The sequence below is a fragment of the Lissotriton vulgaris genome, chromosome 6 (assembly GCF_964263255.1).
Source record: "Lissotriton vulgaris chromosome 6, aLisVul1.2, whole genome shotgun sequence".
NCBI lineage: Eukaryota > Metazoa > Chordata > Amphibia > Caudata > Salamandridae > Lissotriton > Lissotriton vulgaris.
In genome coordinates, this window is record NC_141694.1 from 676917560 (window position 1) to 676989648 (window position 72089).

Sequence of the window (72089 nt, forward strand, 5' to 3'; positions counted from 1 at the left end):
TGATCTTCGAAAGCTCGCTTATCGAGTACTCAAGGCTACTGTTTCTCTTTCTAAGTTAATGCAGTCTCTTGAAGGGTGGCAGGATAGGGAGAAACTATATTTTACTGAATCTCTTTCTGATGAAGTGGTTACATCTTTTCGGAAATATTCCGATGTTCTTAAACCGGATGATGTGGTATCAGACACTAAAGAATTGCGTAAAGGTCTTTTTCTTCCTTCCCAGGTACCCGACGCAGTTCAACGGCTGTTTGCGTTACGGGACGAGATGTTTCAGCTACGAGAAAAAGGGCGCCAAAAGAAAGTGGAGGAGGAGCAAACAAATCTGAGAGGCGGCGGGAAACAGTCACCTATCTTTCACTCAGATAAGAGTGAGCTAGTGCATGTTAAGCCTATGCGAGAGGCAGCGCCGTTGTATGTTCCCCCCAAAGGAGTGGGTACTAGTTCAGATAAATCTTCTCTTGATGCTAGAGGGTATTTCATTTACAATTGGGTTTACACTCCTTGGAATAGAGCAGATGTTATGGGATTAAAAGCTGCATTACCCGATCCACGAAAGAATCCTGCCGCCTTTTATGAGGAAGTTGAGGGGGCTCTAAATTCTTGTACTATGACATTAGCTGATATAGATTTATTTTTTGGGCTTATATTACCCCCAGATATGTGGAGATCTGTGCGGAAAGTAAATGATCTTGTAACCTTTAAGGCAAAATGGACGGATCTTGAGGATGAGGATAGAGAAAGGAAACCCGCGCAGAAGCCACCCCGGTCGATTTTAGAACTTCCTGCTGCCATTTTGACTAAACTAAAAACGATTATCCCCCCTAAAAAGATTGATTGGACTATGTTAGCATAGTGTAAGCAAAAGGTAGATGAATCAGTTTCATATTTCTTTACACGGTTTGAGGAAACTTTTCATGATTTTAGCGGTCAGTCGCCTACGGACCACACGGGCTGACATCTTTTTGTCGATAAGTATGTTTCAAATTTATTGCCAGGAGTGGCAGCTCGGTTAAAAGCGAGTGAAAGCTCTTGGACGACTTCGTCTCCGGCATCCCTCCTGACGATGGCTCAGTATTATGAGCGTCAGGAATTAGAAGCTAAGGGTAATGAAGAAAAGAAGTCTAAAGATTTGAAAATGAAGGTTATGTTAGCACAAGTGTATGGACCGCCCCATAGAGGTACTGATAGGGGTGGTCGAGGATCTTATGGTTCTTCCTTTGTTTGTCCGAATCTGGCTAGGGATCAATGTGCGTATTGTAGGCAGATGGGCCATTGGGCTAAGGAGTGTCCCTTGTTGCGCGCACAGCGGCAAGGACGTGGTTAAGGACCACTGAGAAATCAAGGGAGTTTTTCAGCCCCCAGGGGAAACTCGAATGATCATGCTAGGTTTGATTCTAATATGCGACCGCAAGATGGGTCTAATGTTTTTGATCGACGGAATCAGTGCCAAATATCTGATTACGAACGCCCTGAATATCATGATTCACAGTATGCATAGGATTGCGTAGGATGGGGTAAGGAATCAGTTGAAGTGCCAGTGGATCAGAGGGGTCCTTATGTTACAGCACATGTTTTGGGTTCTACTGATCAGTTTCTGGTTGATACAGGAGATACTCGTAGTGCTTTGTCTAAACAATTGGTTCCGAGGGCTCCCCTGTCTGGCTTAATGATTACATCGATAGGGTTCGATGGAACACCTTCCCTTAGCCCATTGTCACAACCTCTTGCACTTTATGTAGATAAGTTTGCTGCACCATGTCCATTTTTGCTCTCCCCAAATACACCTGATAACATTGTGGGTTTGGATATGCTCAAGCATTTCAGGGCCACAATACGTTGCTCCCCTGAAGGAGTACGTGTTATTTTAAACGATAACTATCCAACAATGGAGAGGGTGTGTATGGTTAAAGAGGATACTGCATTGGCCTCTTTACCCCGTACCTTGTGGGCTACTTCAGATACTGATGTGGGACAGATGGTCCTTCCCCCAGTGCACATTAGTGTAAAGGAGGGAGCTGTGTTGCCACGCCTATCCCAATATTGCATTTCAAAGGAGGGGGAGGAGGCGCTTATACAGATTGTGCAGGATCTCATTAAAGCGGGGGTAGTAGAAGAGGTTTCATACAATGTTTGTAACTGTCCTATCCTACCGATTCTGAAGAAAGACACTGATACTAGAATTTATCGATTATTATCGATCTGAGGGAGGTGAATAAGATAGTGATACCTCAATACCCAGTGGTTTCTGACATTACGACACTTCTTTTTTTTATTAACACCTTTATTCGCGTACTTAGGTTTATACACGGCTTGCAGCCTACAACCCCTGGGGGCCGGCAGCGTAACATCCTCAATGAACAGGCTTCCCGCAGTTTGGAGATACACAGCCATAGTGCCGACATCCCTGGGGTCCGGCGGCGTACATTACCCTGTGAAAAAGAAAGGAAATGAACAATTCTGGGCATCGGAGCAGCCTCGTAGGATCCAGTCACAGAGTGTCTAGGTAACCATATGCTAGTACGGTGTGGGACTTATACTGCAAGCAAGCAACTGAGGTGTATTTTCTGGATCAGAACAACCCTCGCTAGTGTGAAGGCCCCTAAGTACAACGCTCCCTCCCTAAGAACCTAACCCCCCCCGAACCCCTCCCTCCAACATCGGAAATGGTTCCCAGGTCTACATGTTCTCTAACTCGATCGCTACGTGGTGCATCTGTCCGTGTGAAGTACCGCTATGTGTGTGCCCAACCCAGAATCTCCTGAGCGTACTGTACCCTATCGAGCCGCTACATAGAGTCCCTGTCCAGCCCTCCAACCAAGGCATCCGGGTGCACCCCACTATGTGTTAAGTATGAGCTTTGGTGTGCATAGCACTATTCTGCCTCCGCCTGTCCAGAAGGTTGGGTGTCAGCGGTGTCCTCTCTGGCACTTCTAAAGGTATTGTATAGCCCCCAGAAGTTCTTTGGGCGGCTCGAGGGGGGGAGTAGTTCACTGTAATGTTCCGATTGGGTGGAGCAGTACAGCATGTCGCTAGCCCACCGCTTCTTCGTCGGGGTGGGACCCCTCATCCAGCAACGTGCTACAGCACGTCAGACCAACAACAAGCCCATGTCTGCCAAACGCCGCATCGCCACTGGTAAGTCCCTGGAGTGTCCCAGCAGCGCAAGGGCAGGGTCCATGGGTAGCACATAGTCGAGTATTTTCCCTAATTCTGCTATTACCGCTACCCAGAACTCATGTATTCTGGAGCAACCCCATGCCAGATGGAAAAAGTCTGCGATGGGCGCGTGGCACCTCTCGCACTCCGGAGATTGTCTGAGCCCATACCGGTGCAACTGTTCTGGAGTGTAATACACTCTTTGCAGAAATTTAAAGTGGATCAGGCGGTGTCTCCCACTTAAGGACAGCCGTCTGGTGTTCATACAGCAGTATTTCCACATGGAGTCATCGATGGAGACCTGTAGATCCCTCTGTCATGCGAGCCTGGCCTTTGAGGGTTCTTGGGCCCTGTGGGGAACGATAGCCTTGTATAAGTGCGTTGTCATTTTACGTGATTGCTCAGTTTGAATAACATGGGAAAGTTCTGGAAGCTCCGGTTGGCTCCTCCATATCTGCACCTAGAACGTCCCTCAGAGCGCAGCGGACTCTATGAAACTGAAACCTCTGCAGTTGCAAAGTGACCTCTGCTGCCTGCGCCACCTGTTCCCAAGTTCTTACCGCACCATCTATAAACAACTCACCGGCGGTCTTTATTCCCAGCTCATGCAACGACTGTACTACACTCTTCTCCGCCATCGGTGGTAGCCACAGCATCCATTCCACTGGCATCAGGGGGGAATAAATCAAATTGCCTCCCCTGGCCCTCAGCAACGAGTACCACGTGTGTTTATGTGGCCGTAATGGAGTCTAACACGCCTATCCGGCGGTCCTCAGGAGTACATATTGTGGCTGGAAGTGGCAGGGGGTCAGCAAACAGCCGCTCCATCCTCACATGTGGAATGGTTTCATCACCGTGCAGCCATGTGTGCAAATGGGCAGCCTGTGCAACCCTATAATAACGCTCCATGTCTGGGGCACCCAGGCCTCCCAGCTCATATGGGAGCGTAAGCGTATTCCAGTGTACTCTCGGTTGTTTCCCGCCCCAGGCCAGACGAACCATAAGTCTCGTCAGGTTTCTGAAGAAGGCCTTCGACAGTATGATGGGTAAGGTATTAAATAGAAAGAGGAACCGGGGTAGCACCACCATCTTCATGATGGCTATACATCCCATCAATGACAGTGGGAGTCTGCACCACTTCTCAACGTCTTCTTCACATTTGCTGAAGGCCAAACCATAGTTCTCGGCGAACAGCACCTCCGAGTCAGAGTGGATCATTATTCCTAAGTAAAGCACCGGATCTGTAGACCAGTGCAGCGGATACTCCATCTCAAATTGGTTTGTCACTGGAGTCAACGGGAACACCACCGACTTGTTCCAGTTAATCTTGAGTCCGGAAAGCGCCCCAAAGCGGACCACCTCCCGCAGCACTGAAGCCAGGTTTGCCTCTGGGTTGCAGACATAGAGAAGAGTATCGTCCGCATAGGTTGAGATTACAATTTTATATGTTGGAAAGCTAACTCCCCGATGCCAATGATACTCCCGTAGTGCACAAGCCAGTGGCTCTGCGACCAGTGCATACAACAATGGAGAAAGAGGGCAGCCTGTCTGGTGCCCCTGCTAATTTCAAACGGGTCTGATACACGATCACCTATGCGAAGTCTGGCCCGCGGTCTCCAGTATAAAGCGCTAATCATTTGCAAGAACGGTTCCCCAAGGCCCAGCCGTCGCAGTACCCTCAGCATAAAAGGCCACTTCACGGAGTCAAAGGCCTTCTCCTTGTCTAAAAAGATGGCAACAGCTTTCGTGTCCTGTCTAACGTGTTGGACGGTCCCCAATACCGTGCAAATGTTGTAGGCGAGGTTCCTACCAGGCATAAAGCCGGACTGCTCCAGAGCTACTATTTCCGGAGCTATTAGAGCAAGTCGTGGGGCTAGAACCTTAGCGTAAAGCTTTGCATCTACATTTAGCAGCGATAATGGTCTATACGAGCTGCAGGCACTAGGGGGCCTTCCTGGTTTAAGAATGGTGACTATTAAGGCCTCTCTCATAGACTGCGGCATGCATCCTTCCTCACACACCTCGTCAAAGAGGGAGGAGAGATGCGGTATTAGTTTATCTTTGAATGCCTTATGGAACCCCACTGTTAGGCCATCCACCCCCGGGGCGCTGTGTTCTCGCATGCTGGCCAACACTTCCGATATTTCGTCCGCCTGTATGGGGGACATTAAAAACTCCCGATCCGATTGTGACACGTATGGCATTTGTATATGTTCTAGGTAATCATCCATGTCTGACTCTAGGTTCCCAGTTCTAGCAGTGTACATATCCGAGTAGAAGTCTCTGAACGTACTCATGATCCCATCCTCTGACGTGACACCGGTGCCAGCCGCTGTGACGAGTGCTGTTATTTTCGGGGACCGCTTGCTGTTGCGCTGCAGTCTAGCCAAGAGGGAGCCTGGACGTTCGCCCTCTCCATAAGTCCTTGCTGTCGCGTATTTACCCATATGACAAACTTCCCTGTCTGCCTCCTCGTTGAAGTCTGAGATGAGGGATCTGATCTGGGCCTCTATAGAGGGGTCTGAGTCAGACAGTTGCCATTTCTCCAGATCTAACAGTTGTGTCTCCAGGTATCTCAAGCGTTGGCGTATAGCCTTTAGGACACTGGAATGTTTGGCCATAGCCACCCCTCGTATGTATACCTTGAACGCTTCCCACACTGTTTGAAAGCTATCGACGGAACCAATGTTTTTCTCAAAGAAAATATCAATTTCCTCTGCCAGTTCCCCTCTAAAGGCGTCGTCAAGCAATGAGTACGGGGGAAATCGCCAAGTGAAGGGAGGGATCCTACGTATCGGCGTCTCCAAGACCAGCAGTATCGGTGAGTGATCAGAGAGGGTGCGTGCTAAAACCGTACAGGACAATATGTGACCAGAGACAGAATAGGAGGCCAGCCAATAATCAATCCTAGTGTGAATGTCGTGGTATGCCGAGTAATGTGTGTAACCTCCCCTAGTGGCGTTTCTCCCTCTCCACACATCTACTAAATCTAACGACAGTAGCTCGGCCTGAAGTGTCACAGCTGCCGCAGACGGCTGCGCTGCGGGCCCGCAGATCTATCTAACTCCGGGTCCATCACTAGGTTGAAGTCGCCTCCCCAAAGCATCTGCGCGGTAGAGTATTCTCGGCAGCAGCGCGCCAGCTTTTCATAAAACTCTGGGGAGTGGTAGTTTGGACAATACACGTTAACCACGATCAAATCGTGTCCTTTCCCAGTGCATCGAGAAATGAAATATCTCCCTCTGGGTCTGCCAACACTAATCTCAAATCCAACTGAGCCCTCGGGTTTACCCATGTCAGGACTCCCCTAGAATGTGTAGTGAACCCCGATGTCGTGATATTGCCTGCCAAGCTCTTATTGTGAAGCATTGTGCTAGTAACAGGGAGGTGTATATCCTGTATTAGGGCTAAGTCAATGAGGTGTCTCTGCAAATGGTGCAAAACTTTCCACAATTTCCTGTGATCATTCAACCCTCTTACATTCCAGGTTATGGCCCTAAGGGTTACCATAGAGTCTACAGTGTGCGCACCAGCAGTACTAGTCATCTGAGCCATTAGGTTGGGCCACAGTAGCGAGTTATCACGGTGTGGCATTCGTACTTTTTGCCCACTTGAGGAACCCGCGACCAGGGTTTCGGGCGTGGGGCCAGCGACCTGTGTGCTCTCTCCACCGTGAACATGGCAGAGAACACTCCATCTCCCAAAAGCTTCGTGAGTAGCTGTTCCACGAAACGCTCCATAGGGCCCGTTGATGTGCTTTCCGGAAGGCCAGTGATGCGTAGGTTACAACGTCGTGACCGCGCCTCCAAATCCTCAGTCTTGTCCTGCAGGGCCTGCATCATTCTTTCCATTTTTTTTGCACCGTGTCTAGATCCATTTGCGCCTCCTCTACTTCGGTCATCCTCCTTTCGGCCATATCATGTCGCTCAGCATGTTTATCTAACCGTTCCGCCATCCGGTCCATTCTATATGACATAGCGTCCATTTTGGTGCCCAGGGCGGAGATGCTAGTCTGTAGACTCTGCTCCATGGAGAGCAGCATGGCCTTAATGTCTGAGTCAGTGCCCCGAGCCTCCTCAGAGCGCGGCGTAGAACTTTCTTCTGTGAGTGGACTCTGCTGAAGCAATCATTTCTGTGAAAAGGGCAGCTTGCTTTGAGTTCTATCGTCTTTGCCCATCCTACCGCTGGTATCGCACGACACTTGCAAGGAAACCTTTGTTACTTATGTCAGGCCTCAGAGCATGCAGCCACTGCTCCTTACACTTCGGCGCCTGTTGCTGTGCCTCAAGCTGTGTCACAAAAGCGTCGGAGGGGGGCTGAGCTGCACCGGATCTCAACCACTTACTCCCATAGCGCCCGATTTCAATATTTAACTATTCATCCCCATAGCGCTCCAACTCCTCAATAGTTGCACAGTCTGTCTCGCAGCGTAGCGCTTATGCCACTTGCACCAATTAGCATAATCACACAGCGCTAGCCTCCATAACGTGCTGTAACGCTGAGCTCTGTCTGCTTTGCCTTGCCTTTCATTTATTTGACTGTCTGTGCCCGAATTTGTTGATCAGTCTGTGCGTGTCATTTATACTTTGTGCCCCCATCTCTGCATTGGATTTGGCCGACTGCCATCTTGTTTAGTCTCTTGTTGTTGTTGTTGTGAAGCCTTCCCTCCCCGGATATCCACCCCACCTCCCGCCTCCCAGCTGCTCCGCCTTCCCGCAGTTCTTCAGGCTCGATCTCTTCACGAGACCTCTGTGACCGTCCTGACTCGTCAGACGCGGTCGCTCCACCTGAAGCTGCCGCCCCGACCTAAGTGCGGTATTGTAACCTGCCCTGAGCTTCACTCGATTGCATTATCAACTCCCACAGCGCCCGACCGCAACTCTAGAATTGCATAACGGCCGATTTTAATTATTTATCATTCCCTGCCTTGATTAGATCTGAGCTGCACCGGATCTCAACCACTTACTCCCATAGCGCCCGATTTCAATATTTAACTATTCATCCCCATAGCGCTCCAACTCCTCAATAGTTGCACAGTCTGTCTCGCAGCGTAGCGCTTATGCCAGTTGCACCAATTAGCATAATCACACAGCGCTAGCCTCCATAACATGCTGTAACGCTGAGCTCTGTCTGCTTTGCCTTGCCTTTCATTTATTTGACTGTCTTTGCCCGAATTTGTTGATCAGTCTGTGCGTGTCATTTATACTTTGTGCCCCCATCTCTGCATTGGATTTGGCCGACTGCCATCTTGTTTAGTCTCTTGTTGTTGTTGTTGTGAAGCCTTCCCTCCCCGGATATCCACCCCACCTCCCGCCTCCCAGCTGCTCCGCCCTCGCCCCTCCCCCGCCACTATCCATATATGACCGATGTCAGTACGCGCAGCGTTCACGCGCAGCGATCGCGCCCCATGCGCGCCGAAGGTGCGCCAAAGGTAAGCCCGTCTACGCCCGTCCGTGCCTCGACCGCGCCAAGTGCCAGACCCCCTGGCCCTCGTACCACCCACCCCACCCGCATCACATACGACGCCTCCACCCTCTTAGCCCTTAACCCCGGCCGACACCCCAACTGCGCCCAAGCCGCTCCTGGACAAACCCATGGACCCTTCACTTGCAACTCCTGCAAGTATGACGGCACCAAGACCAACTCCTCATCCACCAACACCAAACAGAGACCTGACACCAACCACCTAAAATGCATCCTGCTCAACACCCGCTCGGTCCACAGACACGCCATCGACCTTTGGAATCTACTAGACACCATCTCTCCGGACGTCGCCTTCCTAACAGAAACATGGATGAACGCCTCCTCAGCCCCAGACATCACCATTGCCATCCCGGAAGGCTACAAGATCATCCGAAAAGACCGCACCCACCATACAGGAGGAGGCATCGCTATCGTCCACAAGAATTCCATTCGCATCTCAACCAGCTCAGACGTCAACCTCGCTAGCGCAGAGCACCTTCACTTCCAGATCCACACCGACCCCATGACCACACTCAGAGGCACACTCCTCTACAGGCCACCAGGACCCCGTGCACAATTCAGTGAAGACATCACTGACTTTATCACCCCACACGCCCTCCCTTCCGAGGAATACATTCTATTGGGAGACCTCAATTTCCACCTGGAAAAGAACTACGACAGCAACACCACCACCCTTCTGGACAATCTCGCCAACCTCGGACTCAAACAACTTGTCAATACCCCCACTCACCACGCAGGTCACACACTCGACCCTATCTTCACCTCCAGCAAACATATCTCCTTCAGCAACACCACAGTTCTCCATTGGACGGACCATAGCTGCGTTCACTTTGTCTACAAAAAGACCACAACCCACAACCATCCTCAACCTACTCTGCGAAGAAACTGGAACAATGTCACCATCGACCAGATCTCCTCATCGCTTCTTCAAAACCCCCCTGCACACTCCTCGAACCCCAACCAAGCAGCCATTAACCTCACTCAATGGCTAACCAACAGCGCCGACAACCTAGCACCTTTGAAAAAACGCCAAATCAAACTAGCCAGCAAAAACGCCCCCTGGTTCAACGATGATCTTAAGAAATCCAACAAACTCTGTTGCTCCCTTGAGAAGGCCTGGAAAAAAGACCCAAACACCAGCACCAGGGACGCCTTCAAAAACGCCACACGCACACACCACCAACTGATCCGGACTGCCAAGAAAGCCGCATTCAAAGACCGACTAGACAACAACGCCCACAACAGCAAGGAACTATTCAACATAGTCAAAGAATTTACCAACCCCGCTGCCAACTCCAACGACATCACTCCCTCTCAAACCCTCTGCGACTCCCTAGCTTTGTTATTCCACGACAAAATCGCAGACATCCACAACAGCTTCAACAACCAACCCGGAGACCAACCCACCCAACCCTCTACCGTACCCTCACCCCCCCTGAACATCCTTACTGACTGGAACCCAATCTCCACCGAGGAAACCATCAGCCTGATGAACTCCATCCACTCAGGATCCCCCACAGACCCTTGCCCCCACCACATCTTCAACAAAGCGGACTCCATCATAGCACCACACCTCCGAGACGTCATCAACTGCTCCCTCAACTCCGCCACCTTCCCGGAAAGCTGGAAACACGCCGAACTCAGCGCCCTTCTGAAAAAACCCACAGCTGACCCCACCGAACTCAAAAACTACCGCCCCATCTCGCTCCTTCCATTCCCGGCCAAAGTCATCGAGAAAGCTGTCAACAACCAGCTCGCCACCTTCCTCGAAACCAACAAATCCCTCGACTCCTCACAGTCCGGCTTCCGAGCCAAACACAGCACTGAGACCGCACTCATCGCAGCAACATACGACATTCGAACTCTACTGGAGAATGGAGACACAGTCGCCCTCATCCTCCTCGACCTCTCCGCAGCCTTCGACACAGTCTGTCATAGCACCCTGCTACAACGCCTCAGAAACATCGGAATCCAAGGAAAAGCACTGGAATGGATCACCTCGTTCCTTGCCGGCAGAACTCAGAGAGTCCGCCTCCCACCATTCAAGTCAGAGGCCACTGAAGTCATTTGTGGCGTGCCACAAGGATCTTCACTCAGCCCCACCCTCTTCAACGTATACATGAGCCCCCTCGCGGTCATCGCACGCCAACACAACCTCAACATCATCTCCTACGCTGATGACACTCAACTGATCCTCTCACTCACCAAAGACCCTAACACCGCCAAAACCAACCTACATGAAGGAATGAAAGAAGTAGCTGAGTGGATGAAACACAGCCGTCTGAAACTGAACTCAGACAAAACAGAAGTCCTTATCCTAGGTACCTCCCCCTCCGCCTGGGACGACTCTTGGTGGCCAGAGGCCCTTGGAAAAGCACCCATCCCGACGGACAACGCACGTAACCTGGGCGTCATCCTGGACTCCTCACTCTCGATGACCAGACAAGTCAACGCCGTTTCATCCTCTTGTTTCAACATTCTTCGCATGCTCAAAAAAACTTTTCGCTGGATCCCCACCGAAACTAGAAAAACGGTCACCCACTCACTGGTTACAAGCCGCCTGGACTACGGAAACACCCTATACGCCCGAACCACCGCAAAACTCCAGAAAAAACTCCAACGCATCCAGAACGCATCAGCCAGACTCATACTAGACATCCCGCGTAAAGACCACATTTCTGATCATCTGAAAAACCTCCACTGGCTTCCCGTCAATAAGAGGATAACATTCCGCCTCCTAACCCACGCACACAAAGCACTTTACGAACTTGGACCCGAATGCCTCAACACACGACTTTCCTTCTACACCCCCTCCCGCCAGCTACGTTCTTCCAACCAAGCCCTTGCTGCTGTACCCCGCATCAACAAAACAACCATGGGAGGAAGATCCTTCTCCTACCTGGCGGCTAAAACCTGGAACTCACTTCCCACTCACCTTCGCCTCACTCAGAACCACCTATCATTCAGAAAGCAACTTAAAACCTGGATATTTGACAAGTAATTCCCCACCCTTCCTCAAGCGCCTTGAGACCCTCTGGGTATGTAGCGCGCTATATAAATTAACTGACTTGAATGACTAACCTGCCGCCCCCTCATGCAGCTGCCGTGGCATCTCAGGATCTAGGCGTTTCGTCGGCCCAGTACAGCTGTGGTGTGAGCAACCGATCAGGAGTTAGCTCAGCTGTCATGCAGATGCTTCCTCAAGCAGCAGCTCTTCCCAAGTGAATTCCCAGCAGGGGGGGGACCGAGCACGGCCCACACTCCAAACGACTCTACGTTGCACTGTCCGAGGGCACACCACGTGCCAGGCACGATTCCGCCCCGCACCCCGAGAGCGCGATGTCGCTCAAGTCCGCCGAGTGCGAGTGCAAAATGGCGCGAAACCGTTCTGAGCGGGGATTTGCCTCCTTACTTGATTATGCCCAGGATAGATATCGTCCGGGTCGGCGTCCGCTGTGCTCAGTACCCCAAGCAGTCCCCAGGGCGACAGTGGTCAGACTCCCACCGGTCTGACGCCCTCGTAGGAGTCAGGGCTTTCCTCCGCTTGCTGGGAAGCTGGGGTGGGAGTGGGAGCAGCTTCAGGGGAACAGCACCAAGGAGTAGCGATGTGTCGAGCTCCACGACCCGCTGCAGCACACTCGGTGAGTCTCGCACCCCGGAGCAGGATGGCACCGCAGGGCCGGCACAGTGCGCTTTCTGCAGCAGCACGCCGCGTTATGTCGCCCTGGCACAGGGCGCGCTCGAGCCCGCGGCTTCCCGGCCTACCACAACGGGGACGCCGTCGGGGCTCCGCACCATCTTGTTTCTGTTTCCTCGCTGCCGCTGGGGCGCCCGGCCGAAAACTTTGTCCTGGACAATCTAGGGAAGCAGGAATCTGTCCTTAAACGGTGCTCTATGGGTGTTCATGAAGGATAATTGTTTAGTGCACGGCGGAGCCGCGGTATTAGACAGCCATCGTGCTTGCCGGCTAGCTCCGCCCCCCGCATTACGACACTTCTTACTCTGGTTCCACCAACTGCGATCACGTTCTCCGTTATAGACTTGAAGAACGCCTTCTTTTCGATCCCTATTCATCCTGATAGCCGATATTTCTTCGGTTTCACTTTGAATAATCGATTGTATAGATTTTGTAGAGTTCCTCAAGGCTATACTGAGAGTCCTAGTATCTACAGTCAAGCGTTGAAATGACAATTGCATTCTTTTGTTCTGCCTGAAGGTGTGGCGCTTATACAATATGTCGATGACATCTTGTTGGCGGCCGATACCCCTGAGCAATGTGAGAAGTGTACATTGTCTTTGCTTTCCTTTCTGGCATCACACAATCACAAAGTATCGAAGAAGAAACTGCAATATTGTAGACCAAAGGTAACCTACTTAGGTCACCTTTTGTCTAAGGAGGGGCGTGCACTCACACCAGATCTTATTCAAGCAATTTTGGACACACCAGCACCTTCTACACAGAAGGATGTTCGAGCATTTTTGGGTCTTACTTCTTTTTGTAGGCAGTGGATACTGAGGTTTTCACACATAGTTAAACCACTGTTGGCACTTTTGACGAAAGACACTCCAATCCCCCTTTGCTGGACAGATGAGTGTGAGAATGCTTTCCAGCAATTAAGACAGGTCCTTTGTTCAGCACCAGTGTTAGGCACCCCTGATTACACAAAGCCTTTTACATTGTATGTACATGAAAAAGATGGATGTGCATTATCAGTTTTAGTGCAGATGCACGGTGATAAGCAGCGCCCTTGCGCATACTTCTCGGCAGTACTTGATCCTGTTGCTCGAGCGTTACCTGGTTGTTTTCGCTCGGTTGCAGCGACAGCTGTGTCAATACGCCAGAGTGAAGGGATCGTGTTATCTCATAAGTTGTTAGTGTTGGTCCTCCATGCTGTTGATGCTCTCTTAAATCAGACAAAAATGCAACATTTAACTAGCGCTCGTCTAACAGGATATGAGTTGACGTTGTTGGCTCCTCATATTACATTGAAGAGATGTGCAACACTAAACCCAGCCACGTTGTTGCCCTTTCCGGCGACCCAGCCTGAGGCGCAAGAAGCACATGATTGCATTTTTGTGACTGAGGAACAGACAAATGGTCGTATTGATTTGCAGGACGCACCTTTTACAGATGTAGATGGAGAGATGTGGGTGGATGGGTCTTGCCTGAAGTTACCAGATGGTACTACCTCAGCAGCATATGCAATTACTACGTTACATACAATAGCAGAGACAGCACGCATACCGCAGAAATCAGCTCAGGCAGCGGAACTGATAGCATTGACATGAGCATGTGAGCTTAATGCAGGGTTATGCGTGAATGTTTACACGGATAGCCGCTATGCTTTTGGAGTAGCGCAGGATTTCGGGCTGCTCAGGAAGGAAAGGGGCTTTTTGACATCACATGGAGCACAGATAATGTACGGAGAATTAGTACATAATCTTTTGACTGCATTGAGGTATCCAAAGAAGATAGCTATAGTGAAATGCAGCGCACACAAGAAAGTAACAGATAAAGTGGGAGAAGGAAATGCTTTTGTAGATCGAGTAGCACGTGAAACTGCGATGCAGCCTGATTCCACTTCAATGTACGTTGTGAAGTCACAAGCTGAGCGATGGCACGATGCTAGGAAGGAGGTACTAGAGATACAGAGGACCGCTTCTGATAAAGATTGGAAGCAATGGTCCAAGGATGGAGAGTTGGATGATGAAGGTTGTTGGAGAAATAAGCAGATGGATAAGTGGAAGTTACCCATAGCTTTTGTTCAACCTATGGTTCAGATGGCACATGGGCTAGCACATGTTGGGGCTTCAGCAATTGTGAACTTGCTTCCACAAGTTTGGGAGCATCCAGAGATTGCCAGCACGGCTAAGAGAGTAGTACAGACCTGCATGATTTGTCTTAAGTACAATCCAGGAAAAGGGACATGAACTCCAGCAGGAGGATTTGCAACACCTACTGCACCTTTTGAAGTTTTGCAAATGGATTATATTCCACTTGAACGCTGCAATAATCTGAAATATGTCTTAGTTGTGGTTTGTGCATTCAGCAAATGGATTGAAGCATACCATACGAAAGACAATACTGCAATTACTACGGCAAAGGTGCTATTGAAGGAATTTTTTCCTCGCTATGGTGTTTGTAGATTGTTGTGGAGTGACAACGGGCCTCATTTTATAGCAGACGTTGTCAAGTATGTTCTGAAAGGATTGGGAATAAAACAGAAATGCCATGAAGTGTTCAATCCACAGTCAGCAGGCTTGGTGGAAAAGTACAATGGTACTTTAAAGCTTAAACTGGCAAAGATACAAGCTTCTACTTCTCTGACTTGGCCAGATGCTTTGCCTTTGGCATTATTGTCTATCCGATCGGTACCACACTCCCGAACAGGTCTCACTCCTTATGAGGTTGTATTTGGGCGTCCCAGGAATATATGGGGAGTGCCCAAGCCAAGCTCAGTGTATGATGTACCTTGTGTTTTAATGAATGACTATTTGGCAACAATTAACTGACAGTTTGGTTTCTATTCATCAACAGGTTCGATAAGCACTCCCAGACCGGTCCACAGGTGAAGGCCATAATCTCCGGCCTGGAGATTTCATCCTTATAAAATCATTCGAGAGGTCGAGCAGTCTGGAGCCGAGGTGGTGTGGTCCCGAGCAGGTTCTCCTTTCAACAAGAACAGCCGTCCGAGTCACCAACCGGAAGAACTGGATCCATTCCGTACATTGTCGGACGGTGCAACCCGGACTAGTGGAGCCTGCTATATTGACAGACCATCGAGAAATCCTGACTGCGGAGAGAGGCCGTGCTGTGGTACCTGACGAATCTGAGGAGTTCTTCCCGGACCCGACAGTTCCTGGAGTGAGGAGATACAATCTACGACCGAGGAAAGAGCCTGCAGTTGTGTGATATGTTGTCAGAACAGCCCCTAGGTTAGTGAAACGGAGGGCCGATGAGGCAAGGGGGGGTATCAGCCCTGCATTAGTGTAGTGACACCCGTCTTGGTCCGCTGGTGAAAAAAAACAACGGCTGCCTAGGGGGAAGAGTTCTGACAACCTTTTTTTTAGTTTCAGGAAGATATTGCTTGTACATTTGCTCAAATGGAAAAGAAGAAAATCTTTTGTGCTGTAGGGTTCATTGCTGCTTTAGCAGTTGCTACAATCACGTGGTTTGTCGAGGATGCAATTCCTGCCCGTGAGTTGTATGTTGTTTCCACTCCAGTGCCAGATGAGCATTTCTTTTATACGCTTCCGTATCAAGAGTTGAAACATCGACAGTCATATTTGAATAACACTTTCATTCAGATGATACACCATACACATGTTGCTACTAATGCTACAAACTGTTGGATATGTGGTATGATGCCAGCACATCAGAAGAAGGGGGGAACACCGTTCATATCTCTCCCTTTCTCTCATAATGGCTCTAGTCGAGCATGGTACACTTTGCTTTTTGCTACGAGAAAACCTACAGTGGGCAGACTGCTTTTCAGACTGAATAAAGAATGCCATCAGGACAGAAGGCTATCCACAAGCCAAAGGAACTATATGGGAGTGGGAAGAGTATCGACCGGACAATGATTCAACGCCCTACATTTTTACAAACACTAGAGACATTGTTAGAAATGAGAAATTTGTGATTTCAGTTGCTCAAGCACAAGCAGATTTATGTGTTCAGAGTGTAGGTTATATCCCTGTAGGTGTTAGCGACTGTATTATCGTGCTGAATATTGATGGTCTGAATAACAGCACGTTTTTGGCTTCTCACAACACTTATTTTGTTTGCGGTAATAGTGCTTATTACCGATTACCAGACGGATGGTCTGGAGTGTGTTATGTAGCATTTTTGCTGCCGCCTGTATTCCTAGTACCTGCATCATATCATAAAGACTTGAATTTATTGAATAATGTAACTGTAAATAGATATAAGCGAACTCTGTCTATTGACGATGTAGATCAAACCGACACTACTTTGCAACAGTACATAGATTTTAATTTAGGGTTATTTTTCTTTGTTGGAGCTGCTCTGAATAGTAGAAAGATACGACGATTAACTAGAGTTGTAGAAGCCGTAACGAATCAAACTGCTGCAGCCCTAGGAAATCTTACCGAAGAGCTGCAAATTACTAGAATTGTTGCGTTGCAAAACCGAATGGTTTTGGACGTTATGTTAGCAGATAGAGGTGGTGCTTGTAGAATTATTGGGAGTAGCTGCTGTGTATTTATTCCTGACCACACTCCTTCTGTATACAAAGCAATCAATAAATTACATAAGATCGCCGCTGATATACATGTCGAAAATGGAACCTGGACATTTTCAAGTTGGTTCTGGACTTTGATCTCCACATGGGGCTGGAAAGTTCTTACCGGCCTTTGTATGATTGTTGCAATTATTTTTTCATGTTGTGTATGTATCCAATGTAGTCCAATGATATGTTCCCTATGTGTTTCATTTTGTGTTCCTAATAAAAGAGCTGTCACTGAGGCTGTCCGTCAGAAAAGTATGACTAGAGAGAAAGCTGAAACGATGAGCATCGATAATAACGATGAGTTTTTAGATTATCCTAGGAAACCGAATGTCTTCAGCTAATGCTGAAAGGGTCGTCTGTTGTAAATAAAACAGCGATAATGTTAAGCATTAGCTAAAGACATGATAATATGAGCCACTTGTTGCGTTTTTCCACTCTAACTCTCGTAATGGTCAGACTCTTGTTTTCATGTCCTCCATCTTGTATGCTACATATTGCCATGTGCCCGCCATGTGACGAGTCCTTCCTCTTCGCTAGTCGCCCTTAAGATCTGCCCAGCAACAGTCTATAAATAGACCCCTTTGTGCGTCTAGCGCATGCTCAGTTGGAATCACATCTGTCTTTGATCAGTGTAGATAGGAATGTGCTTTTCGCAGGCCTCGAGAACCGGTAACTCCACCCATGTATTGATCATGTTCAGAAATGTCCATATATGGTCGTAAATCATGCTCTGTGTTGTACCCGCCTACTTATGAACCCCTTCTTTGTGTATAAAAGGGGGCTATGTGCTTGAATTCTTTGTGCTACCCTGTACAATGCTGTAGAGTGTTGTGTACCTTTAAAGGTTATTAAACTATGTTTTTTGTATTTCCAGTTTCCGTGCCAAGTTCTTTCTATAGTCTGAGGACTTTGTGCACAGAAGGGCGAACCCTTTGCACTGATGGGCCTTGCTGAGGCCTGTACTTATCACTCCTGCAGTCATTCAAAATAGTGCGAGCTTAATATTCCTAATCCTTGTATACCTGCTCTATGTAGTAATACCAAAACGTAGTTTCATGTTGCAAAATTCGAAACACTATGTGTACTTCCTTGATGTAATATACTCATAGATAAGGCATTCTTTGTAAAACAGAACCTCTGACAGTCCTAGAACCTGTTAAAAGAATATAAAAAATGCACCTCTCGGAAAAAGGTACGTGTTCTGACAACATCCATGCATTTCAGAACTGCAACCTCGAATGTTGAATACGCGCGATAGTGGCATCACAAGATAGAGTCCTGTGATGCCACTAATAAAATCTCTTGGGTGCCAGAAAAGTCAAAAGCAAGTGAAATAATATTTCCTTTCAACAGTAGGTGACAAACGGATAATACAACTTTTCACAATGCTAAAATGTATGAGCATTGTTGCGTGAAGGTTCCTGAAATTGGCCCATGATAACATAGCAGGACCCACATTAATGTAATCTTCTATTGTATTAGTACTGCCCATGTTCAGTAGCTCTCACACATTGTAAATTATTCCACTTTATCATTTATGGGAATAAGGAACATCTCTACATTTGCTCAGTACTTCAAGATTAAGATTGCAAATATTTATAGATAAAAGCGCCCAGATTAATAATTATGAACCCCATATACAAGTTGTTTAACCTAAAGCCTAAGTAGAGTGTTAGAATACATTTGTAACAATAAAGTTTTCTCTATGAAAGCATCCCAGTGTGGTATTCAAATGTGGGGACCAGTATGAGACAGAGGTCTTGACTGGTTCTGAACATAAAAAAAATTCATCGGCACAGACCGGGAATGTACCCCATATCGATTGCATTAAACGAGGGTCAGCTCCAATTTTCAACTTTATTAAGGAATTGATCCATGTTACTTGTATATAATAATGTAAAAAGCACATAAACATAATGCTAGCAACAATAGTCATATGTCAACTCAGACTTACAACATTGTTGACAAGCCCAATAGTCAGAAGGGCAGTATCACCTGCTAGCTCCAAATGGTGAACTAAAAGAAAAGTGCATTTCATGCACCATAGCAGTGCTAGTAACAATTGAGTACTATCAATCAATCAATCAATCAAGAAATTTATATAGCGCGCTACTCACCCGGAGGGTCTCAAGGCGCTTAGGGGAGGGGGGTCAGCTATTGCTCGAACAGCCAGGTCTTGAGTTGCTTCCTGAAGGAGAGGTGGTCTTGGGTCTGACGGAGGTGGATGGGGAGAGAGTTCCACGTCTTGGCTGCCAGGTATGAGAAGGATCTTCCTCCCATGGTCTTCCTTCGGATGCGTGGAACAGCTGCGAGAGCGTGGCTGGTCGAACGAAGCTGGCAGGTGGGGGTGTAGAAGGTCAGGCGGTTGTTGAGGTACCTGGGGCCCAGGTCGTGGAGGGCCTTGTGTGCGTGGGTGAGGAGTCGGAACGTGATTCTCTTGTTGACGGGGCGCCAGTGCAGGTCTCTCAGGTGTCCGGAGATGTGGCTGTGATGGGGGATGTCCAGGATGAGTCAGGCGGAGGCGTTCTGGATGCGTTGGAGTCTCTTCTGTAGTTTGGCTGTGGTTCCAGTGTAGAGGGTGTTTCCGTAGTCCAGTCGGCTGGTGACGAGTGCCTGGGTGACCGTCTTCCTGGTTTCGGTGGGGATCCATCAGAAGATGTTCCGGAGCATGCGAAGGATGTTGAAGCATGAGGACGAGACGGCGTTGACTTGTCTGGTCATCGAGAGGGAGGAGTCTAGGATGAAGCCCAGGTTGCGTGCGTGGTCCGTGTGTTTGGGTGCGCTGCCCAGGGCAGGGGGCCACCAGGAGTCGTCCCAGGCGGAGGAAGATGTTCCCAGGATGAGGACTTCCGTCTTGTCTGAGCTGAGTTTCAAGCGGCTGTTCTTCATCCACTCGGCTACTTCTTTCATCCCTTCGTGTAGGTTGGTTCTGGCGGTGGCTGGGTCTTTGGTGAGGGAGAGGATCAGCTGAGTGTCGTCGGCGTAGGAGATGATGTTGAGGTTGTGTTGGCGTGCGATGGCCGCAAGGGGGCTCATGTAGATGTTGAAGAGGGTGGGGCTGAGTGATGATCCTTGTGGTACGCCGCAGATAACTTCGGTGGCCTCGGATCTGAACGGGGTTAGGCGGACTCTCTGGGTTCTTCCGGCGAGGAACGAGACGATTCACTCCAGAGCCCTCTCTTGGATTCCGATGTTGCTGAGGCATTGTACGAGGGTGCGGTGGCAGACAGTGTCGAACGCTGCGGAGAGGTCCAGGAGGATGAGGGCAGCTGTTTCCTCGTTGTCGAGCAGGGCTCAGATGTCGTCAGTGGCTGCGATGAGGGCGGTCTCGCTACTGTGGTTAGCTCGGAAGCCGGACTGCGAGGGGTCGAGGGATCCGTTCGTCTCGAGGAAAGCGGCAAGCTGTCGGTTGACGGTCTTCTCGATGACTTTGGCAGGAAACGGGAGGAGCGAGATGGGGTGGTAGTTCTTGAGGTTGGTGGGGTCTGCTGATGGTTTCTTCAGGAGGGCGCTGAGTTTGGCATGCTTCCAGCTCTCGGGAAGGTGGCGGTGTTGAAGGAGCAGTTGATGACGTCTCGGAGTTCGGGTGCGATGACGGATGCGGCCTTGTTGAAGACGTGGTGGGGGCAAGGGTCGGTTGGTGATCCGGCGTGGATGGTGTTCATAGTGTGGAAGGTGTCTTCGGTGCTGAGCGGGGTCCAGGCTCGGAGAGTGGTGGTAGGGGGCGTTGGTTCAGTGGTTGGATGCGTGGGCCGAAGCTGTTGTGTATGTCGGCGATCTTGTTGTGGAAGAACGAGGCGAGTGAGTCGCAGAGTTCTTGCGAGGGGGTGATGTCGTTGGTTCCGGTGCTGGCGTTCGAGAGCTCTTTGACGATGTTGAAGAGTTCTTTGCTGTTGTGTGCGTTGTTGTCTAGTCGTTCCTTGAATGCTGTTTTCTTGGTGGCGTGGATCAGCTGGTGGTGTTTGCGGGTGGCGTCCTTGAAAGCCGTCATGTTCGGCAGCTGTGAGGGTGTCGTCGGAGTTGGTCGTGATGCGGATGTGTTCTTGTGGATGATGGCGATGTCTCCTCCTGTCTGGTTGACGCGGTCCCTTCGGGTGATCTTGTATCCGTCCGGGATGGCGATGGTGATGGCGATGTCGGGCGCTGAGGAGGTCGTTCATCCATGTTTCCGCGAGGAAGGCGACATCTGGAGATGTGGTGTCGGGCAGGTTCCAGAGTTCCACGGCGTGCCTGTGGACGGAGTGGGTGTTGAGCAGGATGCACTTGAGGTGGTTGCTGCTGGTGCTCGGCTTGGCAGGGGCAGTGCAGGTCCGGATGCAGGAAAAGTTGCAGGATCGGCAGCAAAAGGGTCCGTGGGTGCGTCGCGGGGTGGCTCAGTAGCATCCGGGGAGCCGGCCGATGTTGAGTGCATTGAGGGTGGCGGCGTCGTAAGTCGGGCTGGTGGGCTGGCGTCTGCGGGGGCCAGGGGTTCTGGCGCTGGGAGCGGTCCAGGCGCGGACGGGCGCAGACGGGCTTGCATTTGGCGCACCTTCGGCGCACAATCGGCACGCCTGCTGCGCATCAACGCTGCGCGTGCGTGGGGGCGACATAAGAAGGGAGCCGGGAGAGAGGGTCCGCTGGGTGGCGGGAGCAGGGGAACCAATTGGCTGGCGGGGGGCGGGGCCGCAGGGAGGCAGCGGTGGAAAAATCGGGTGCGGGCGGGCGGGCAGCTCAGCGGCGGCTGGGTCGCCTGCAATGCAAAAACAGTAGCAGGAGGAGCGTGGGGGCGACCAGGCCTAGGCAAGGCACAGTGGTCCCAACATAAAAATGGGTATAACATCACATCCCAGTATGTCTTAAACATCCAAAAATGTTTAAGGCAACCGTGCTACGGACTCAATGTAATAAGCAATTTGTAATATGCTGGGAGTGTCTGGGCCCATCCTAAGCCTCTTATCCCTTACCTGTGATGATCATAGCTAACATATTGCGCATTGTGGCAAAATCAGAATTTCAAACCAACCTCTAGAAATTTAAATGCCCTGGTAAATGGAAACACTTTTAGTTACCATACAGAAGAGTGTGTCTGATGTTCATAATATAGACGCCATCTTACAGTTTTAGATTAGAGATTCAGAGGAAAGATCATGAAATAGTGAGCAACATACAGGTCACAACAGCCCACTATTTCTAATAGCTGAAACATAAAACCAAAAGTGAAAACATGAAAACCATTGAGAAATTATTTATGAAGGTGTCAGAGCTATTTAAAGTAAAGGCAAGGGCCATAGTGAAAAATAGGACGGCCATCTTAACAGAGGTTGAAGGTAAGAGTGTGCGATGTTCATATTATAGCCGCCATCTTAGAGTGTTAGATTAGAGGTTCAGATGAATGATAAAGAAAACGTGTGTGACACACAAGCCACATTTGTACACTATTTCCAATGGCTGAAACATAAAGCCAAAAGTGAAAACATGAACTGTTGTAAAGGTATATCAGAAGATGTCAGAACTATACAAGGTAAAGGCAAGGGCTGTAATGAAAAGCATGTCAGCCATCTTAACAGAGGTTAAAGTTTAGAGTGTTGCTACTGCACCAAGCTATATAAGAGATACTATGCGGCCCGAGTAGCTTGTGCACTCTCCATTTTAAGCTAAATTAAGAGGTCAGAGTTGAAGAGCATATGAGTAAAGTAAAATCATGACGATTAAAATAATTGATGTTTCTGGGTGGTCTGCAGAGAAAAATGGTAGTCAGGAAGAACTCAGCTGGTATTTTGAACAATAAAGATGATGGAACCACACCAATCACTGATGGGACCCAGTAATTGAAGACGTCATTAATATGAGGAAATAAGTGGTCTACTACTCAATATCACTTCAGATATTAGAGGGTTTAACAGGAATCGGTATCTGAGAGTCAATAACTAATATAACGTCCAAAGACAAACAAGGCGGAGCCTCATTACTAAAGGGACCAAAATTACGTGACACCAAACTTATCCATGGTCATCAGGGAAAGAAGAATTTTGAGGCTCCACTTTGAAACAAAATCATGTTAAAATACAATGTTAAAGAAGGATGTACAAAACACACCAAACAAGTTGTTCTATTGCTGGAGACTGTGTTCTCAAGTGTAAGTTTTCTGTGCATATCATAGGTAGCAGATTGTGGCTTGAGAGCCAGAACCTACAGATGGAAATAAAATGTCATATGTGCCATTTAACGTATATCACAAAAAAATAGTGAAACTCATTATTGGTATTAAGCCCTACAGCTTCTTATCCTTAAACAGCTTATCCACCTGGCTTTAACTTACCTCAGTGTCAACTCCCTATTTGAACCGCTCTCATTATTCATGACTTGTTCAATAGCATAGAACTAAATTTGTGTATTTGTTGGGTGGTCCTGAAGAATATGCATCGCTATCGGTTATCTTTCATCAAGGTGTTTATTCACCCTAACAAACATGCCCTAACTATCCTTAAACAGCTTATCCACCTGGCTTTAACTTACCTCAGTGTCAACTCCCTATTTGAACCGCTCTCATTATTCATAACTTGTTCAATAGCATAGAACTAAATTTGTGTACTTGTTGGGTGGTCCTGAAGAATATGCATCGCTATCTATCGGTTATCTTTCATCAAGGTGTTTATTCACCCTAACATGTTATTGTATCCGAGTCTTTAACCCCTTCCATGATCCTGACGGAACGGTTCCGTCATGAGCATCGGTCGAGCTGTGCTTATGACGGAACCGTTCCGTCATGACCACGCCCGTTTCTACTGGAGCTCAGCACCGGGGGGGAATCGGCGCCGCACAGAAGGGGTGTTATGTTGTCCCTTTAAATATTTCTTGGAATCCGGTGATAATAATCCTAATCCTAGCATTAGCTGATAATGCTAATCCTAAAACTTTCAGAGCTAGGAATATTCCTATTTTAGTTCGAAGTGATGTAGAAAAAGAATTAGAAAAACTAGTTAAAGAAGACATTATTGAGCCCATTGAGTCTTCCAATTGGATTTCGCCAGTTGTGATCGCAAGGCGTGCCAATGGCAAAATCCGTCTTTGTGTTGACCTTCGTCATTTGAATGAGAATATTGTAATAGATACGTTTCCCTTACCTAAAATTTCTGAAATGTTATCTTCAGTTAATGGTGCAAAGTTTTTTTCCACAATAGATCTTTCTGCTGCATATCATCAGATTTCTCTTGATATAGAAAGTAGGCAACTTACAGCGTTTATTACTCCCATGGGGTGTTTCCAATTTAAAAGAATGCCATTTGGCTTGGCGTCCGCTGCAGCCATTTTCCAACGCAGTTATGCATCAATTGTTTGGAAAACACCCTAAAGTTAAATTTTTTCAAGATGACATTCTGGTATATGGTGAAGATAAAAACGAACACAATTCTATTCTTGAAGAAGTTTTAGGTATTCTTGAAGAAAAGGGGTTAACCATTGAATTTTCAAAATGCAATTTTGCAGTTAAATCTGTAACTTACCTTGGTCATGTTTTATGTTGTGACAGTGTTTCCAACAAACCTAAATTGGTTGATGCTATAAAAGAAGCTCCTCCTCCTACCAGTAAAGATGATGTAAGATCATTTCTAGGAATGGTAGAATTTTATTCTAAATTCGTCAAGAACTTTTCTAGCAAAGTTTTTAATATTAGAAAGCTTTTGAAAAGTAAAGTCAGATTTGAATGGTCTCCCTCCTGTGAAAATGAATTCAATAGTATCAAGTTAGACATCATTAATGCTCCTGTTTTGTGTCCTTTTGATTTAGAAATTGACTCTGTGATCACTGTCGATGCCAGCAACAAAGGTTTGGGCAGTGTTCTCTCTCAAATTGATGGTCTAGGTAAAGAACGTGTTGTTGCATTCGCTTCAAGAGCACTTTCAGTTCCAGAGAGCAAATTCTCTGTTATAGAAAAGGAAACTCTAGCCGTAGTCTGGGCCCTTGAACATTTTTGTAGTTTTGTGTGGGGGAAGAAATGTGTAGTTAGATCTGACCACAAACCTCTTACCAAACTTCTTACTACTGAAGGTCTTTATAGTGCTACAGCTAGAATAGCTAGGATGTCTATGCGTTTACAGGATTTTATTATTAAGATTGAATATTTGCCTGGGAAAAGCAATGTCGTTGCTGATTTTCTTTCCCGCATGTCTACGGACTTGCAAGAGTGTGAGGTGAATGAGTGGGATTCTTTCCACATTGCTCTTATTCTTGATAGTAAACCTTTCTGTATTGAGAAAAAGATATGGAGAGAAAAGTATTTAAAAGACAAAATTTTAATCTCTGTCATTTCATTTATTCGGGAGGGGTGGACAGAGAAGAAAGAACTGTTGCCTGATTTCAAACCTTTTTGGGAAGTTAGGAATAAACTTACTGTATGTGAGGATACTATTTTTCGGGGTGACAGAGCTGTTCCTCCTTCATTTTTGAGGAATAATATTGTTGAGTTGTGTCACAAAGACCATTGTGGCATTGTTAAAACCAAACAAAATGTCAAACAATGGTATTGGTGGCCAGGAGTTGATGTTCTTACAGAAAGATTTGTACGAGAATGTGTTACATGTTCTAATTCGGACAAGGTACTCAACACTCTTAAACCTGACATGTGTGAACCTTTAATACTGGAAGGTCCCTGGCATACAGTTGCAATGGACATTATGGGGCCTATTGGGGAAAATCATAAATTTATAATTTCTATAATTGATGTTTTTTCAAGGTGGCCCAGTATTACTATTGTTAATAAAGTTGATTCTTCATCTGTTTTAAATTTTATTGATAAGGTTTTTATTGAAGAAGGTCTCCCTAACCAGATCATAAGTGATAATGGTGTTCAATTTACTTCTAAATTAACCCAATCTTATTTTGATAGAGTTGGTATTGTCCATAAAACCACCTCTCTATATAACCCCAGTGGTAATGGACTATGTGTGAGATTCAATGGAGTTCTGAAGAATGCCATTCAAATTGCTAATCAAAAAAATGAGGATTGGGAAACTTCTGTTTTCAAGGCTGTTTGGTCTTATAGAACCAACATTCATGATGCTTTAAAAATGTCACCTTTTGAAGTCATGAGAGGTTGTGTTGCAAGAACCAAGTGTAATCCCAATTGGTTACACAAGAAATCTTGATAGATATATGTATGAGTAAAGTCAGAACTAATGTTATTGATAAACATCTTGAGTATAAAAGGAATTTTGATAGTAAGTGTTGTACTAGTGCTGTGAATGTAGATGTTGGAATGTGGGTTAAAGTGAAGAAACCTTGGAAAGTTTGCAAGGGGGATTCTCAATTTTCTGAACCTTTAATGATTAAGAAAGTTTTACGGAATGCAGTTCTTTTAAGTGATGGTAAGATTTTGTTTGTTAATAATTTTTTTTTTTTTTAATTTTCATTGTTTTATAAAGGGGAAGATGTGTTATGTTGTCCCTTTAAACATTTATTGGAATTGTTTTTATTCTATGTTCTATTGTATCCAGGATTCCTTTCCTAGCAACTGTATGCCAGTTGCTGAGGAAGAAGTCCTGTGTAGGATGTGACCTACCTTGCTCCTGTGCTTCTTTCAATAAACTACACTTTACTTATTATCTTGTGTGTAGTCAACTTTACAAGGGGTTAAACACAGGACACTGCTACCAAAGTAAATCTTCCACATGGCCATCCATTGACATGTGGCCTGATTTAAATTTCGGCAGACAAGTTACTCTGTCACAATGGTGACGGATATCCCACCTGCTGAATTATAAATCCCATAATATCCTATGAGATTTATATTTTGGGAGATGGGATATCCGGCACAGTTGCGACGGAGTAATCCATCCACTGAAATCTAAATCAGGCCCTTAGACCGTATATGTGGTATTACAATTGACAAACAAGCCAATGGTGTGTTCAGTCATGGTATTGTAGCAGAATTTGGTGACCTTGTTCTGTCCTAAATAACAAATAGAACATGGGCCACATGTATAAAAGCAATAGTTTTTTCTAGGAATCCATGTTTTAGGGGGGTTCCTAGCTGAGTTGTCCTTAACATAGCTAAGGCAAAGTGTGTTCTCAAAAGTGGTGCCTCTAAGGTAAACCGTTCTAGGCTTGCGTGGTACAATACCCTCTGTTAGCGTTTTAGAGTCCAGTATGTGCCAATTTATAAGAACATACAATCTAAAATATGGTTAATATATGCATTGTACTGTGTGATAAAAATTGATTCTTTGTTTAATTTAGACTTTTTCTTAGTGAACTCTCGACTGTCAGTAACAGTTTCTTTCCTGTCTAGTTTTATGGCTCTTTCTTCTCTTTCTTGAGGTAGTTATCATCATAGCCTCAATCCTTGAGGTTCTATTTTATACATTACAGTCTTTTGATGAACTCTTGATCTTGGCTGTAGTTGTTACTCACCTTAAGCATCTTGCCACAAGGTATGGCCTCTATTGTAGGCCAAGGGTGAAGCACACTATTAGGGTTAAGGAATGTTCACAGCGCCGAAAGGGTTCTGACAGTAGCCACCGAAGAGATTCAGAATATCTTGGATCGGGGTGGGATGGCTGTGGTGGTCCTTTTTAATCTATCCATAGCCTTCCACACAGTTACTGCCGTATACAGAACATCAGATGGCAGAAGTAGGTATGAGTGGTGCCGTTTTTAACCTTCTCTTCTCCATTCTTGATGACAACTTGACAAGGAGCAATCTGTGACCCTAGGAGATTTCACTTCAAAACCAGTCTATCTGCTATGTGGTGACCCACAAGGGTTATCATTAATTACCACATTATAGAATGCATTCATGGCTCCATTAGCAAAACTGAAGAAAATGTGGCTTCTCAACCATCGCCTATGCCGATGACACTCAATCAGTAGTATCCATTACTACCAACATTGAGGAGGTGGCTGATCGATTCAACAACTGCTAAACTCTGAGAAGACAGAGGTGATCATTTTTGTAAAAACCATATCTCTTTCTGGGATAACGCCTGGTGGCCAAGGACTCTGGGCCCGCTACCTTCTCCAGTATTGAGGGTGAGAAATTTTGGAATTATGTTTGCTTCTAAACTCACCTTCACGGATCAGACCAATCAGCTTGTTGCAGCTTTTTTTCTGCTACAAACACTAAGGACAATTCTGCCCTTTATTTGTTATGACCTCAGGAAAACAGTTGTAATCTCCCTGTTTTTTCAAAACTGGATTACTGCAATACCTTCTACCTGTGCTTGCTGCAAGGGCTGTTCAAAATGTGGCAAAGGACACATAACTCAGAAATTTGACCCTGTCTCGAAAGATTGGGAGGAATTACACTGGTTTCCTCTTAAAAAGAGGGTCTCTTTTAAAGCACTTTGTACAGCTCACAAAGCTCTTAATCGGCCTGCCCTGAATACCTCAAAAGAAGTTGATTGGATCTGCAGTCTCCAAAAAAGTGATGGTGCCTAGACGTCACAGAGCCTCTTGTGGGGCAGTAGAGATTTTGTTTAACACACATCCAAGCTGAGGAATCACATTCCGGAAAATTTGAGAATCCATTCCAACCTGGAGTTTTTTTTTAGAAAGCAGTTGAAAACCCGGATTTTTGGTCTTCCACTGTAGTCATGCTCACGATTGGTGTGAGGACTTGTCAGTAGTTTTCTAGCACCAAGAAGCCTTCAGTCTCATGCCCCGTTTTAGAAAGTTATATCATAATATGTCATATTGCAAGCTGTTTGGTTTTTCAAAAATGTCAGTATGAACGGCTTTCTGATGTACATACAGCCATTAGATCTAGAAAGTCTATCTCTTCTGTGTAATATTTGAGAGTTAATTTGACATTAAATCTATTGTAATTCAGATAGGTTTGATCCGACAGTAGATCACTTACAGTCACATTCCAAATGATCAAAACATCATCTATACAATGTCCATAGACAATTATGTTATTCATCCAATTTTGTGAGCCTGGACCCCAGACATACTCTGCCTCAAACAAACCCATAAAATATAATACAGGCAAACCTGGAGCCCAAGGCAGTGCATTGTGTTTGACAATACCAACCCCCATCATGGAGGAAGACATTTCCAGTCAAGATGAATTTGGACATTTCCAGCAAAATGAGTGTGTTCTAGATGACTGGTATTGCATTATATAGATAGAATTTCAATGCCTCCAGGCTACATTCCATTTTTATGCAGGCATATAGACTCTACACATCCACTGCCATGAAAATGAGCTCTTCAACTGTCCCAGTGAAAATCCTCTGGTTTACAAAGTACATCTTTACTGTCCCTCAGATATGAGGGACGGTTCCTCACATAGGATTGTAGGAAATCATCTACATACTCACCCAAATGCTCAGTGTGGGGATCCATTGCCAGAAATGATCTGCCTTCCCAAAGAAAACTGGGCCATTTTGTGAATTCTGGGCAATATGCATATTTTGTGAAATCTTGGATAGTATACCTTAAACTATCTGCATTTGCAATCAGTTGAAAGACATGATTCATGACATGATTCACGACAATCATTGTTTCTAGCATGGATATATTTCTCAATGACGGGAATATGATTTTCTTTTAGTCTTTCATAGCATGTTTGCTCATGCAATTGCCTGTTATTTTCACTCAGATAGTCATTTCTATTCATAAGAACAATGTTTCCCCTTTGTCTGCCTCTCGTATTACGATGGTTTGAACTTTTCTTAGGTTATTCAATATGTCCCTGCCTTTTTTAGTGAGATTGGAGTTATGCTTGAATTCACCGCTATTCTGGTGTAAGTCTTTCAATTTATACAGTTCAAGTGTTACTTTACGATTACATTTTCAGTATCTCGGGAGCTTGTGGACATGTATCTTGATGAGGGCCTTAGGTCACTGTGTATGGTCAAATCCTCCTGCACGTTAAGTTCATTCGGCAGTTGCACTAAATCACTGACATCATCATTGTCACTCAAAGAAGCAATTATGTGTATATCGCTTATATCAGAGATTGAGAAAGTGGACATCTCTGTGGTGCAAGATATACTATGAGGCACATAAGAATATTCACTGAAATGCTTCTTTAATTTTTACTTCTGTTTAAACTTGAATAAATCTTAATGTACTTCATTAAAATTGCATTTTTCTGTAGGACAAAAATGTAGGCCTTTTTGCAAGGACATATAGTTCATGTTCTGACAAAATTCTGGAAGATAGATAAACAATTTTCAATTCATTAGTGCTTGATCACTTGTTTTCTCCATCACAGAGTGCTATATCGATGGATGTATATATTGGCTTGTATTGTCCTGCCTGTAACCTTGTTTGTACACCTGGTTCTCTTTTTCTTGCCTCCCCTGCTGATTCTTTTTCTGTTCCCCAGCCTGTATCTTTGTACCTTTCATAATAAAACAGAGGAAGATTTATTTGATACCTCTTTAATGTGTCTCTCTCCCGGATCACTGTCCACTGACGATAGATTGTCTATTGTTATCTATTGTGAGGACAGTGAAGGAACTATCAACCATATTCAACATTCAAGTTCGCAGTTCTGAAACTCATAGATGTTGTCAGAACACTTAACTTTTTCTGAGAAGGTGCATTTGTTTTTTTCTTTTAGCGGGTTCCAAGACCATCAGAGGTCCCGTCTTACAAAGAATGCACAATCCATGAGTACATGACATCAAGGAAGGGCAAAGAGCTTTGAATTTTGCAACATTAAACTATATTTCGGTATTACTACATAGAGAGGATATACAAGAATAAGGTATATTTAACTTGCGCTATTTTGAATGCCTGCATGAGAACTAGGGCTTTGTCTTTATCATAGGGCTTGACTTTAATATATCGACTCACCATTTGTTTCAGCACTCTTCGATTTATCTTCACCCAACAAGCCGTAGATCCAGCATCTTGTTGGAGTAATATTATTTATTTCCTGTTCATAGGCACTATTCCCTGTCACAAGGAAGCTCCACTTGGTCCTCTGTTTACACAGACAATTGTAAGGTACACTTGAAGCAATTTTTGCACCATTTCCAGTAACAACCTGGGTTTCTAAATGCCTTATGAATATCCTGATGTAACAGGTGGGTTCAAACTGTCTATAAATAACCCAATATGGCAGGTACATGGAAGGATAGTTCATCTGGTTGGTTATATAGGTAAAAATATCCTAAAATCTCACTATAACCTGCAATAGAACAACGGTTTCCCCAGACACAATCTTCTTTGTACAATTAATGTTTAGACTATGAGGGCATAGCTCAATGGTCAATAGTTTCATTGATTTATATATATATATATAATGTGTATGTATTATCCATGTTGTATAGCCCTGGGGAAGTCCTTATTTATAAACTACTTTTAAAGAAAAGTCAAGATGGAGTCTGTGCATTATGTTATCTAAGTGTGATGTAACAATATGATTGTATTTGATGTACTTTTGCATTATCAATGGAAATTGATGGGTGCTGATTCATCTTCTTGACATCTTTCTTGACAGGTTAGTTTGGGCATTGCTTGTGATTTCACCCTGAGAAGTATTGTGATTGCTGCTTGAGAAGAGTTTCATCCCCCCCCCCCACCCAGCAACCCAATTGCTTAAAGTGGGCATATATTCAGAAGTAATCCAAGTTACTTAGAACAATTAAATTAATTGCCGTTTTAGACTGGATAGGATTCTGCCCTCTGGAAGTCTACTCATTTCATTTGGCTCTGACTTTCTCTCCACAGCGCGGGGACACGCCGGGATGGCGTCACCATGCGCTTTATAAACCCCTTTTATTTTATTATTATTAGTGGCACCTCTGCCTATTTGTCTGCTAGAATTCTGCTAGAATTCTACAGCGAGATACACAAAGGATAACACAACATTGGTCTGGAAAGGTCAATGTCTATTTCAGTCAGTCTGATTTACTTTCATATGAGCAACTTTATGAGCTGAGTTTGTTTAAGTCCTACTGGCAAGACAACCAATTAAATTCACTAAAACACCCCATAACCAACTGGGTCAGAGTTGTAATCCATGGAGTCAAGGAGTGCCTGTGCAGGGCCACTTTGTCTGGATATCTGTGGAGAGACACTCTTAGGGGGCACTTACAATTGAGCAATGAAAGGCGGCATGTGAGGCGCATGCTTATTATGATGGGTAATCATGGAACTGGCAGAATACACCCCTTATGCATTTTAGTAAAAGGTATTGCCACCCTGAAGGAGTAACCAAAAAATGTAAAAATCTCCTTCCCCCACACACTTTGAACAATACAAGACGCGTAGTGAGAAAAGCAAGTAAGTCTGACCAACTCCGAAAGTGTTATGGGGTTGTTTTTGGTGAGAGGGTATACACATGCAATACATGTTTTTTTTTAAAACAATTGTCAAATAGTATAATTTAACACACGTTTTTGTAAATATTTAGTGTAACATCTTTCAGGTGGTTCTGAAGTGGCATTCAATAAATAGCTAAAAAGACAAATACAGTTCTGCCAATGTGCTGAGTCCGACCACCTTTCTTCCTATCTTTCTTTCTAGACATTTTTGTTTTACTTTTTCACAACTTGTTTTTCTCATGTGTTTCTCCCTCACTTTCTCCATTTGCCTCCCTCCCTTCTCCTTTCTTTCCAATTTTCATAATTTCTCTTTTCCTATCTCCTTCACTTTACTAACTCCTTTGCCATCCTTCAACCTTCGCCTTTGTTATGACATTTATGTGAACTGTTATTTATGAGCCATTGCCTACAGACCTACAGACAGAAAGGGGCCCTTAAAGCAGTACTTTTGGTGTGACCCAGCCTGTTGGGCCTGTGGTCCCAGTGCTATCGCCTTTGCAGCTGCTGTACCTGTACAAACCACTAGTCTAAACAATTCACTTTGCAGTAGGCAGACCTTTGTGACGAAGAGCACACTGTGTTGGAAGTCTCACCCACTCACAAAAGAATGTATGGCCAAGATTAATAAACTGTTTATTCTCATCCTAAAGTTTTCCCATTAGAGAAGACTGAGGCAGAACAATACAAGCATGGTTGGACAAAATCCACTTTGTAATACATTATTAAGATGGTGTGTTTAGTTATATTTCGCCTTCTTGGCTAATACAGTAAGTCAAACTCTCAGAGCAGACACAAATCCGCTGCACAATTAGCTGTGTATCTAAATTTTATCACCTCGGTATTTCAAAGGGCGCTTACTGCATCCTTTATGTGACATATTTTGTTACTGTTTTTTAAAACGTGGCTTGATATTGCCTGGTGTCTCTATGTTGTTTATGATTCCCCGGAGCCGCGTGCTTGCTTTAGTAATTGAAAGTGTTATTGGCACAAAATAGACGACACAAACTTAATGTAATCGTCATCCCAATTTGGCGCGACAAATGTCACTCCGTTTGGACTTCAGCAAGACTCCAATGGCAGACTTTTGAATGCGAAGGAAGGTTTCCCCGTAAATTAAGCAATTTTATGGATTTCATAAAATACATTTTGAAGGTAACGCAAGTCTCTCGGGCATTTTACAGTTTGTAAGTTCCCAGTTATCTCTTATTAACCCAACAGGCTAAGGTGCAATGTTCTTTCTACTAATCAGAGTGCAGTTAAACCACTAATTTGGCTTGATCTTGGGATATCGTCTGCAGCAACATGTTCTTCAAGAATGTACAAAGCGCAGTCCAATTCGCTTATTTGGGTTGCAAATGTCAATTTACCCTGACACCTATCACATGGTTTCAGCTAAAAGAACAGACAGGATGTTTTTCAATAAGGTACTGTGAGGGCACTCAAGCGACTAAAAGCATTGCATCTATCTACATATCATCATAAGAGCACACAATTGCACAGTGCCAAGCAAGCACCCACGCAGCCTTACCAAATCTGCGCAGCCTTACCAAATCTGCGGCCAATATTTTACTGAGGCAGGATAGGGCCTACTTAAAGTACTTAACAGTAGAAGTAAATAAGCTTACTCGACTCTTGCAAGAAAGACATAGATAGGCATAGGCTCTTAATTATTTCTTTATTTCTTTAAATCAAAAGCGTAAACAGTAGGTTAATATAAATATACAGACAATAAACATTAAGCTTTAATTAAAATTACATAAGATGTGTACATTGTAGTATCAGACAAAGTGAGACTACTGTATGTAACAACATCAAATCATTAAGTTATAATGTAGACTACACCATACATTTTTTTATATACAGAACGGTCAACCGAGATTGAAAAAAAGGGTTCAAGAATTGTTTTGTTTAGCGCTGATAGGGTGGCTACACACCTCTCAGTGTAGTATGAGAATATTGTAGCCTAAATATTGTGTGGTAGAAATGTTGTTCCCTAAATTTCGTTTACAAAAATATCAGCTAATTAAACTTAAAGGAAAATCTACACCAAATGAAACAATATATTTATGTACAATAATTTAGACATAATATTTCTGTCAAGTGATATGTACGCTGTGAATATTCTCGCATACAACCACCTCTACCAATGTAAAATATCCTATATCTCATTCCAATTCAAGCTATATAAAATATGTAGCACAACTGAAGGAGACTTTCGCATAAGACAGAAACCACATATTCACTTGGTATTGTCCATCAAAAGGGATTCAGATAGTCTAGTTTTGACAACCCAAACAACTCCTCTCATGCAAAATCACAAAAAACTCTTGTAAAGCGTTGGATCAGTGCACTACCTGAGATGAGAAAAACCTAATATTGTAGCTGCTGCTCTCAAGGCGATGGCGCTCATGCTAAGAGATAGATAATTCAGGTGAGTGAAGGAAAACATTCGCTGGCAACTGAGACTAAATCAAGACAATGGGGCATATTATCAAGGACCGGTGTTAAAATTATCGCCGTTTTATCGGCAGGAAACTGCCGATAAAACGGCGATAATGTGCTTGATAATACGCCCTTGTGAATTCCCATAGAAGCCCATGTTCTGATGTTAACATGGGCTTCTATGGGAATTAACAAGGGCTTATTATCAAGCCTTTTTACAATTTTAACACCGGTCCTTGATAATATGCCCCAATGTTGTATGGTGCCATGATGACAGGGTACCTGAGAGGAAACATGGTGTGGATCAGCCTGATAGTATAATGAACCTAGGATTTACTTAGGCAATCCAAAATCTAGAAAATACAGGAATTTCACAGCACATAAATATAGCAAAGACTGGCTAATATTAACTATAAACACAATCTAGAAGATCTCTGATGTGATACTGATCGATGGAATGATCAATGAGGAAGTCCTCAATATTGATAGCTGCTAATAAAAGTATGACCTTCGTTAAAGGACCAACACAATCTCTTGTGATGCTACCTACCATTACAGTGATAATGACTATTATGAAAACAAATATGAGGAAGGGAGACATGGAAAAAAAACAGGCCTTCAAGAAAAGTAAGTGCCTCTTTGCTACCCCACGAAATTGGATTTTTAAAAGTTCCATTGAGGGCATGGGATCAAGAACCTCTCACAAGATGCAAAGATTAGCCTAGTTTCGGCAACAACCAGGAACATGGGGGTAATTATAAATCTCCTACACCACAGGCATTCCTAGGCTGGGTCAAAAGATGTGGCTAGAGATGGTAATGGAGACATCAGAAATTAAGCTGAACCCCAAACTACTAGACCCTCACAGAGCAAAGGTGCATAGAATGCTCAAGTCAAAATTAGTTATCACCCATTCATGTCATGAATTAACTGTATTAGATAAAGATGTTATACAAATGTGGGCATTGTATCCATCACTTCTCTCCAAGCTTTCAACTGCAGAATAGAACTTCAGCAGTTTTTCAGAAAAATACAATTTAATTATTTCTTCCACAAGATGAGAAGAGCACACCAATTACCACTGGCCTTGGAAATACCACTCACTTCACCCTACTGACTTAAACATCTCCCCTAAAATGTTAAGGGACTAGGTGGGTATTTTTGGGGTTTGCATTGTAAATGTGAGGTTAAATGGGTTATTTTGTTTTGTTGTGCTAGTGATTTGCACATTTTATTCGTTTTTTATATCTATTTTATTATGTTTTACATTATCTGAACTTGTTTAAGGGTTGTGTGGTATATTTGGGGTTGGGTGGATAGCATTTCAATTGTAAAACTGTGGGTTATGAAAGGAAAATGGGTGAGAATTACACTCTAAATATTAGTCTTTATTTATTTTGGCGTGCTGGTGCTTTATTGTTTTACATTATGAGTTGTGGTTTGTACTGGTTGCGTCTGTATTATTGTATTTGGAAATCTTTGGAGACTGATGCTTCTAGTTCACTGCAACACCAATTGTGCTATCCGCTACAGTGGCAGTGCAAACATGGCTACAGGTCTTCCATTGTAGCCTGACTGAAGTAGTGTAAAAACTGTAATTCACCAAGTCAAATTGTAAGCCTTTTGACAGATTTAAACCTTCCTTTTAAATATTAGTAAGTTACCCCTAAGTAGGTCGTGTAGCCCACAAGTCAGGTTGTGTGAAATTTTTAAGTAAGGATGGTAGAAATGTAATTTTAACATATCCTTACAGTGACTAGCAGCCAAAAGTTATTTTCACTGTAGGAGGAAGATTGGCTGCCCCGTAGAGAAGAACTGGGAATAAATATTAAATATTAATTCTGCTACCTCGTATTGGGGATCAACTAGAAAGATGACTCTAAAACTCTTTTTAATATTTATAAAAAGCCCAACTCCATTGAGAAGTTATTTTTTAACACATATTAAGAAAACTAAAGAAAAGTAACTTTTCTTTGCCTAAAACCTCTGGAGGTTAAATTGCATTAACCTCCAACTGCGGCCTTCTGAGTACTTGGTCCTGAATGAGGTGAGAAAAATGCTCCCAGATCAGCGACGAAGACCTGGGTGAGGGGAGGTGTTTTTGTTCCTCTGGCAGGATGACAATTTGGGTTGTGCAAAGGAACTTAATTTACTTAAAAAGGCCCCACACTGTTAGAAACAAATATCACAGGGCACCTGGGCAGTCCCCATCTTTTATGCCCCCATTCACACAGGCACCAATCCTAGTATTAGGGGGACTACTCCCAGAACGGTTTGAAGAGACCACAGAGGAGGGGCTGATAATTACCCTGGCCACACCTGTAAGTGGGAACTCAGACTCTGCACAAAGAGAGAGTATCTCTCACTCTTAGCTTCTCAGCAGCAGCAGGTTTGTTACAACTGGACTTCATTGAGAAGGTATCATGGAGCACTCATTGGTAACAGCCCGCAGCCTTGCCCTGCTGAATTCTTCAGAGTAGGCCTAGGTGAAATTTAAATTACACCAGTAAAATGTGCTTCATTTTCACAGCACGTTAATTACATGAAATTCCTGAAATTACTCCACTAAACCACTTTGAGTAATTATATGCCAGTTGTGGTAAAAATTTACTACAAGCACACAAGAACAACAGAATATGAGTGGGTGCTGTTCACGGTGCTCTTGTTTAAATGCATCCTCAAGTAAATTTTTTGATGCAGGTATACATTTAAACAAAAGCAGCACAAACAACACAGCTCATGCTAAAATATAATTCAGAGTAATTTATTTACATTTTATTTAATTATGTGCAAATTCACAAAATTGTGCTGTATTTTGCGTAATTATGGGTATTTATTTGCTGGAAGTATGCATTTACAAAAGAGCACCACCAACAACAGCCATTCATGCTAAAATATATTTCAAAGAGATCGATTTGCATTTTGTATAATTATGTGTAATTTCACGTAATGTATCTGTAATTTTGCGTAATTACACAAAAGCTTAATATGTGAATGTTGATCATCGCTAATTCCGAACTATGGGAAAGTGACGAGGATGAGTAAATCTTGACTGGGAGAAGGTGCCAAAAGTATTCGGCCAGCAAGAGGTCTTGCCTAGGTGCAAAATTAAAATTTCTCCCACTCTGCTACTTGCCGGGCCAATACCTTCCCTTTTATTACATTTGTCACCCCTAAGGTAGGTCCAAGGTATCTCCATGGGCAGGAGGCACTGTATTTAAAGGTAGAGCTTGTACTGTTGAGTTTGACATGGTAGAAAAAGCTGCAAAACTTGTTTTTCACTACATTAAGGCCTACTTCTCTCATAGGTTAGCATTAGAACTGCTGTGTAACACTTTACAAGTGTAACTTCCAATTGGAAAAAGACAGGAAGATCACGTTTGGTGTCTCTGGACTCACAATTTAAAACCGCATCTTTTAGTAAAATAGTTTTTTTAATTGCAGGTCTGAAATTGCTACTTTTGGAAAGTTTTAATTTTCTTAATTTGACCATTATGTGCCCCTGCCTGTCTCTGGAATACACATCTGGGTTGGGTGACAGCTGGGTTTTGTGCATTCACAGTGAGTTGAAGTATGCCCTGCATATCCTGATGGCCCTTCACCAGGCTGATCGGTCTTCCTGAGCTAGAGTGAGAAGGAGGAGGCAACATTTGCACCTGAATAGGGCCGTGCCTGTCCACAAACAAAAACTTGGATACCCCCTGTGGTGCGTTTGGAGCCAGGGCAAGAAAGGGCAGAGTCTTGTGCACTACAAAGACCTTTCTTTGAACTCTCCCTACTTCAGAGGCTAAAATGGGTATACATACTGGAACGTTGACACTGGCTGCTGCCGTCTGCTTCTTGCCTGGGAATGAGAGGAATGGGCTTTACTCTCTACATTCAGCATCTCTAAAGATTCTCCAAGAGCTTGTTTGGGCTTGCCTTCTGTTACTGAAGTCTCAGGAATATCAAAGAACACCTGCATCTTGCTACCTGCACCTGGGCTCTGCTGTTGTGAGTCCTGCTCTGCCAAGTGATGCTAAATCCAGTCCTGGGCCCTTGTAAGTGAGTGTTTGATGCTGAAACTCCAAAACTGGTCCTAGGATTCTTGTTTCCATGTTTGGCAGTTTGGGGTGGACTGTTCCCATGAGGAACAGTTTCAATACTGATATGCATATTTCTGGGTCTAAACTGGGGTGGCATGGTGAGCAAAAGAGCGATGGATTTAACCCATATCTCTTGACTGGGATGAATGTTTTGATTTGTTCTGCATTCCATCAATCAATTCTGTGTCTTTCGCTTTCTTGCCCTAAGTGCGCTGGGGATGCCCAGACATGGGTCCCGGGCTCACTGTGCCACCGGGTTCTAGCTAGCCCGACTGATGAGGGGTGAAACCCTGAACCCAGTCCCAGGATTCTTGGTTCCGTTCTAGGGAGAACCTGGCTTGGCAGTTCGGGTTGGACTGTTACCATGAGGAACAGGGCCAAGACTGATTTGCATATGGCTGGGTCTAAACTGGAGTGGCATGGTGAGCAAAAAAACTATGGATTTAACCCAGATCTTTTGACTGGGGTTGAAGGTTTTGATTTGTTCTGCAATCCGTCCATCACATGTGTGTCTTTTGCTTTCTCATCCTAAGTGCGCCGGGTTTGCCCAGATGTGGGTTCCATGCTCACTGTGCCACTAGATTCGAACTAGACCAGCCGATGAGGGATAAAACCACTAAAATGGTCCTGGGATGCTTGTTTCTGGTCCAGGAATGACATGGTTTGGTGGTGGTGGTAGCATGGTGAGCAAAAGATCAATGGATTTAACCCAGATCTGGGTACAAATGTTTAGATTTGTTCTGCATTCCATCCATCAATTGTGTGTCCTTTGATTTCTTGCCCTAAGTGCCCTGGTATGCCCAGACGTGGCTCCCAGGCTCGTTCTGCCACTGGACTCTAGCTAAGCTGACTGATGAGGAGTGAAACAATGAAACCGGTCCTAGGATGCTTGCTTCCGGTCCAGGGAGGACCTGGCTTGGCGGTTATGGCTGGACTGTCCCTATGATGAACAGGGTCATGACTAATTTGCATATTTCTGAGGGTGGGGCAAATTGGAGCCTGGAGATCTTCTTGGAAGGAAGCCAACAAGCTTTTGCAACTGCAAGTTGACGCGGTGCACGGTTTCAGGTATTGCAGCCCCCACAAGGGATTCAGGCTTCAAAATTGGTTACAGGGGATGGCAAGCCTCAGTATCTGTAGAAAACCACCACCTGTGTTGCAGAACCTTTTGCAGTCTGGAGGAGCTCAGGATCAGCAAGCCAGCCGCATTATTTGAGGTGCCTGCGAAAGCAGGGGCGTGGCCCTTTCACTCCAAGGGAGATTCCTTCAGGTGTCTTTGATGCCCACAGGCCTTGGAAGGTTCCTGTATGATGCACAGGCACAGACGATGCAGCAGACTGGAAGGGAGACGAAGTCGAGCCCAAACTAAATCCAGGGAAGTCCAGAGTACACAGACGGTAGAAGAAGTAGTGTCTGATCTGAATCTTATCCCATGACGAATCTAGGGGCCCACCCACAGGTAAGCACTTAAGTACCTTTAGGAAAGGGTTGGGATGATTCAGGGGACCCTCCCAGGGGATGGTCTGGACAGAGGAGAGGTTACTCCCATGTCCTTTGCCAGATTTGCACCAGAGCGGGAGCCAACAGCTCCCAGGACTGGTCAGAACAGGACTATGCATGGGGATACCAAATATGCCACGCATGCAGACTGAGTGGCACCAGCAAGCACACCCAACCTGCCCCAATACACTAAATCCTGTCTATGAGGTGGTCACACCTCCCTGTGATAGCATGCCCATTGATCTTCCTTCCCCTGCTCGGGCTTGGCTCAGCAGCAGGAGGGTAGAATCATGTCTCTGGTCGGCAGCAACCATTTTGTGCGGTTGAAGTCTGGAAGACTGGTACCGGGGACACGGAGACCCTAATGGAGGGCTCTTCCAGTGCTTGAAATCATACCTCCCACACCATTTACAGTGTGGGTGTATGATTCCAACATGTTTGATACCAAACATGATAGGATTTGTTGCAGCCAGTTTCGAAGTGGTCATCGTATAATTGCGCAGTGCCCCTCTATATGGTATATGATGATATGGCTGCTTCACTGAAAACCCATAGGTTGTAGGGGTGTCCTGGTCATGCAGGGGCACCCTCTCACTTAGAACCAAGCACCCTGCATTTAGGATTGCGAAGATCTGATATAGGGGTGACTTATAGGTTGTAAGGGCAGTAACCCTTGAAATAGAAAATCTGCATCTTTAGTAAGTGGTGCTAGCACAAGCTTACACAGGCGGCAATGACAGGCCTGTAGTTCCATTTTGAATGGTCTCCTATGGGTGGCTAATGCATGCTTCTGCACATGTTGGACATCTGGAGTACCTATGCCTTGGGTACCTTACTACGATACACTAGGGACTTATAAGGGTACCACAGTATCCAATATGGGATGTACCTAAGTACTGAACATAACAACTTAGGGAGAAAACAGATAGACTTGGGTCTTGATTAGCAGGATCCTAGTCTGACAAGTCACTAACAGCTTACCACCAGGCAACAAGTTTGGGTATCCATGCAGAAGGATCCTACCTTCCTACACAGAGGGAGAAGAAGTTTTTCTACGTGTCCAGTATTGTACATTTAGTTGTGAAGCTTCTCTTGAGTAATACACCTTCTGAGGGCACACTAAGCAAGTCCCATATTCCAATGGATACAAATAGAATTTTGGAGAGGGCAGGGTAACCTACAACAATGAATATGTAATTTCTATGATAATATATGAGCGTTCATTTGAATATAGAAACTTAATGAATATAAACAAAACTGTCTGGGCCTGATTTACAAATGTAAACTTACACTACTGTATAAGTTTACGATTGTTTGCTATACACAAAGGGATTTACTAGAGATATCTTTGCGAGTGCAGAATCTCCAGACATAAAAAGATCGTTTTCTTTTGTGCCGAGACTCCACACTTGTAGGGATACTACCAGTAAATCACTTTGTGAATAGCAAACAATCATATACTTACATAAAATGGCAAGTTTACCTTTGTGAATCAGGCCCTCTGTATTTTATATCATGGGTATACTCAATCTAAACAATCTAAACAAGTCCAAAGGTGCGCTAAAAGCCATCACCATAAACAAACATAATAACACCCGAGTGACATCCATCACCAACCTCATTAAATCATGAATAAACAACTTAATGCAGGTACAATTGTGAAAGAAACTTACCAACATTTCTGCCTCTTAAAGTTATTCCATTATTATGATCATCTAAGCAACCGTGACCATACCTGGATATAATAAAGGTTGTAGCAGGGATTCCGTTCTCCTAAAGAACTGTGCATAGAGATTTGGAACCTCAGTGAATTAGGATGGCCAAAAACTCACCTTAGTACCCAAAATCCCCTTACAGAGCTAGCTACAGTGTCTCATTGGTCATAACAAACTCCTAATGTTTAGACAAACCGGAACATGATCTTAGAATACCTCAGGTCACGTAGAACACATGGACACTCTTTCGTTATACAATCATTTCAAACCAGAACGTGGAGTAAATGAGGACTCGTGCATATTTCAAATATTTATTTACTAATGCAGGGTTCTGAAACGCAGTATCTTAGATAATACAAGCAAACATATTATAAGAAGCAAAGTTATCAGCATAGTTACTAGTCCATAAAAGGCAAAAGATGACAACATGCTAAAATGTTGAAATGAATAGGAGTTAACAACACCTAATTCTCACCCTCCCTAACTAGCATATTATATTATATCTAAGAAGGTCTCTTTGGGTTTTAACAGGGTGGCCCCATACCTCAAGATCCTAATGAGAAGGGATCACATCATCTTCCACCAGCTCTCTGCATGCGAAGCACCATCAAGTGTGTGTGTGTGCCCTTGTACCAAGCAATATAAAACGCGCCTAAAGCCAGAACTTGGCTGCAGCTGCATGTATGTTATGTCTAGGAACGTGCGAAGATCAGTGCTCATAACAACTACTGTGTTGAGATATCCTTGAAGGTTTCAGCACTCACTGTACAGACACAGCTCGCCAAGCAAGGCTGATATCAGTGTAACAACATATTATTCTCGTATAAATCACAACTCTCTTCTAGGTTGAAAGCTAAAACAATAATTATGTGTCATGTGCAGAAGCAGCAAAAGGTAAAATGGCGTTTAAACATTTAATAAGCTCATGCTAACTTAACACGGTATATTGGTAAGCAGTAACTATATGACATCCCCCCATGATCCGAGCATGGATAAGATAAAATAAGGCGAGGGGCACATCATGAAAGCAGAGTTCAAGAACGATGAGACACGTCAAATTACAAAATGTGGTAAAAAAAACTTTGAAAAAATTGTTCACTTATACTCAAGTCAAAAGGTCTGGGGTGTGAAAAAGGTACGCATAATTTTCAAAAAGCCTTTAGGACAGGACCGAATATGCAAAATATGCAGCAACAGCCTCCAGCAGGAAGTCACTGTCATCATCCAAAAACAGTTCAGCCATCCAATTTAATAGTGGAAAAGAACATACGTGCTCCTCCAGCACCGGAGCCTCTAGCATCATCAGAGGATAACTCAGTGGGTTCTCAATAAAGCTGTGTGCCAAGAAATCTTGCGCTGCTGCGATTATGTTCCAACGACCCATTAGTCCATGCATCGCTGCCAAGGCCATAATCCTTTCGCCAGAACAAACCAACTCGTGAGTAACTATGGGACTCATTAGTCGATTAAAATCCACGTTAGGAGACACCGTCTTGCAGAGACACAAATCAAGGACCCACTGGAAACAGTGCAAGGTGGGGGTGCGCGTCGTGCAGCACAGGGGGGGCATCCATTGTTAATAAAACAAAATATCACTAGGAAGCCTGCAGCCAGTGCCAGTAAAACAGGAAATCCACCAAATAAGCTTGAGAACAACGAATGGAAGAAAGTAGGAATGACTCCAAATATCTTTTCAAACAAAGTCACCAGACCACTGCTAACTATTTTAAAAAAGTGTGCAAGGCCAGAAGTGGAAGACGCGTTAAAGATCGAATGAATCAGCTCACTGAAATGCAATGGCAAGTCAGTATTTAAAAGCGCCTGCACCTCTGTGCGGGTGTTGGCAACGTGAAGGACAAATGCTTCACAAGCCGAACTCAGGGCCACTTCTTTTTGAGACAAAAGGGCTCTTATTCTACTCATTCCATTGAACTCTGCCATCAAGGTTGGGATTCGCGGCCAGATGGAAACATCTGAATTCCCATGTGGAGGAGGATACAGAGCGTTTTTGCAACAAACCACACGTTCAGATACAGTTTCCACATAAGCAATCCCTTTAATTAACCCACAACAATCCTCATTATTTAAAAGTAAATAACTGCAGTTTGCCAGTAATGTGAAAGTGGGGACAATTGCGGGAACAGGAGTACCCTTCAAAACACAGGCCAAATTCGGGCGTTCCTGGTTACAGGAACCATGTAATTGGATATGTCTACACATTAATGAGTGATCTGGTGTCTCTGTGCACTCTTCACCTTTAAGATATACCTCTTTCCCATCTTTTAGGCATCTGTAAGTAAACGGAAGCGACCGCGCTTCATGCAGAAATGAATTACCTAACGGTTCATATCGGCCTATCGCAATATATCGCATACAATTTGTAAATTTAAACAAAGCAAACGGTAACGTGATTAACCCGTGGATAAGCCACGTTGCAGTAGTGGCTTCTGCCACAGAAAATGGTAAAGATTCTAACCTTTCAATGTGTAACATGGAAAAAGATGCATGGAAAGTAAGCGCTGCTTGTCAGTCAAATTAAAAGGAGCAAAGAGGAAAGACACGTTCATGTAATTCCAAGGCACCTTCCCAGATTTAAGTGTCTGCAGGGTCAATGCAATTTGCATAATAGAACGCAATTGATTTTGTCCATGGTATAGCACAGATACTTCATCTTGTACAATATCAACAACAGAAGACACAATATTATCCAATGTGTAAATGCGGGAAGAAAGCATAGTAATGCTATTATCTACAACTGCAAGCACTTTTTCTATATTAGCCTGATCAATGGCCCTAAGGCGTTTAGCCGCCTCAATCTGCAATGATTTCCAGATTTCATTGTAAATCGCATATATCCATCTTTTTGTTCTACCACTAGCCGGGCCTTTAATGAAATCATTCAAATCCACATCATCTGTCAGCTTGGATAGATGCAGTTTAACTGATGCCAAGGTAGAATGTCTGAGCCAATTCGGACATAATTTGACAACTGAATAAGTGGTGACAGAATGGCCAGTCTCAAAACGAGGTTCGGGCCTGACCTGAGTAAAGCCATCAGCTAAACCCAGAAAATGACGTCGGCAGGAATCTGCACTTCTGTGCCACACTAGCCAACCCTTAGGGTTCAACATTGATATATTAAATGATGAATTTTGCAAAAGAGTTTGTAACTCTCTAATCGAAAAGCCAGTAGTATTACTCCAACCGGAATATTCTTCTAAATCAGGTAAGGCAGGAGTATTTAATTTGTTAGACGTAGCCAATCCAAAGCATGTAGTTTGAAAAATGGTAGAATTCAAAAAACAACATATGATTTGGGATGAGACATGCACGGTGCAAAGCCTCAGTGCCTTGTACCTGCCAACTTTTAGAACCCCAAACGGATTTAAGGTCAATGGTTTCCTTCCACAACTCGTAGCCTTCTACAGCCAACTTGTCTAGAAAGGACTTCGAGTACAACAACTTAGTATCGGTAAGTCTAACCTTGGACATGGACTTCTGTGTCATTTTATAATAAAAAGACTCAGGATTGGACTGATTAAAGTAGGTAAAATAAGTGTACTTTTTCAAAAAAGTACTCGAACTGCCTGGCAATAGTCCCATTGTGTATAATTTACAGTACTCCTTCTGGAACTTGTTTTATGCAGATAATGGTTGCCAAAATGTTGGAAGCAAATAATTCACCATAATTAGCAGATTCTAAGTACAAATCTTCAGCATCAAAGGCAGCATAATATTTCAAATTCAGAAAACAATGCCTCTACGGCGTGAATATCCCAATCATCAGAACGTATGTTTTGTTTCACTAGATCCCCCATGTTTACCCTGAGCACATTAGGGACATTAACAACCTCAGTAGGGCCATGGATTTGAAATTTAACAGCATCCCACACTATTCCATCAAGGACAGGCCAAGCAGTGATGTTGACAAAAGTCAAGTCTCTCTTCAGTCTATGTGTTGAATGCGAAGAGGAAAGGGGGGCCAAAGTTCCATTAAGATGTCGAATGCATGTTCTCTCCTCGACATAGTGTCCACTGACAATTCGAAAAAAATAAAACACAAAACCAATTGACATAAAAAGGTAAATTGAAAAAAGTACCAGCCAAATATATGTCCAAGGGGGGATCAAAAAATGTTTTTTAAATAGGGTGGCATAAATCACAAAACGTGAGGGCTTTTTTGAATTATGTCAAACAGTGTCAAATGAAAATCTGGATTCTGTGGCCAAACGTGTTTGCAAATCAGGTAAAGATAAGTCAATTGGGTAAGCGTAATCAAGTTCATCAGTGTTATCACCAGGTAAAGTACTTAATAAAGGACTGAAAATCTCAGGCACCTCTGGCTCAGGATTAGAAGCAGTGGCAAAAACAGAATTTCTCACAATCGAAGGACAGGAGACCGCTGGTGTCATACTAAGAAGAATCAGCCACACTGTGTATCTTGACATTGACAATTGAGATAAACCTGTTTTCCTTACGACCTGGAAGTGGTGGTAAAATGACTGCTCTTGTGCCCTTCACTCCAGGCACAGGAACCGGAGCACGATAGGAAGGACCAAATTCTTTCTTGTTATCGATCTTCTCGAACCAGTTCTCCAACTTGGGGAAGCCAGCCAACTGCTGGGATCTGCAACGCATCATCCGAAGTGGAGGGCAAATGTTCCTTTGCAAGACCGTCTCTGGTCTTTTGTAGATCCTGTAAAACATTGCAATGTTCATCTACGTCAAAGGCAGTGGCTTGGGCCACGCAGTCTAGATCGTCAAGGTCCGGGACATACATCTTGATACCAAAGAGCATTTCGTATGGGGTCCGCCCACCCAGAGACCTTCTAGGGAGATTATTAAGAGCATGTTGCACGCCATTGAGATGGGCCAGCCAGTTTCTGCCAGTGCGTATAACTCGAGCTGTCAATGATTGCTTTAAGTCACGGTTCATTCGTTCCACTACACTATTACCCTCAGGTCTGTATGGAGATGAAAAGTTGACTTGGACCCCCATCGACACCATGGCATCCTTGTACGCTTTAAAGGCGAAAGCCGGACCCTGATCCAAATGGACGGTACCACAGGCAAAAATCCCTACAAAGACACGCAAATCTCTTATGACAGTCCGTGAATCAGCGCTGCGATGGGGCCAGACCCACACAAAGCGTGTACATGAATCAACTGCTACTAAGATGTACTTATACGCAGTATCAGAAAAAAAAGGACCGCAGTGATCTAAATAAACACAACCACACGGTTTATTAGAAATGAACAACTGTGTTTGGGGCAGACGCGTAGCAGTCGAAGGCTTAATCTGCTGGCAAATGTCACATTGAAGGACATAGTCACGCATCTGTATGTACAGTCCCCGCCACCAGGAACGCTGTTGTAACTGTGATACAGTGGCCGAGACGCCCGCATGTGCAGACGCCACACCTTCATGCGCCGCTGTAATCTATGTATTCCTGCGGTCTGAGTTGGGAATTAACCTATCCCCTACCCAGGAAGTTTCACATAAGGAACCTTATCAGGACTTAAATGGTATGTATACAGTTGAAGGGAAACCCACAGGATTTTTACCTCCCTTCTCAGTGGCAGCAACTGCCGCCAAGATGTCATCATCTATCTTACTCTTGGACTGTGTAACTGCTGCAACTAAATATGTTGATACCGCCGACTTTGCTGCTTAATCAGCAAGCGAGTTACCCACAGCGTGAACTCCAACACGCTGATGGCCGAGAGTATGAATCACAAACACAAGTGGCAACTGCTCTTTAAGCTCAGCCACTCGGACGCAGATCATTTTATGTTTTATTGTGCTACCCTTGGAATCACGAAAGTCATTCTGAATCCAAAAGTTCAAATTTTCATTGTAAGACTGGACACAGTAATAGGAATCACTAGCAATAATAGTCGTCACACACAGATCTGCATACTCCAATGCAAGCATCAGAGCACGAAGCTCTGCCAATTGTGCAGTGCAGTCCCCTTGAGTCTGCTTGTGCATGACTCTGGACTTGAACTCATCGTTCACCATGGCACCGACAACAATGGCGTATGCGGAAACGTAGGCATGTTTAGAGCCATGCGCAACCTGCGCCGAACCATCAGTGTAATTGATGCAATGGAAGTCCTCCAAAGGTCGCATAGCTAAAGGAGCTGGATGAACAAATTCATATTGTAAAAATTCCTGCGACCGTAATGAGGCGCCATATATAAATGTGACATCCGAGGATGCCAAGGAAGCAGCCCATTGTATTCACCTAGGGTGCAAAGCTTTAGAATTAGGTACACTGGCTTTAGGTGTGGGCGGAAAATCCGTTTCGCTCGCGGATTTTGCGGATTTTCGGGAAATTCGCAATCCGCGAGATTCGCGAATCTCCCGCAAAATCCGCAAATCCGCGAGCAGCGGATTTTGCTCGCACTGCTCGCACTGTTCGCGTGAGTTCGCGGCTTCCCAGTACAACTTCGCGCCCCGCGAATAAGTGCAAAATTGCAGAAATACGATCTAATCAAAACTGAAACTACTTACCAGGTTCAAAAGTTCAGGCTCATCATTAGTAGCCATTTCCTGTAGTGCTTGCTGAGGGGCCCCTCCAGAGTTCAGTTGCCAGTTGCAACTATTATGTGACCCTGCTCTGAACCTCAGAATAGTTACACATATGCCACAAAGGTCCTGAATTACAGCTAAGGGAGACAAGCAGGAGCCAGGCTGGCAGTTCAAATCCATTAATCAGCCCCTAATTCATTATTGTCAGTTGGGGCAGGGCAGGTGTTGTAACTAATTTTGCAACAATGAAAGCACTTAGCAAGTGCAAAAGTTCACTAATCAGGAAGCACTAAGGAAGCAGGTGCCAGCTAAAAAAATATTCTGTGACACATTAATCAGCCCCAAATTAATTCAGGTCACTTGAGGCAGGGAAGGTGTGCTTGCGTTGCCACAATAATGTACACTGACTGGACAACCAGAGGGTGCTGTGATGAAACAGAGGGTGGCATGGGTGGGCCAGAGGGTGGCATGAGTAGTCAGAGAGTGGCAGTGGTGACAGAGAGTGGCAGTGATGAAGAAGAGTGTCCCAAACAGGCTGGACACGTAGAAACAACAAGTTCGCGAAACTTGCGACCCGACAGGTAAGTTCGCAATTTGCGACATTGTACAAAACCCTCGCGAACTGGCAGAAACCCGCGCAAACACAAAAAAAAAAAATCCGCAAATTCGCGAGAATTCGCGGATTTTGCGGATTGCGAGTTCGCAAATCCGCAAAATTCGCGAACGCGAGATTCGCAAAATTCGCCCATGCTTAACTGGCTTTCGTAACTGCCTCCAAGGCAGGACACGGGGTTACAACCAACAGGTTTTATTCCCTGTGACAGTGCACGTTCCTTAAGAATCGCCATCTGTAACGCCGTTAAAACTTTCTCCACAGTGGAAAATCGCATTTCAGCCGAAGTGTATAAATGTGACTTGTAAGCAATAGGTACTGTGTCTCCCACATTAAAAGTGAGGTACGTGAAACCCACCGTCCCAGGGATAATTCTTATCACCAGGTTGGAGTGGTTGTCACGAGTCAGTAAGAATTTAGAAGCAAGCAGATCAGTCTGCAAAGATTGCAGAATAGCTGAGTGCTCAGGCAGCCAGCATGATTTGGAAAAAGTTGGTTGTATCAAAGCATACAGAGGCTTGATACTCTGGGCATATTACGGAATGTATGTCCTTCCGAAATTTAAAAAACCCAGTAAAGACTGTCATTTTTTCAGAGTTGTCAGAGCGCGCAGTTGTGCGCATTTCTCCAGGAAGTGAGGAGCCAAACCTCTGCCTTCACCATTGAGCTTGTAGCCCAAGAACAACACTGTATATTCTGCAATGTGCGATTTTGAAAAATTGAATTTGTAATCCATATCTGCAAAGCTACAAATTAAGCGGTCAACGCGACACAGATGCTCCCAAAGTTCGTCGTCTGTGAGATAAATGTCATCCACATACGAACATGCATCCGGGTCGACTCTCTCTAGAAGAGAGACTATGCGGGCAGTAAAAACCCCAGGACTATTCTTATAGCCCAAAGGCAAACATCGAAATTGTTTTTGCACACCGCCACAAGGAAAGGAGGTCCATTGGGAACTCAGACCGTCCAAACGATGGGCATAAAAACCGTTGGAAATGTCAAGCGTGGTCTTAAAACGCTTACGCACAAGACTATGCACCAAAGCAGAGCCATGAGTATTCTGTACGGCACAGGTACTGCAATGCAGGTTTAAATGCCGGTAATCCAATACCAAACGATATGAACCGTCTGGTTTGGTCACAGTAAAAAGAGGGTTATTCATAGGTGACACACATGTTTCAATTACTCCTTGATATTCCAATTGTTCGAGGATTGCCGCAACGGAAGCTTTGGCTTCACGTCGAATGGGATATTGAGGTTGAGGCTGCGGCTGAGACCGTAAAGGAATCTCGTGGTTTGGGGAAAATGTATCCCAACCACAATGTGTACGGTACAGAGCCGGCGCCAGTGCCTTAGCCCACTCTTCTGCAAAATTCAGGGCATGCTCCTTCGAGACTGTGTGCGCGAAACTGGAGAGGACCACCTCCTCCCCTCGCGGAGCTGCGAGAACAAAAGGTGGGGACCAGTCAGCCTCCGAAGCAAAATGTCATACATAGACGGAAGATGTTCCCAAAATACCCCTTTTATTGTACGTTGTATGTCACCTTCAATTAACAGGAACATTTCATAAAGTCTGTCAGGGGGAGCAACTTTAGTATCAGCTGTTTCGATTACAACATAGCGGTCAGTCGCTGTCACCTTCAGTAGTGGACGCAGGGCCTCCCGCACTATATTAATCTCCGCCGCTCTGTCTAGCAAGGTCAGAGCCCATGTCAGATTCCGAAGCCGCGTTCTCACTATCTGTGGCATATTTCGCTGTTAAAGCGGCGACTCTCTTCTTTTGAAACTGTTGTCTTTTCGGTGTAGAGCCGTCCTGCTTTCCTGCAGAGTCTTTCGGGCGGGGCTGGTCACGTCCTTGCTGGCCACCCCGACCCCTTCCACCTCCTCCACCACCGGTCGCCGAGGCCGATGAGTCCTGAAAGGAGAGCGATGATCAGAAACCTGAAATCGATCAGGTGATTTAATCTTCGCGTGAACGCGCAAGTCATAAACACGTTCTGAGGGCGCAAGCAATGGAGACGCAGGACGAGACTCCTGTTTCTGTTGTTGTTGCTGTTGCTGTCCCTGTTTTTGTTTTTTAGGCCAATTTTGTTTTTTGGACTTGGGCTGAATGTCAGTTTCAGACTTCTGCCCTTGGGGTTGCGTTTTCTCTTTAGTAGAAAAAGGTTTGAGTCCCCTACTATTGCGACCCACGGTTTTATAAGCCGCCACAATAATCCTCGCTAACTGTCGGGGTTTCTCGGCATCGGGAAGCGCCACCAAAGCATTGGCCACCTGAAAGTTCACTGCATCCCCCTTGACATTAGCAAGAATGAGATCGCAAACCACATCAAAGGTGCCACACAGGCGCATACCCAATTCAACCGCAGCCTCAGGTCCGTGCTCATCCTGAACACGCTTAAGGACCGTAGGCAGGACAGCCATAGACGGAGTGCCGTACCACCTCGCATAGACCTCCGCAAATATTTTACCCCAGGACTCACAGTCACCGATTTCAGGGGCCAAATCTTTGGGCAAACTAATAGTCAGAATCCTGTGTTCCTCACCGGGATACGTGTTAGGAAATACAGCTTCCAACTGGTCAAATTTCTCAGCAAGCCAGAAAGGAAAATCATCCTTATCCTGGGGACGCTTGCCCATTACAGCATTGACCATTATGGTACTGAGCTTCATACCGCTGTGTCCAGCCGGAAGCGCCGCACCCCCCGGGGGCCCACCCGGAAGATTACGGGTTATGTACTGCACAAAAGCTCGGATAACGCTAATGGAGACTACGTGTAGCCTACGAAGTTCCACAACGGAACAATTGCTGTGTTGAGGATGAGGAGTAAATCCAGCCAAAACAGGCCAATTCGTGCCTGGAATGGACAAAGGACCTAACCTCGGAGCGGTTAAAGTATGGGGGAGGGTGCCACCAAACCAAACTCGATGCTGCCAAACATCAATAGGTACTTCCTGTGCCCTGTACGGTGGATATTCAATTGGTACAGGAGAGGGAGTGTAAGTGTGGAACACACCTGAAGTGCCGTCCACAGCCGGAAACGTCACCCACGAATAGAAGATCTCGTATGGGTAAGCTGTTTCCGCACTCACCACCATTATCACGGCCATGCCATCCACTGGGACATTGTAATTCTGCAAATGATTGCGCACCGGAATGCGACTATGCTGCGGAATATCCACGGCAACCGCCATGATGGCACAGAAACGTATAAGGACAAAATAAACTTTGTAGCACAACTGGGTAGTAATTCAAGGAAACCGTTTTAGAAAGATTCAAGCTTGAAAAGACCTATTTCACAAACAGGTAGGTTTTATCCGACACCACCGTTTTCCAGAAACAACAGTGAAGGGGTTAAGGATTGAATGATGTACTACTCAAGTGTCATGATATAAGACCACCAACGTATGGGCGCCATGTAGCAGGGATTCCGTTCTCCTACAGAACTGTGCATAGGGATTTGGATTCTAAGTGAATAAGGATGGCCCAAAACTCACCTTAGTACCCAAAATCCCCTTACCGAGCTAGCTACAGTGTCTCATTGGTCATAACAAACTCCCAATGTTTAGACAAACCAGAACATGATCTTAGAATACCTCAGGTCACGTGGAACACATGGACACTCTTTCGTTATACAATCATTTCAAACCAGAACGTGGAGTAAATGAGGACTCGTGCATATTTGAAATATTTATTTACTAATGTGGGGTTCTCAAACGCAGTATCTTAGATAATACAAGCAAACATATTATAAGAAGCAAAGTTATCAGCATAGTTACTAGTCCATAAAAGGCAAAAGGTGACAACATGCTAAAATGTTGAAATGAATAGGAGTTAACAACACCTAATTCTTACCCTCCCAAACTAGCATATTATAATATATCTAAGAAGGTCTCTTTGGGTTTTAACAGGGCGACCCCATACCTCATGATCCTAATGAGAAGGGATCACATCATCTTCCACCAGCTCTCTGCATGCGAAACACCATCAAGTGTGTGCGTGTGCCCTTGTACCAAGCAATATAAAATGCGCCTAAAGCCAGGAACTTGGCTGCAGCTGCATGTATGCTATGTCTAGGAACGTGCGAAGATCAGTGCTCATAACAACTACTGTGTTGAGATTTCCTTGAAGGTTTCAGCACTCACTGTACAGACACAGCTCGCCAAGCAAGGCTGATATCAGTGTAACAACATATTATTCTCAAATAAATAACAACACTCTTCTAGGTTGAAAGCTAAAACAACAATTATGTGTTGTGTGCAGAAGCAGCAAAAGGTAAAATGGCGTTTAAACATTTAATAAGCTCATGCTAACTTAACACGGTATATTGGTAAGCAGTAACTATATGACAAGGTCAAACTTAGATCCACTAGGGGACAAACTACAAGAATATAAATATAAAGCAGGATAATAAACTTCCACCTACCTATAACAAATAAACAAGTTAACAAAAGTCTGCCCAAAATACAGTCTGATTTATAAATAATACTCTCAGTTGCCAAAACCCACACCTTAATCACAGTCACGTTTTCTTTCTTGCAAAGTAAAAAGATTCTAAAGCTAGAAAATATCTCCTTAATGAGAAAATATCTCAGAGGTTGTTCATCAGTGTAGTTTCATACAGGTCACATTTCCAATATAGGCTATCCAATATCCTTTCAATCTGTTGATTCTGACAAAAAAAACAGAGGTAAAAAAAAACAGAATGCCACCATTTGGTATCAAATACAAGCATCATCAATAAACACTAATACCGGGGCCTTTCTGAGATTAAAGAAAACCAATACCTCTCTGCAATTCCTAGGATTTCAATATGCTGGCATTTCAGTGCAATCCATGAATATGAAAAGGATACGTAATCGCTCTCCATTTTATCTGCCTTGGTTCCAATCACATGATGCTATGGGTCATTGCAAATACCCTACTCTGGTCTCCTAAATAACCTATTAACCCAAATCGACTATCTTGGAATGGTTGCCTAGTGTGAATTCCCTGCATACCATGAGCTATCCAATAGCTCTATAATGTCCAACTGAAGAAACAGGAAGAGGCACTGCCATTCTTCAATATGTGTAACATCAACTATAGGCTTGGGAGTTACCAACATTCTCCAAAGTATTTAACGTGATGCCGTAATGTAATACTCTTTGTCTTAACCCGTGAACGACACTAGTATTGCACACCACCTGTTCATATAGATTGCAATCTTCCCATGGCTTCCTAGTATTTATTCACCATAGTAACAAAATGTGGATTGGGCTTTGTTGTTTTACACTAGCTCCAGACAAAGCCCCAAAATTATATCAACCTACCTGTAGACCCGGGGTGACAGACAAAAGGAATCTCTTCAATATCAATTCCCTACAGTGGCATGCATCAGGCAGCACTCCACTCATATCATATTACTCACAAGAATCTCAAAGGGATAAACTCCCAACATGACATAATAGCCTCTCACCCTATATAGAACGATGGAGGTGTATATTGCAACATTAAAGGGCCCCTATTGCCACCTACACTGGAACTAATTAACAATCATAATTATTATAGAGAATGGCAAAATCCTAGCCAGAGAAAGAACTTCCCCAGAGTCAAACATCTAAGGGCACATTTTTGCATTCCTGTACTTATGGCATTTTCCAAAGGAATTACTTCATAAAGGCCTTCTTGATATGTTCCCCAGTGTCGCAGGGATCTTGCTCCTACACTGTCATTCAAGTCAACGGTGTCAGTCAATTTGGATAAATGGAGCATAACAGATGCTAAGGTGGAATGTTTGAGCCAGGACTGACACAGTTTGCCTACAGAGTAGGTAGTGACAGAATGGTCAGTCTCAAAATGAGGATCTGCCCTAACTTGTGTATAGCCAGGGACTAAACCCCAAAAACGTTGCTGGCATGAATAGGCACTTTTTTGCCACAATAACCAGCCTTGGGAATCCAAAGCGAATATATTAAAGGATGAATTCTGTAACAGAGCCTGTACATCTTTGAGGGACATACTGGTGTAATTGTCCCAATTGGACTACTCTCCCAAATCAGGAATAGCAGGAGCATTTAATTTTTTAGGAGTCGCCAATCCAAAGCAAGTGGTTTGTGAAATAGTCGAATTCAGAAACAACATATAGTTTGTGATGAGACATGCACAATGCAAAGCCTCAGTGCTTTGCACTTGCCAATTTTTGGAACCCCAAACAGATTTAAGATCTATAGTATCCTTCCACAGCTTATAGCCCCCTACAACCAATTGGTCAATAAAGGACTTAGAATACAATAATTTGGTGTGGGTAAGTCTAACCTTGGAAGAGGACTTCTCAGTCATCTTAAAATAAAATGCATCAGGATTCGATTGATTAAAATCAGTAAAGTATGACAACTTTTTCAAAAGAGTTTTAGAACTGCCTTCAACAGGCGCGGGACAATGTTCCCATTGTGTGTAATTAACCACATTTCTAAATGTGTTTGCTTTGTGCAGAAAGTGATTGCCTTAATGTTGGTAACAATACAAATCAGCGTAATTGGCAGAATCCAAGTACAAATCTTCAGCATCAAAGGTAGCATAATATTTCAAATTGGAAAACAAAACCTCTACGGCTTGAACGTCCCAATTATCAGAGCGAATATTTAGTTTAACCATATCCCGATTGAAAAACGAAGTACATTAGGGACAATAATAATCTCTGTGGGTCCGTGGAGTTTAAATTTTACAGCATCCCATACTATCCCATCTAAGACAGGCCAAGCAGTGATATTCACAAAAGTCTGGACCCTCTTCATTTTGTGCGATGAGGAGTGGGGTGCCAAAGTTCCAGCAATTAGTCTAATTGTGGTTCTTTCTTTAACATGATGGCCATTCACAAGACAAAAAAAATACACCACAAATCCAATGGACATGAACAAAAAAATTGAAAAAAGCACCAGCCAAACGTAAGTCCATGGAGGAATTAAGGGGCATATTACCAAGCAATAGCGATAATTATTGCTATTGCTTGGTTAGCGGGAAAAAAATATCGCCGAGCACCGAAGATTTTTACCGCTGAGATACCTTGATATTATCAAGGTTTATCTCAAAAGCGGTAAAAATGCATGAATATCGCTGAAAAATCAGCGATATTCATGCATTATCGTGACAATGCTCTTAGCCATGTTATCCACCTTCCATTGGATAACATGGCTAAGAACTGCTTTTAGCAGGCGTTAGCTTTTGGAGATATTCGCGCTTAGCGTGAATATTTCCAAAAGTTGTTAATAGGAGTTAGAGATGTTAGCGACTGTTTTCAGTCGCTAACATCTTGGCACGCCCACTTTGCATGTCATTCGCGATAATTATCGCCGACATGCAAAGTAGGCCCCTGAATGCCCGCTATCGCCTACAAGCTGTCGCTAACTGGTGTTAGCGACTGCTTGGTAATCGGGTGATAAAATTATCGCCGCATTAGCAGGAAAAAGTCCCGCTAATGGGTCGATAATGCCCTTGGCAATATGCCCCTAAATTTTTTTTTTTAAACCATTCAACAAAAATCGAAATTTAGAAGGAGGCTTTGATGTGTTAGAGTTAGTGTCAAATGAAAAACGTGATTGATTAGCCACACAGGTTTCTAAATCAGGCATGGACAAATCCGTGGGATATGTGTACTCAATTTCATTAACAGGACTAGCAGCTGGAGGATTCAATAAAGGATCTGTAACTGTAGGCATCTCGATGGCAACATCAGGTCCGGCAGGGGGTGTCGGAACTAAAACAGAGATTCGCAGCATAGCTGGGCAAGAGACCGCAGATGTCATACTAAGACGAATCGGCTACTCTGTGTAATTTGACATTGTCAATGGAGATGTTCCTGTTTTCCTTTCAACTAGGAAGTGGAGGTAAAATGACTGTTCTTGTACCTTGCACACCAAGCACAGGAACTGGAGCACGATATGAGGGATTGAATTCCTTCTTGTTCTCACTCTTCTCTCTCACCAGTTCACCAACTCGGGGTAGCCAGCCAACTACCGGAAAATGCAACGCAGCATCTTATGTGGAGGGCAAATGTTCCTTTGCAAGACTGTCTCTGGTCTTTTGTAGGTTCTGTAAAACATTAGAATGTTCTTCTACGTCAAAGGTTGCGGACGATGCCACCATGTCTAGACCCTTAAGGTCCAGAATGAACATTTTGATACCAAAGAGCGTTTCATATGGGGTCCGCCCACCCAGAGACATTCTAGGGAGATTATTAAGAGCACGTTGCACGCCATTGAGATGGGCCAGCCAGTTTCTGCCAGTGCCTATAAATCGAGCTGTCAATGATTGCTTTAAGTCACTGTTCATTCGTTCCACTACACTATTACCCTCAGGTCTGTATGGAGACGAAAAGTTGACTTGGACCCCCATCGAAACCATGGCATCCTTGTACGCCTTAGAGGCGAAAGCCGGACCCTGATCCGAATGGAAGGTACCACAGGCAAAAATCTCTACAAAGACACGCAAATCTCCTATGACAGTCCGTGATTCAGTGCTGCGATGGGGCCAGACCCACACAAAGCGTGTACATGAATCAGCTGCTACTAAGATGTACTTATACGCAGTATCAGGAGAAAAAGGACCGCAGTGATCTAAATAAACACAACCACACGGTTTATTAGAAATGAACAACTGTGTCTGGGGCAGACGCGTAGCAGTCGAAGGCTTAATCTGCTGGCAAATGTCACATTGAAGGACATAGTCACGCCACTGTTTGTACAGTCCCCGCCACCAGAAACGTTGTTGAAACTGTGATACTATGGCCGAGAGGCCCGTATGTGCAGACGCCACACCTTCATGCGCCGCTGTAATCAATGTATTCCTGTGGTCTGAGTTGGGAATGAACCTATCCCCTACTCCAGGAAGTTTCACATAAGGAACCTTATCAGGACGTAAGTGGTATGTATACAATTGAAGGGAAACCCACAGGATTTTTACTAAGGGTAAGCGCAAAATCCGTTTCGCAGATTTTCGGTAAAACTCCCGCGAATTTACCTAAAATCTGCGAAATCCGCGAGCGCCGGATATGGGGGGCAAAAGTTCAAGCCTGTGAACGTGTAACTATTTTAGGATGGCGCCGGCAAGCTGCCAGCGCCATCCTAAAATAGTTACTAAGTTAGCTTCAACAGGAAGCACTAATAGATAAAATAAAGCAGGTGCTTAAGCACCTGCTTTATTTTATCTATTAGTACTTCCTGATGAAGCTAATTTAGTAACTATTTTAGGATGTTGCTGGCAGCTTGCCGGCGCCATCCTAAAATAGTTACAGGATGATGGGCACTGGCAGGCAGCTCACTCAAGGGACCCCTGCACTCTTCGGTGTGATGGCAAAGTTAATCAGCCCCCCAAAAATGTGAGTTTTGTCGAGGCTGGGCAGGTGTGCGTTCTCCCCATATCTATCGTCGAAAATTAGCTTTGATGCTTGATGGAGGCTTTTGCATTATTGACTTTCACGAGCTCAATCCCTGTGCAGTTCCTGTGACCACAAGCTTCTCTGATCCGTGCCTGTCCTTTTATGCACACAAGAGGCATGTGAACTCGCATATAAGGCTCGCCCGTTTGTCCCTGCCCCTCACACTAGCGATGTGCACCGTTTTCCCGCCCTTTACCCACTATGAAGGACAGCTCACTCGAGGGACCCCGGTGCTCTTCGGTGTGATGGCAAAGTTAATCAGCCCCCCCAAAAATGTGAGTTTTCTCGAGGCTGGGCAGGTGTGCGTTCTCCCCATATCTATCGTCGAAAATTAGCTATGATGCTTGATAGAGGCCTTTGCATTATTGACTTTCAGGAGCTCAATACCTGTGCAGTTCCTGTGACCACGAGCTTTTCTGATCCGTGCCTGTCCTTTTTTGCACACAAGAGGCATGTGAACTCGCATATAAGCCTCGCCCGTTTTGCCCTGCCCCTCACACTAGTGATGTGCACCGTTTTCCCACCCTTTACCCACTATGATCCGCAAAATCCACGAATCCGCAAATTCACGGATTTTGTGGATCCGCAAATCCGCAAATTCGTGGATCGTGGATCCGCGAAATACGCCCATGTTTAATTTTTACCTCCCTTCTCAGTGGCAGCAACTGCCACCAAGATGTCATCATCTATCTTACTCTTGGACTGTGTAACTGCTGCAACTTAATATGTCGATACCGACGACTTTGCTGCTTAATCAGCAAGCGAGTTACCCACAGCGTGAACTCCAACACGCTGAAGGTCGAGAGTATGAATCACAAACACAAGTGACAACTGCTCTTTAAGCTCAGCCACTCGGACCCAGATCAATTTATGTTTTATTGTGCAACCCTTGGAATCACAAAAGTCATTCTGAATCCAAAAGTTCAAATTTTCATTGTAAGACTGGACACAGTAATAGGAATCACTAACAATAATAGTCGTCACACACTGATCTGCGTACTCCAATGCAGGCATCAGAGCACGAAGCTCTGCCATTGTGCAGTGCAGTTCCCTAGAGTCTGCGTGTGCACGACTCTGGACTTGAACTCATCGTTCACCATGGCACCGACCACAATGGCGCATGCGGAAAAGTAGGCATGTTTAGAGCCATGCGCAACCTGCGCCGAACCATCAGTGTAAATGATGCAATGGAAGTCCTCCAAAGGTCGCATAGCTAAAGGAGCTAAATGAACAAATTCATATTGTAAAAATTCCTGCGACCGTAATGAGGCGTCAAATATAAACGTGACATCCGAGGATGTCAAGGAAGCAGCCCATTGTATTCACCTAGGGTGCAAAGCTTTAGAATTAGGTACACTGGCTTTCGTAACTGCCTCCAAGGCAGGACACAGGGTTACAACCAACAGGTGTTTTCCCTGTGACAGTGCACGTTCCTTAAGAATCGCCATCTGTACCGCTGTTAAAACTTTCTCCACAGTGGAAAATCGCATTTCAGCCGAAGTGTATAAATGTGACTTGTAAGCAATAGGTACTGAGTCTCCCGCATTAAAAGTGAGGTACGTGAAACCCACCGTCCCAGGGATAATTCTTATCACCAGGTTGGAGTGGTTGTCATGAGTCAGTAAGAATTTAGAAGCGAGCAGATTAGCCTGCAAAGATTGCAGAATAGCTGAGTGCTCACTGCTCAGGCAGCCAGCATGATTTGGGAAAAGTTGGTTGTATCAAAGCATACAGAGGCTTGATACGCTGGGCATATTCCGGAATGTATGTCCTCCCGAAATTTAAAAAACGCAGTAAAGACTGTAATTTTTTCGGAGTTGTCGGAGCGCGCAGTTGTGCGCATTTCTCCAGGAAGTGAGGAGCCAAACCTCTGCCTTCATCGTTGAGCTTGTAGCCCAAGAACAACACTGTATATTCTGCAATGTGCGATTTTGCAAAATTGAATTTGTAATGCATGTCTGCAAAGCTACAAATTAAGCGGTCAACGCGACACAGATGCTCCCAAAGTTCGTCGTCTGTGAGATAAATGTCATCCACATACGAGCATGCATCCGGGTCGACTCTCTCTAGAAGAGTGACTATGCGGGCAGTAAAAACCCCAGGACTATTCTTATAGCCCAAAGGCAAACATCGAAATTGTTTTTGCACACTGCCACAAGTAAAGGAGGTCCATTGGGAACTCAGACCGTCCAAACGATGGGCATAAAAACCGTTGGAAATGTCAAGCGTGGTCTTAAAACGCTTACGCACAAGACTATCCACCAAAGCAGAGCCATGAGTATTCTGTACGGCACAGGTACTGCAATGCAGGTTTAAAGGCCGGTAATCCAATACCAAACAATATGAACCGTCTGGTTTGGTCACAGTAAAAAGAGGGTTATTCATAGGTGACACACGTTTCAATTACTCCTTGATATTCCAATTGTTCAAGGATTGCCACGACGGAAGCTTTGGCTTCACGTCGAATGGGATATTGAGGTTGAGGCTTCGGCTGAGACCGTAAAGGAATCTCGTGATTTGGGGAAAATTTATCCCAACCACAATGTGTTCGGTACAGAGCCGGCGCCAGTGCCTTAGCCCACTCTTCTGCAAAATTCAGGGCATGCTCCTTCGAGACTGTGTGCGCGAAACTGGGGAGGACCACCTCCTCCCCTCGCGGAGCTGCGAGAACAAAATGTGGGGGCCAGTCAGCCTCCGAAGCAAAATGTCATACGTAGACGAAAGATTTTCCCAAAATACCCCTTTTATGGTACGCTGTATGTCACCTTCAATTACCAGGCCAATTTCATAAAGTCTGTCAGGGGGAGCAACTCTAGTATCAGCTCTTTTGATTACAACAGTCGCTGTCACCTTCAGTAGTGGACGCAGGGCCTCCCGCACTATGGTAATCTCTGCCGCGCTGTCCAGCAAGGTCAGAGCCCTTGTCAGATTCCGAAGCCGCGTTCTCACTATCTGTGGCATATTTCGCTGTTAAAGCGGTGACCCTCTTCTTATGAAACTGTGGTCTTTTCGGTGTAGAGCCGTCCTGCTTTCCTGCAGAGTCTTTCGGGCGGGGCTGGTTACGTCCTTGCTAGCCGCCCCGACCCCTTCCGCCTCCTCCACCACTGATCGCCGAGGCCGATGAGTCCTGAAAGGAACGAGGAGAGCGATGATCAGAAACCTGAAATCGATCAGGTGATTTAATCTTCGCGCGATCGCGCAAGTCATAAACACGTTCTGAGGGCGCAGGCAATGGAGACGCAGGACGAGACTCCTGTTCCTGTTGTTGTTGCTGTTGCTTTCCCTGTTTTTGTTTTTTAGGCCAATTTTGTTTTTTGGACTTGGGCTGAACGTCCGTTTCAGACTTCTGCCCTTGGAGTTGCGTTTTCTCTTTAGTAGAAAAAGGTTTTAGTCCCCTACTATTGCGACCCACGGTTTTATAAGCCGCCACAATAATCCTCGCTAACTGTCGGGGTTTCTCGGCATCGGGAAGCGCCGCCAAAGCATTGGCTACCTGAAAGTTCACTGCATCCCCCTTGACATTAGCAAGAATGAGATCGCAAACCACATCAAATGTGCCACACAGGCGCATACCCAATTCAACCGCAGCCTCAGGTCCGAGCTCATCCTGAACACGCTTAAGGACCGTAGGCAGGACAGCCATAGACGGAGTGCCGTAACACCTCGCATAGACCTCCGCAAATATTTCACCCCAGGACTCACAGTCACTGATTTCAGGGGCCAAATCTTTGGGCAAACTAATAGTCAGAATCCTGTGTTTCTCACCAGGAGACGTGTTAGGAAATACAGCTTCCAACTGGTCAAATTTCTCAGCAAGCCAGAAAGGAAAATCATCCTTATCCTGGGGACGCTTGCCCATTACAGCATTGACCATTATGGGGCTGAGCTTCATACCGCTATGTCCAGCCAGAAGTGCCGCACTCCCCGGGGCCCACCCGGAAGATTATGGGTTATGTACTGCACCAAAGCTCGAATAACGCTAATGGAGACTACGTGTAGCCTACGAAGTTCCACAATGGAACAATTGCCGTGTTGTGGATGAGGAGTAAATCCAGCCAAAACAGGCCAATTCGCGCCTGGAATGGACAAAGGACCTAACCCCGGAGCGGTTAAAGTATGGAGGAGGGGGCCACCAAACCAAATTAGATGCTGCCAAACATCAATATGTACTTCCTGTGCCCTGTACGGTGGATATTCGTTCGGTACAGGAGAGGGAGTGTAAGTGTGGAACACACTTGAAGTGCCGTCCACAGCCAGAAACGTCACCCACGAATAGAAGATCTCGTATGGGTAAGCTGTTTCCGCACTCACCACCATTATCACGGCCATGCCATCCACTGGAACATTGTAATTCTGCAAATGATTGCGCACCGCAATGCGACTATGCTGCGGAATGTCCACGGCAACCTCCATGACGGCACAGAAACGTATAAGGACAAAGTAAACTTTGTAGCACAACTGGGTAGTAATTCAAGGAAACCGTTTTAGAAAGATTCAAGCTTGAAAAGACCTATTTCACAAACAGGTAGGTTTTATCCGACACCACCATTTTCCAGAAATGACAGTGAAGGGGTTAAGGGTTGAATGATATACTACTCAAGTGTCATGATGTAAGACCACCAACGTATGGGCGCCATGTAGCAGAGATTCCGTTCTCCTACAGAACTGTGCATAGAGATTTTGAACCTAGGTGAATTAGGATGGCCCAAAACTCACCTTAGTACCCAAAATCCCCTTACCGAGCTTGCTACAGTGTCTCATTGGTCATAACAAACTCCTAATGTTTAGACAAACCAGAACATGATCTTAGAATACCTCAGGTCACGTGGAACACATGGACACTCTTTCGTTATACAATCATTTCAAACCAGAACGTGGAGTAAATGAGGACTGGTGCATATTTGAAATATTTATTTACTAATGCGGGGTTCTCAAACGCAGTATCTTAGATAATACAAGCAAACATATTATAAGAAGCAAAGTAATCAGCATAGTTACTAGTCCATAAAAGGCAAAAGGTGACAACATGCTAAAATGATTAAATGAATAGGAGTTAACAACACCTAATTCTCACCCTCCCAAACTAGCCTATTATATTATATCTAAGAAGGTCTCTTTGGGTTTTAACAGGGCGACCCCATACCTCAAGATCCTAATGAGAAGGGATCACATCATCTTCCACCAGCTCGCTGCATGCGAAGCACCATCAAGTGTGTGTGTGTGCCCTTGTACCAAGCAATATAAAACGCGCCTAAAGCCAGAACTTGGCTGCAGCTGCATGTATGTTATGTCTAGGAACGTGCGAAGATCAGTGCTCATAACAACTACTGTGTTGAGATATCCCTAAAGGTTTCAGCACTCACTGTACAGACACAGCTCGGCAAGCAAGGCTGATATCAGAGTAACAACATATTATTCTCATATAAATCACAGCGCTCTTCTAGGTTGAAAGCTTAAACAACAATTATGTGTCGTGTGCAGAAGCAGCAAAAGGAAAAATGGTGTTTAAACATTTAATAATCTCATGCTAACTTAACACGGTATATTGGTAAGCAGTAACTATATGACAAGGTCAAACAGAGATCCACTAGGGGAAAAACAACTACAAGAATATAAATATAAAGCAGGATAATAAACTTCCACCTACCTATAACAAATAAACAAGTTAACAAAAGTCTGCCCAAAATACAGTCTGATTTATAGATAATACTCTCAGGTGCCAAAAACCACACCTTAATCACAGTCACGATTTCTTTCTTGCAAAATAAAAAGATTCTAAAGCTAGAAAATATCTCCTTAATGAGAAAATATCTCAGAAGTTGTTCATCAGTGTAGTTTCATACAGGTCACATTTCCAATATAGGCTATCCAATATCCTTTCAATCTGTTGATTCTGACAAAAAAACAGAAGTAAAAAAAACAGAATGCCACCATTTGGTATCAAATACAAGCATCATCAATAAACACTAATACCGGGGCCTTTCAGAGATTAAAGAAAACCAATACCTCTCTGCAGTTCCTAGGATTTCAATATGCTGGCATTTCAGTGCAATCCATGAGAAAAAAAAGGATACGTCATCGCTCTCCATTTTATCTGCCTTGGTTCCAATCACATGATGCTATGGGTCATTGCAAATACCCTACTCTGGTCTCCTAAATAACCTATTAACCCAAATCGACTATCTTGGAATGGTTGCCTAGTGTAAATTCCCTGCATACCATGAGCTATCCAATAGCTCTATAATGTCCAACTGAAGAAACAGGAAGAGGCACTGCCATTCTTCAATATGTGTAACATCAACTATAGGCTTGGGAGTTACCAACATTCTCCAAAGTATTTAACGTGATGCCGGTCATGTAATACTCTTTGTCTTAACCCTTGAACGACAGTAGTATTGCACACCGCCTGTTCATATAGATTGCCATCTTCCCATGGCTTCCTAGTATTTATTCACCATAGTAACAAAATGTGGATTGTGCTAAGTTGTTTTACACTAGCTCCAGACAAAGCCCCAAAATTATATCAACCTACCTGTAGACCCGGGGTGACAGACAAAAGGAATCTCTTCAATATCAATTCCCTACAGTGGCATGCATCAGGCAGCACTCTACTCATATCATATTACTCACAAGAATCTCAAAGGGATAAACTCCCAACATGACATAATAACCTCTTACCCTATATGGAACAATGTAGGTGTATATTGCAACATTAAAGGGACCCTATTGCCACCTACACTGGAACTAATTAAGAACCATAATTATTACAGAGAATGGCAAAATCCTAGCCAGAGAAAGAACTTCCTCCAGAGTCAAACATCTAAGGGCACATTTTTGTATTCCTGTACTTATGGATGGCATTTTCCAAACGAATTACTTCATAAAGGCCTTCTTGATATGTTCCCCAGTGTCGCAGGGATCCTGCTCCTACACAGTCATTCAAGTCAATGGCGTCAGTCAATTTGGATACATGGAGCATAACAGATCCTAAGGTGGAATGTTTGAGCCAAGACTGACACAGTTTGCCTACAGAGTAGGTAGTGACAGAATGGTCAGTCTCAAAATGAGGATCTGCCTTAACTTGTTTATAGCCAGGGACTAAACCCCAAAAACGTTGCTGGCATGAATATTCACTTTTTTGCCACTATAACCAGCCTTGGGAATCCAAAGCGGATATATTAAAGGATGAATTCTGTAACAGAGCCTGTACATCTTTGAGGGACATACTGGTGTAATTATCCCAATTGGACTACTCTCCCAAATCAGGAATAGCAGGAGCAAAATGCATCAGGATTCGATTGATTAAAATCAGTAAAGTATGACAACTTTTTCAAAAGAGTTTTAGAACTGCCTCCAACAGGAGCGGGACAATGTTCCCATTGAGTGTAATTAACCACATTTCTAAATGTGTTTGCTTTGTGCAGAAAGTTGGTAAATGGTAATGTTGGTAAAAGTACAAATAAGCGTAATTGGCAGAATCCAAGTACAAATCTTCAGCATCAAAGGTAGCATAATATTTCAAATCGGAAAACAAAACCTCTACGGCTTGAACGTCCCAATCATCATAGTGGATATTTAGTTTAACCATATCCCCATTGAAAAATGAAATACATTAGGGACAATAATAATCTCTGTGGGTTCGTGGAGTTTAAATTTTACAACATCCCATACTATCCCATCTAAGACAGGCCAAGCAGTGATATTCACAAAAGTCTGGTCCCTATTCATTTTGTGCGATGAGGAGTGGGGTGCCAAAGTTCCAGCAATTAGTCTAATTGTAGTTCTTTCTTTAACATAATGGCCATTCACAAGACAAAAAAATACACCACAAATCCAATGGACATGAACAAAAACAATGAAAAAAGCACCAGCCAAACGCAAATCCATGGAGGAAGTAAAAAATGTTTTTAAACCATCCAACAAAAATCGAAACTTTAGAAAGAGGCTTTGATGTGTTAGAGTTAGTGTCAAATGAAAAACGTGATTGATTAGCCAGACAGGTTTCTAAATCAGGCATGGACAAATCCGTGGGATATGTGTACTCAATTTCATTAACGGTATTAGCAGCTGGAGGATTCAATAAAGGATCTGTAGCTGTAGGCATCTCGATGGCACCATCAGGTCCGGCAGCGGGTGTTGGAACTAAAACAGAGTTTCGCAGCATAGCTGGGCAAGAGGCCGCAGATGTCATACTAAGAAGAATCGGCTACTCTGTGTAGTTTGACATTGTCAATGGAGATGTACCTGTTTTCCTTTCAACTAGGAAGTGGAGGTAAAATGACTGTTCTTGTACCTTGCACACCAAGCACAGGACCTGGAGCACGATATGAGGGATCAAATTCCTTCTTGTTCTCACTCTTTTCTCTCACCAGTTCACCAACTCAGGGTAGCCTGACAACTACCGGAATCTGCAACGCAGCATCTTATGTGGAGGGAAAATGTTCCTTTGCAAGACTGTCTCTGGTCTTTTGTAGGTTCTGTAAAACATTAGAATGTTCTTCTATGTCAAAGGTTGCGGCCGACGCCACCATGTCTAGACCCTTAAGGTCCGGAATGAACATTTTGATACCAAAGAGCCTTTCGGATGGGTACCGCCCACCCAGAGACCTTTAGAAGGGATTATTAAGTGCATGCTGAACGCTATTGAGGTGGGCTAGCCAGTTCCGGCCTATACCTAAATCTCTAGCTCTCAAGGATTGGTTTAAGTCACGGTTCATCCGCTCCACAACACTATTGCCCTCAGGCCAATATGGAGACAAAAATTTGACCTGGACCCCCAATGAGCGCATGGCATCCTTGTATGCCTTAGAGGCAAATGCTGGACCCTGGTCCAAGTGGAAGGTTCCACATGCAAAAATTCCCACAAAGACACGCAAATCCCTTATAACAGTTTAAGAATCAGCACTCGTTTGTAGCCATAACCACACAAAGCGTGTGCACGAATCAACTGCAACTAAGATGTACTTCTACGCAGTATCAGAAGAGAAAGGACCACAGTGATCTAAGGGGCATATTACCAACAACTAGCGATAATGTTTGTCTCTAATTTGTTTAGAGACAAAAATTATCGCCGCACATCGGCGATTTTTATCGCAGATAAACCTTGCTATTAGCAAGGTTTATCGCAAATGGGATAAAAAACGGCCGCAATGCATGAATATCGCTGAAAAGTCAGCGATATTCATGCATTATGGAGCAAATGCTCTTAGCCATGTTATCCACCTCCCATTGGATAACATGGCTAAGAACTGCTCAGGGCAGGTGTTAGCTTTTGGAGATATTCGCGCTTAGCGCGAATATCTCCAAAAGTTGGTAATAGGAGATAGCGATGTTAGCGACTCTTTTCAGTCTCTAACATCTTGGCACGCCCACTTTGCATGTCATTAGTGATAAATATCACTGACATGCAAAGCGGGGCCCAAGATGGTCGCTATCACCTTTTAGCTGTCACTAACTGGTGTTAGCGACAGCTTGGTAATAGGGAGATAATTTTATCTCCGCTTTCTTGGCTTTTAAAGCCAAAAAAGCGGAGATAAACCCCCTTGATAATATGCCCCTCAATAAGCACACGAAAGTGGTTTATTAGAAATGTACAACTGTGTCTGGGGCGGGCATGCAGCAGAAGAAGGTTTAATCTGCTGGCAAATGTCACAATGAAGGACAATCCGCGCCACCAGTAACACTGTTGAAGGAGAGATACAGTAGCCGACACAAAGGCATGCGCGGACGCCATACCCTAGTAGACTGCTGTAATCAAAGTCTGCCTGCAGTCCACGTTGGGAATCGACCTGTCACCAACGTCGCCAATGTTCACATAAGGAACTTTATCAGGACTTAAATGATAAGAGTATTTAGATGGGAAACCTTTCGGGTAATTACCTCCCTTCTCTGTTGCGGCAATGGCTGCCAAGATGTCATCATCAATCTTACTTTTGGAACATGTAACTGCTGCTTCTGAATATATTGCAAATGAGGTTTTGGAGGCCTCATCGGCAAGACTGATGCCAACAGCATGATCTCCGAAACACTGGTGACCAAGATTATGAATTACAAAAATTAGTGGGAGCCTTTCTTTAAGTTCAGTCACTCGAACCCAGATCATTTTATGTTTTGTTGTGCGACCTTTGGAGTCACAATGGTCATTTTGAGTCCAAAAGGATAAATTGTCATTGTATGATTGAACACAGTAGTAAGAGTCACTTACAAAAAGAGTAGTCACACTGGGATCTGCATACTCCAATGCAAGCATCAGCACACAAAGCTCTGCCAATTGGTCAGTACAGTCCCCTAATGTCTGTGTATGCACGACATCGGACTTGAATTCACCATGCACCATGGTACCAACCACAATTACGCAGGCCGAAACATAGACGTGTTTTGAAGCCGTAGCCGGTTGCGTGGAACCGTCAGTTTAAATGATACAATGGAAATCCTCTACAGGCTGCATAGTCAGAGGAACATGATGAACAAATTCATAGTTCAAAACTCCTGAATCTGCAGGGAGGACTCAAAAATGAACGTGACATCCGAGACATCAAGGACCTGGATCACTGTATCCACCGCAGGTGCAAAGCCTTCGAATTTGGTACACTGGCTTTTGTCACTGCCTCGAAGGCAGGATACGGAGTAACGACCAAAATGCATTTTCCCTGTGACAGTGCACGTTCCTTAAGAATCGCCATCTGCACAGCTGTCAAAACTTTTTCCACAGTGGAAAACCGCAACTCAGCCGAAGTGTACAAGTGTGACTTGTAAGTGATAGGGACCGTGTCAACTTCATTAAAAATGAGGTACGTGAAACCCACCGCCCCTGGTACGATTCTTATCACCAGGTTGGTGTGGTTATCACGAGTCAACAAGAATTTAGATTCTAGTAGATCACCCTGCAAAGATTGCAAGATGGCTGAATGTTCAGGCAGCCAGCACGATTTGGAGAAAGTAGGTTGTACCAAAGCGTAAAGTGGCTTGATACGCTGGGCATATTCAGGAATATAAGTACGCCCGAAATTCAAAAAGCCCAGTAATGATTGTAGTTTTTTCAGTTTTGTCGGAGCACGCAGCTGTGTGCATTTCTCCAAGAAGTGAGGTGCTAAACCCCTACCTTCATTGTTGAGCTCATAGCCCAGGAACAACACTGTGTACTCTGCAATATGTGATTTTGCAAAGTTGAATTTATAGCCAATATCCACACAATTGTAAATTCTGCGGTCAAAAATACACAGATGCGGCCATAATTCATCGTCTGTGAGATAAATGTCATCCACACAAGAGCATGCATCTGCATCGAGTCCCTCTAAAAGAGAGACTATGCGGGTGGCAAAAACACCTGGACTGTTTTTATAGCCCATAGCCAAATGTCTGAATTTGAGTTGTTTGCCACCACTGGTAAAAGCTGTCCATTGACTACTAATAGAGGACAGATTGTGGGCAAAAAACCATTGGATATGTCAAGTGTTGTCTTAAAGATTTGCACAAGACTATCCACTAGAGCAGAACTGTGAGTATTCTGCACCGCGCACGTACTACAATGAGAGTTTAAGTGGCGGTAATCCAATACCAAAGGGTAAGAGCCATCCGGCTTGGTCACAGTAAAAAGAGGGTTATTCATCGGAGACACACACGTTTCAATTACACCTTGATATTCCAATTGCTCAAGGATTTCTTCTACCGGAGCTTTCACTTCTCGTCGCATGGGGTATTGGTGTTGAGGCTGTGGCATAGACTGTAAAGGAATCTCATGTCTGGGGGAAAGTACAGTACAAAGCCGGCGCAAGCGCCTTAACCCAATCTTCTGCAAAATGCATGGCCTGCTCCTTCGGCACTGTGTGTGCAAAACTAGGGAGGATCACCCCCTCCCCTTGCAGAGCTGCTAAAACAAATGGTGGGGGCCAATTGACCTCCTCCAACAAAATGTCATAAGTAGTACTCAGATTTTCCCAAAATACCCCTTTTATGGTATGTTGTATGTCACCTTTAAGCATGGGCGGAAAATCCGTTCTGCTCGCGGATTTTGCGGATTTTCGGTAAATTCGCAATCCGCGAACGCTCGCGAATTTACCGAAAATCCGCAAATTCGCACGCAGCGGATTTTTTTTCTTTGTGATACAATTTTGCAGCGTGCGGCGTTCACTTACCGTCATTCAGCGTTTGCCGAGTTGTTTTTCTCGATATTTTGCGAGTGCTGCGCCATTTTGGATCTTGCTGCGGGATCCCGCGGGAGTTTTTGCGACGCATCGCGAGAGTTCGCAATTGCGAACATGTAGGTGCGGCGGGCAGCAACAATCTCGCACTCGCGAAATGACAAAATTTGCAATTCTGCACAAGAAACCCACTAGCAAGCAGCATAGACCTTCTGAAAATGATGATTTTTATCAGAATAACTCCTCAGGTTGACATTTGTCTGCACTTTTTTGGATTTGTGGCCTTTTGACTTTCTTTGGATCACTTTTGGATTAGAAATCAATTTTCAGAAGTAAGTTTGTTTGGGGCGTTACAGTTGCTGTTCTGCAGAAAAACGAGTTTTGCAAAACTGAAAGCACTCAGCAGGTGCAAAAGTTCACTCATCATTAGTAACCATTCCCTGTAGTACATCCTGAGGGGCCCCTCCAGAGTTCAGTTGCCTATGTTTGTTTGGGGCATTACAGTTGCTGTTCTGTAGAAAAACGAATTTTGCTAAACTGAAAGCACTCAGCAGGTGCAAAAGTTCAAACTCATCATTAGTAATAGTAACCATTCCCTGTAGTGCTTCCTGACTGGGGCCCCTCCAGAGTTCAGTTGCTAGTTGCAACAATTCTATGACCCTGCTCTGACCCTCACAGCAGGCTCATAGAATAGCTACAAGTAGGCCACAAAGGTCCTGGAAAAAAAATTGCACTGCAACAGAAAGCAAATTACAGATAAGGAAGCAGGTGCCAGACTGGAATTTTAAAACAGTGACACATTAATAAATCAACCCCAAATTAATTCATGTCAGTTGAAGCAGGGCAGGTGTGCTTGCTTTTCCCCCCCATAATCTACAGTGATGATGAACCAGAGGGTGGCATTGATGTACCAGAGGGTGGCATGGGTGAAACAGAGGGTGGCAGTGGTGAAACAGAGGGTGCTGGGAACCTGTGATGATGAACCAGATGTAGAAACAACATAGTCACGACCGTTGCAAGCCGACAAGTAAGTTTGCAATTGCGAACTGGTACAAAACCCTCGCGAACTGGCAAAAACCCTTGTGAACACAAAAAAAAATCCGCAAATTCATGAGAATTCGCGGATTTTGCGGATTGCGAGTTTGCAAATACGCAAATTCGCGAACGCCAGATTCGCAAAATTCACCCATGCTTAGTCACCTTCAAATAAAAGGACAACTTCAAATAGTCTTTCAGGGGGAGCCACTCTAGTGTCAGCCGTCTCAACTACAACAAATTTGTCAGTCGCTGTCACCTTCAGGAGTCGACACAGTGCCTCTCGCACAATGGTAATCTCCACCACACTGCCCAACAGCATCAGCACCCATGTCAGATTACGAAGCTGCGTTTTCAATATCCGTGGCATATCTTGCTGTTAACCGCAGCAACTTTCTTCTTTTGAAACTGTGGTCCCGGACATGAAGAGTCATCCTGCTTGCCTTTACCAGAAGT

General features: G+C 44.5%; 1 pseudogene; it reads left to right on the forward strand.

Moving 5' to 3' along the window:
* The first annotated feature begins 15744 nt into the window (after positions 1-15744).
* Positions 15745-17233, forward strand: LOC147707841 (syncytin-1-like; annotated as a pseudogene).
* The last annotated feature ends 54856 nt before the right edge of the window (positions 17234-72089 follow it).